The 72089-nt window shown below is 45.6% G+C and overlaps 2 protein-coding genes across 2 annotated transcripts in view; one reads left to right on the forward strand and one right to left on the reverse strand.

The window, feature by feature from the left end:
* The first annotated feature begins 5544 nt into the window (after positions 1-5544).
* On the forward strand, positions 5545-36381 carry LOC140455510 (antigen peptide transporter 2-like). The gene is made up of 11 exons (XM_072550455.1): positions 5545-6198; positions 9581-9695; positions 13951-14081; positions 14597-14802; positions 19715-19912; positions 20213-20341; positions 23750-23938; positions 27494-27667; positions 29328-29487; positions 29895-30031; positions 35246-36381. The coding sequence occupies exons 1-11, from the start codon at positions 5661-5663 to the stop codon at positions 35459-35461; spliced, it is 2193 nt and encodes a 730-aa protein (XP_072406556.1). The 5' UTR covers positions 5545-5660; the 3' UTR covers positions 35462-36381.
* Positions 36382-66293: 29912 nt separating this feature from the next.
* Positions 66294-72089, reverse strand: part of LOC140455520 (proteasome subunit beta type-8-like) — a 24049-nt gene continuing 18253 nt past the window's right edge. The window contains exon 6 of the mRNA XM_072550465.1: positions 66294-66540. Coding sequence (XP_072406566.1) covers positions 66452-66540 — 89 coding nt within the window. The 3' untranslated portion in view covers positions 66294-66451. The remainder of the gene's footprint in view (positions 66541-72089) is intronic.

Below are 72089 nucleotides of genomic sequence, written 5' to 3' on the forward strand. Positions count from 1 at the left end.
TTCCTGACTTTGAAAGTCTGAATGGTTGCCTGTTGGCTGCAGCCTATATCAGGATCTTCTCTGGGTATAACCCTGTTTAGGGCATCATTCCCCAACATCTCGGCGGACGCAGAGACTGTCGGTACCCTCCGTTCTTGGGGATCGGCATGTGTAAAGGACCAGTCAGACCGCATCAACATGGCGCAACTCAGACTCCCCTTTAATACAGTTCAGCACTTCAATGCTGCACTTTGGGGTCACAGTTTACGAATATGGGATCGGCCAGTTAGGACAGATGAGAAGAAATATCTTACCCAGAGAGCGGAGAGCCCGTGCAATTCCCTGTCACAGAAAGCAGTTGAGGGCCAAAATATTGTTATGGAGCTAACCAATCCCCTGCAAAATATATTAAGAAGACAGTCTACACCCTAACTATTTCTTATTTAAAAGGTTAATGTAAGGTGTGTGTTCTAAAAGCAATACGATTGGTCAAACTACCAGGGGCTTGATACAAATCATGCTTTATTCACCCACTATAATTCAAATACAGATGAAATGAAAATAAAAGAATTGGCTAACCTGAAACTCTACCAAAATGGTTAACACAATATATATTAACTACTACTAATTAACTTCCAATACGGTGCAGCCTTGGCAAAACAAATCCAGTAATATAGATTTCTCTCACATGTAATTGGAACAGCAGGAAGAGGGTGCCCAGCTTTTAGCTGTAATTGAGAGAGGAATAAGGGCTTCCACATGCAACTGCAAGACCCCAGCTACTGCTACCGAAGGCTACAAGTTTTAAAAAAAAGTCCTGGTTCAGAGCCTGACCCCACCCAGCCAGGTTGCTTCTATTGTTCCAACTTTAAAAGTAACCCAAGGCCTCACAAGCTGTTTACTGGTTTTAGAGCAGACTGTTCTGTGGCTCTCTCTCAACCTTTCATTAAAAAAGGACAAATATCCTTCTTAAAGCCATACTCTCTTCATAATTGAATGTTTTCACGAAGGAGTTAGACGTAGCTCTTAGGGTTAAACAGATCAAAGGATACAAGGGAGGAAGCAGGAACAGGGGACTGAGTTCGACGATCAGCCATGATCATATTAGAATTAGATTCCCTACAGTGTGGAAACATGTCCTTTGGCCCAACAAGTCCACACCGACCCTCTGAAGAGTAACCCACCCAGACCCATTCCCCCCCTATATTTACCCCTGACGAATGCACCTAGCCTACACATCTCTGAACACTATGGGCAATTTAGCATGGGTAATTCACCCTAACCAGCACATCTTTGGATTGTGGGAGGAAACTGGAGCACCCAGAGGAAACCCACACAGACACAAGGAGAATGTGCAATCTCCACACAGAAAGTCGCCCAAGGCTGGAATATAACCCGGGTCTCTGGTGCCATGAGGCAGCAGTGCTAATCACTGAGTATCGTGCCACCCAATTGAATGGGGCAGGAGGCTCGGAAAGGCTGAATGGCTACTCCTGCTCCTATTTTCTCTGTTTCCACGTAAAACTTCAATGCTGCTGCCAGGCCAATCTGATCTCACCTCGTGTAACAGAACAGAGTGCAATTCCAAGCTCTTAGTTTGCTCCCTTAGCACTCACTCACTTTTGCCTTCTCTGGATGCTTACATGTTCTGCTTGCCTTTTAGTGGAAACAGAAAGTCAGCAGTCTGTCATTGTTGACAGCAGTAATCATTCAAGGATGCAGATATCTTGCTGTATCGGACAGCTATTTCATTGATACACTTTAGCATGTGCCTAGAGCATAGATGGCAAACATATTGAACGTGCACCAACCAAATGCCCATGTCTCAAACTCTAAAGAGGAATACAGTTTAGGGGGAGTCAAGGGGAACTATGGCCAGTCAGAGGCGAGTGCCCTTGTTCAATCAAAAGATTTGTCTGATCTCAGTCTATGGTCAATTGGGTGCTCAGAGCAGTCATGACCTGGGAGCTCAAGGATTCTCTCCTCAGACAGACTGAGAATCCAACCCCTTCCCCAACTCTCACTCCCCAAAACACCATCTTATGGTTTCACCCTTTGAGAGCTGTTTTCTTCAGCAGTGTGGCGAAGGGAGAGATTGAGTGGGACGAAAATGGTTGACACAGCTCTAAGTGTTGCTGCAGGAGCAGAAAAGAGGGTGAGGAGATATCCTGAGTGAGGGTGAAGGAATGACAGAGTGCAGGAAAGATTAGTTCGTTCAGGTGGGAGAAATATATTATGTGAAAGGGCGGGACCCCTCTGAAAAATATTCTTAGGCTGATTATTAATGTCTATGTTATTGATATTCATTTGCTATTTGTTATTGATTTAATGTTTATGTTATTGATCATTTTATTGATATTTATATTTTGATCATAGAACGTCTACAGTGTGGAGGCATGCTATTCAGCCCATTAAGTCCACACCAACCCTCTGAATAGCATCCCTCAAACCTGGAACCTGGGTTCCTGGTGCTGTGAGGCAGCAGTGCTCACTACTGAGCCATTGTGTTGCCCCAAAGAAGCCAAAAGTGAGTGATATACTGTTTGGAAACAGAGTTATTCATCTTTAAAAGATGCTCCAGGAGTCAGACAGAATGGAAACATTCCCTTCGGTCCAACCAGTCCATGCCGAATATAATCACAAACTAAACTAGTCCCACCTGCCTGCTCCTGGCCCATATCCCTCCAAACCATTCCTATTCATGTACTTATCCAAATGTATTTTAAACGTTGTAACTATACCCTCATCTACCACTTCCTCAGGAAGTTCATTCCACACACGAACCACTCCGTAGAGGCTGGAATTGCCCCCTGTTCTGTGCGGCACGGTGGCACAGTGGTTAGCACTGCTGCCTCACAGCGCCAGAGACCCGGGTTCAGTTCCCGCCTCAGGCGACTGACTGTGTGGAGTTTGCACGTTCTCCCCGTGTCTGCGTGGGTTTCCTCCGGGTGCTCCGGTTTCCTCCCACAGTCCAAAGATGTGCAGGTCAGGTGAATTGGCCATGCTAAATTGCCCGTAGTGTTAGGTAAGGGGTAGATGCATCTATAGATGCAGATGTAGGGGTAGGGGTATGGGTGGGTTACGCTTCGGCGGGGCGGTGTGGACTTGTTGGGCCGAAGGGCCTGTTTCCACACTGTAAGTAATCTAATCTAATCTAAAAACATGAGTTGGGAGCAGAGTGGCCTGGCAGCAGCATTGAAGTGTGACATAGAAACGGAGAAAATAGAGCAGGAATAGGCTTTTCAGCCCTCTAAGCCTCCTATCCATTTAATATGATAATGGCTGATCATCTGACTCAGTCCTCTGTTCCTTTCTCCCCCATAACCTTTGACTGGTTTAATCCTAAGAATTATATCTAATTCCTTCTTGAAAACATTCAATTGTAACAACAGTATGTCTTTCAGAGGTGTAGTTTGTCCTGTTTTCTTTGATATTAATTTGTTATTGATATTAATTTGATTATATTTGTTATTGACATTAATATGATTTTATGTTATTGATATTAATTTGATATGTGTTATTGATATTAATTTGATTTTATTTCTGTCAATGATCTTTATTTGATAATTTTGTTCTTTTCATTTGATGATAATTATTATTGATATTAATGGTGTTGATATTTATTTATTGATGAGGATGAGCATCTTGCCAATAACTTCCCTACACCTCTACTTCTCACCTTTACACAATCGGCAAACCTTAAACAGACCATTGTTTGCAGCAAACTGCCCAGCCTTCAGGACAACATCAACCACAACACCACACAACCCTGTCATAGCAACCACTGCAAGACGTGTCAGAGTGTAGACACCACCATTACACGTGGGGACACCACTCACCTTGTACACAACAGGTACTCATGTGACTCAGCCAACGTTGTCTATCTCATACGCAGCAGGCAAGGACGTCCCAAGGCATGGTGCATTGTCGAGACTGAGCAGAGGCTATGACAACAGATAAATGGACACCGTGCAACAATCCCCTCCCAGCCGGGAACACCAGTGTTCAGGGACATTCAGCCTCGGATCTTTGGATGACCATTTCCAAGGCAGATTTCTGGATATACAACAATGCAGAGTAGCCGAGCAGAGGCTGACAGCCAAGTTCATGAGGATGGCCTCAACCTGGACCATGTCACGCTACATGTGACCCCACTGCACTATACTCTCTCACACACAAGCACACATACTTACATACTCACACACTAGCGCAGAACCTCTCTCATGCACATGCTCTCTCTCATACCCACACACATACATCCCCAACACTCACACACAAGCACACACCGTCTCACAGACTTACACTCCATCACACTCACACACACACTTTACCAAGCATGCACAAATGCAAACACACACTCTGTCATGTGCACTCACACACACACACACTCACACTCTCTCTCTCATGCACGTGCACACACATTTCAGTCGATGGTTTGATTTTGCATTTGCAGAATTATATTTGCAGGTACATTCTATTTTGCTCAAAAAGCACACGATCAGCAGGCAGGCAATCCATGTAATGTTTTACAAATTCTTACTATGGAAATAGAATCGGTCTGGCTTAATATTGGGAAGACAGACTCTAACCTCACACCTTCAATGCATTTTCTGAGCTGAGATGTCACCTTTCTTTATAAAACCTTAAGTTATCTTGAGAATGTGACTTAAAAGAAGTTCTGGGATTTACATAGTAATGAACTGAAACGTGCAACCCATTCTAAAAGATGAAAGACTTAACAGCAATCTAGGTTTTTTCAATTTATCATTTCGCTTGCATGACACTATGACTTTTAGCTATACATTGTGTCTTATGATCCTGCCCCACTAGCTTACCTGATGAAGAAGGGGTGGCACAGTGATTAGCACTGCTGCCTCATTGTGCTAGGGACCTGGGACCCGTGTCTGCGTGGGTTTCCTCCAGGTGCTCTGGTTTCCTCCCACAATCCGAAGATGTGCAGGTTAGGTTAATTGGCCATGGGAAATTGCCCGTGGTGTTCAGTGATGTGTAGGTGAGATGGGAAAAAATGTAGAGTTATATTGTAGGGGTATGGGTCTGGATGGGTTGGTCTTTGGAGGTTCGGTGTGAACTTGTTGGAAGTGAAGGACCTGTTTCCCCACTGTGGTGATTCTGTTCTAGTTAGTGCTTTGAAATAAACCTGTTGGGCTATAACCTGGTATTTATATGAGTTTTAACGTTGTCCACCCAAGTCCAACACCAGCACCTCCACATCATTGATCTTTATGTCATTGATCTTTATTTGGTGGTTTGTTATTGATACAAACATGATTTTATTTATGCTAATAACCTTTATTTGATATTGATATTAATGATTGGATTTTTGTTACTGATCTTTATCTGATGATATTTGTTCTTGATATTAATGATTGGATTTAAGTTACTGATCTTTATTTGATGATCTTTATTATTGATATTAATGATTGGATTTATGTTCCTGATCTTTATTTGATGATATTTGTTATTGATATTAATGATTGGATTTTTGTTACTGATCTTTATTTGATGATCTTTATTATTGATATTAATGATTGGATTTATGTTCCTGATCTTTATTTGATGATGATTTTATTCCGGGGCGGCTCCCTCCCTCTCTCTGTCTCTGGGAGTGAAAGTGAAACTTTTGGGGGACACTGTTGTGTCTCTGTCTGCAGCAGCTGCCCATGGAGTCCCCGGGAGCAGCGCTCTCTCCCCCAGCCCCAGCCCCAGCCCCGGGCCCGGGCCGGACCCTGCCCCAGCGCCTGCTCCTGTCCGCCCTGCCCCCTCTCCTGCAGCTGGGACTCTCGCTGCTGGCGGTGCCGGTGCCGGTGCCGTCCCTCTCGGCCCTGGCTCTCAGCCTGGCCCTGAGCCGGAGCTTGGGCGGCCTGCACCGCCCGCTGCTGCTGTACACCGCCTGCTGCGGCCTCTCCCCGGCTCTGTACCGCCTCCTGCTGCCGGCCCGGGCCCGGGCCCTGGGGCTGGGGCTGAGCCTGGGCCTGGCGCCCCGCTCCCTGGCCGCCCTCCTCCTCCCTCACGCCGCCTCGGGCCTGGCCCTCGCCCTCCTGGAGGCGGCGGCGGCGGCAGCGGCTCTGCTCCGGGCCCGGGCCCGCGGCTCCCTCCCGGGGACACAGCGCAGTATCAGGCGCCGCCTCCTCGCCCTGTCCCGGCCCGACCTGGTCCCTCTGAGCGGGGCGTTCATCTTCCTCACCCTGGCCGTGATCGGTGAGTCCGCCCCGGGGGGAGGGGGAGTGACCCGGGGGGCGGGGGTGGGGTGGGGTGGGGTGGGGAGAGGGGCTGGGGGAGTGACGGAGGGAGCTGGGGAGTGGCCCAGGGGGAGGGGCTGGGGGTGTGACCGGGGTGGGGAAGAAGGGGCTGGGGGAGTGACCGAGGGTGGGTGGGGGGGAGTGACCTGGAGGGAGTGAGGGAGCTGGCGGAGTGACCCAGGGGGAGGGGTGAGAGTGACCCCGGTGAGCGGGCTGGATCAAACTGTGGGGGGAGGTGGCAGGAAGGGCTGGAGGGGACTGGAAGATTGACCCGGGGGGGGGGGGGGGGGGTGTCTGGGTTGAGTGTCCCAGGGGGAAAAGGATCTGGGGGAGTAACCAGGGTGGGGTGGAGTGGAGGGGGAGGTTGGGGTTAGGGGAGGGGAGTGACAGGGATGGGGGACACGGGGAGAGGGGAAATTGTGGATTGACAGAGGGAGTAGGAGTGGGAGAAATGAGGGTGATCCAGGATGGGGATAGGGTAAGGGGACCAGCCCTGAGGATCGTGCAGGGATCTGGATTGAGAGTAGTGAGGGGACCCATATTGAGGGGACAGGGAGATGATCTCAATTGAGGGGATGGAGTTTATGCAGTATGCATTGACAACAGGAGTGAGCTGATCTAGAGTTGGGGGTGGGGGTGGTGTGAGGAGGGATCCAGATTGAGGTGTGAGTGCAAGTTTTGGAAGCTTTAAGTTACTTTTACATAAGGATAAAAGTAGTCTTGGGTGAAAATAATAAACTGGAAATGAGGTTATCTTCCACGAGATTAGGCAGAATCCCAGGTAGTGCAGATTGAGATCACTGTTTGAGGGTAAATTCACATCGGGCATGTAGGAATCGTGTAAAGGCCAGTTGACTAAAGTTCAGGACGAGCATGTTCCTGTGAAAGTGAAGGATAACAATGACAAGATTGAGGAAACTTGGATGACCAGAGAAACTGAGAGCTTAGTCAAAAAGAAAAAGAGATTGAGGGGGGACCTGACTGAGGTTTACAAAATCATGAAGGGTATGGACAGGGTGGATAGACACAAGCTTTTTCCCAAGGTGAAGGATTCAATAACTAGAGGTCACGCTTTCAAGGTGAGAGGTGAAAAGTTTAAGGGGGATACATGTGTATAGTACTTTACACAGAGGATGGTAGATGCCTGGAGCGTGTTGCCAGCAGAGGTCGTAGAGGCAGGCACGGTAGATTCATTTAAGGTGCGTCTGGGCAGATGCACGAGTAGGTGGGGATCAAAGAGATACAGATGCTTAGGAATTGGGAGATAGGTTTAGACAGTGGATTTGAATCAGTACAGGCTTGGAGGGTCGAAGGGCCTGTTCCAGGGCTGTAAATCTTTTTCTTCTTTAGTCAAAGGAGAGGACCAAGAGGACTGGAGAATATCCAATATTGTTCCTTTGTTTGAGTAAGAAGATTGATGAGGGCAGACTGGTAGACTTTGTTTACTTGGACATAAGTCAAGCCTTTGACAAGGTTCCACATGGTAGACTAATGAGTAAAGTTAAATCACATAGGATCCAGATTGGATACAGATCTGGAGGTCTGTGACCAGTGGCTTCCATAAGAATAGGTGCTGGGTCCACTTTTGTTTGTTGTTTATTTAAATGGTTTAGATGAGAATATAGAAAGCATGATTAGTAAGTTTGCAGGTGACACCAAGATGGTGTAGTGGCTGTCTGAGATTATAGAGATCTCAATAAATTGGTCAGTGGGCTGAGGAGTGGCAGATGGAGTTTAATTTGGATAAATGTGAGTAACTACATTTTGGTAAAATGTAGGGGCAGGGCTTATACAGTTAGAATGAGGGCCTTGGGTAGTATTAGGCAAAAGTGAGGACTGCAGATGCTGGAGATCAGTGTCAACGTTAGAGTGGTGCTGGAAAAGCACAGCAGGTCAGGCACATCTGAGGAGCAGGAAAATCGACGTTTCGGACAAAAGCCCTTATTATAGAATACAGAGACCAAAAAGTTCAGGTACATAATTCTTTGAAGTTTGTGTCACAAGGTTACAAAGACATTAGCATGCTTGCCTTCATTGCTCAGACATTTGAGTATAAGAGTTGGGATGTTATGTTGAGTTTATACAGGACATTGGCGAGGCCTGTTCTGCAGTACTCTGTCCATTTCTGGTCTCCCTGATACAGGAGCGCGGTATTAAGTTAGAATGGATTCGGGAGAGATTTTCCAGGATGTTGTGGAAGATTTGAGTTAATAAAGGTCAGGCTGGGTAGTCTGATAGCTTTTTTACTGGAGCATTGGATGTTGAGTGGTGATCTTTTAGAGCTTTATAAAATAATGAGGGGTGTAGATAATGTGAATGGCAGGTGTCTTTTTTCATAGGGTAGGGGATTTCAAGATTAAAATAGACATGAGGGACAATTCTTTTCCTCAGAGAATGGTTTGAATGTCGAATAAACTTCTAGAGGAAGTGGCGGATGCAGGTACACCTACAATGTTTAAATAAAATTTAGATTGGTACATGAATAAGAAATATTTGGAGGGATAGAGACCAAGCATATGTAGGCAGGACTATTTTAGTTTCAGAATCTGGTTGGCTTGGACCAAAGGGTTTGTTTCTATACTGTTCACTGATGTCTCGATACTATTCTTATGTGGAGACGGGTGGAGGAATCTGATCACCGTGATTGAGGGAGGGGGATGAAGGATGGAGGAGGAAATGCCGAAAAGGAAGGAGGGGTGAATTTGGAGTGACAAGAGTGAATTGGGGAGCCAGAGCGTGGGGCCATTGAGTAGGATCTGGTGGGAGTGTTATCCAGGAACCTGACGAAAAGGGGTAGTCTGCAGAGTGAGAAGGGGTTTGGAACAAGGGTGGTGGGACTTGTCCTGTGTAAGGAGAGTCAGGAGTGGATCCCAGAGTAAAAAACGTGTTTCATGAACCAGAGTGAGTGGGGTACATGGGATCAATATTTCACATTATCTCTCTGTATCACCTTATCCCCCTCTCTCTTCCTCACTATCTCTCTGACTGATACCGCTCTCTCTTCCTCAGTATCTCTCTGACCCATTACCCCTCTCACTTCCCCACTATCTGTCTGACCCATTACCCTCTCTCTCTTCCCCACTATCTCTCTTCCCCACTATCTCTCTGATCCATTACCTCCTTTCTTTTCCTCAGTATCTCTCTGACCCACCCACTTCCCCACTGTCTCTGACCTGCCCCTCTCTGTCTTTCCCTCTATCCCTCTGACGCAGCCCCCCCACTTTGTCTGTATTCCTCTGACCAATAGCCGCTGTCTCATTCCATCTCTCTAAGCCGTCCCCCTGCACCCTCACCCATCCCCTGATAGTATTCATGTTGTGTCAATGTGTGTTTGATTTCAGGTGAGGTCTTCATGCCTTACTATGCAGGGAAGGTGATTGATTTACTGAAGTCTGACTTTGACCATCGAGCGTTCCTCATCGCCATATTCTACATGTTCATCAGCTCCATGGGAAGGTAAGCTGTCAGTGATGGCGATGGCTGCTCGTCACTGACCCCCCCACCCTCGAGAGAGAGAGAGAGAGAGAGAGAGAGAGAGAGAGAGAGAGAGAGAGAGAGTGTGTCCTGTATCGCTAGGATGGGATAAGGTCAAGCCTGAATGGAAGGTGTTGGTATCAGGGGTGTGCGTTAGACTGGCGTTAGGAAAGGATTATTGTGTGGTGATTGGTTAGTGCAAAAGGATTTGGAGCATGAACATGGGTGTCTGTATTACTAGTCCAATGATATTGGCAGGAGAGCACTGCTTCCACTTCACAGAATCCTTTCCAGGTTAGATCGAGGCCATTTGACCCATCGTGTCCGTATTGACACCTCAAATGAAAACACGTGTCTTGTGGGATTGCCTTGCCTTCCCCCTGTACTCTGAACATCATTCTTCTCAGATAACAGTGTAATTCCTGTGTGAATGTCTGGATTGAACCAGCCTCTCGGACCCTAACCACTCATTGTATGAGAAAGCTTTCCTTTCGTATCACCTTTGCGTCTTTTCGCAATTACTTGAAATCTGTGACCTTGCGTTCACGATGCTTTCACAATTGGGAACAGCTTTCTCTCCATTCACACTGACCAGACCCCTCATAATTTTTAAGAACCTTTATCATATCTCCTTTTGGCCTTCTTTGCTCTGACCTGTATTATCTATTTTCATAACCGAAGTTCCTCATCCCTGGAACCGTTTTTGTGAATGTTTTCTGCAATCTCCAACACGGTCACATTCTTACCAGAACAGGGCACCCGACTCCAACTGAGGTGGGACTTACACAAGTTTAACAGCGGCCTACTGACAGTTAAATATGAAGGACATCGCTGTCAAACTCAGTCCCCACCAGGAATCCACACAAATACTTTCCAACACTGCTCACTGGATCAGAAAGAGGTGATTCACGGACCTACTTCGCATAGCTTGGACACTAAACCAGAAGCCAGTCCCAAGTCGTCGTCTTAGTTTTTGAATTGCAGTGAACTTTCAGAGGAATGGGTCAAGCGTGTTCATGTATCTTGCTGTAGTTATGTAAGGCCTTGGTGGGGCCTCTCCTGCAGTATTATGTGTCGTTTCTGTATCCTTATCTGAGGAAGAATGTTCTGGCAATGGAGGGAATGCAACAAAGATTTATCAGACTGAGCTGGTAGGGCTGACGTATGAATCGAGACTGGATCAGTTAGAAGTATATTTACTGGAGTTGAGAAAAATGAGCAGGAATCTTCTCAAAATCTTTTTAAAAATTTAACAGAACTGGACAGGGTGAAAGCAGGGAAGGTGTTTCTGATGACCGGGCAGTCCAGAACCAGAGGTCACAGTCTAAGGATACAGAGTGGGCCTTTTGGACTTCGATGAAGAGAAATGTCTTCACCCAGAGAGTGGTGAGCTTGTGGAATTCTCTGCCACAGAAAGCAGATGAGGCCAAAACATTTCAGGGAATTACATACAGTTCTTAAAGCTAAAGGGATCAAAGGTATGGGCAGAAACCAAGGACAAAGAGGGAAGCAGGCTTTCTACGGAAGAGTTTATCTGATCATTCCCCTCCACCTTTTCTGGTACAGCTTCACTGGTACCTGATACCCTGTTACATAAATTAGCAAAGCGATTGTATGACATATTGACAGAGTTAACCACGCTGCTGAGTGTGTTGGTGCATGGCAAATGCAGGTAAACTTTCACTTTTTCATCTATTAACAATCGTTAGATTCACACAGAATCGATTTACAAGAATGGTTCCAGTGATGAGACACTTTGCTTCTAATGATAGATTGAAGAAGTTGGGACTGCTCTCTGTGGAGAGGAGAAGGCGGAGAGGAGATTTGGTAGAGGTCTCCAAAACATGAGTGGGCTGGACTGGATGCAGATGTTTCTGCTCATAAACTTAAAAGGACCAAGAGGGCATAGATTTGTATCAATGTGCCAACAAAGCAAAGGTGATTTGAGGAAAAGTGTTTTCACACAGCGAGTAGTTAAGATATAGAATGCACTGCCTGGAAATACAGTGGAGGCAGGTTCAATTGAGCCATTAAGAGTGGCATTGGGTGATTATTTGGAAAGAAATGGTGTGCAGGGATATGTGGTAAAGGCAGAACATTAACAGTAGGTAATACAACGGGGGAGTGCACAATGGGCTGAATGGCCTCCTGCAAAGATTGTATGATTCTGTGACATAAAAATTAGATGTTGAAGGCCAGCGAAATCTTTGACCAAAGCTCGCCAACTGGAAATGCAACACAACACCAACAAGTTGATTTCATTTTCGATTCGCCATTGCGCAGGCACAGTGAATGAAGCCACTTTTTTTTTCCCCCTGTTTATCCATCCCACCATGGCTGCTTCTGAGGGGGAGCTGCTCAGTGCATGATGGGTCAAAAGGTCAATGCAGCCCATGAAGTATGCCACTGCAGGACTAGGACAATAGGAATCAGCAGCACCAGGCACTTATCTCCTTCTGTGGAGGTTCCGATCATTTCTGGACTCGGTGGAATAGTCCAAGTGTCAGATCTAACCCTCTGATTAGTTTATATGTCTCTATTAAGTCACCTCTTAACCTTCTCGTCTGTAACAAAAACAGCCTCAAGTCCATCAAGCTTTCCTCATAGGACCTTCCCTCCATACCAGGCAACATCCTGGTAAATCTCTTCTGCACCCTTTCCAAAGCTTCCACATCCTTCCTACGATGTAGTGACCAGAACTGGATGCAATACTTTAGGTGCGGCTGCACCAGAGTTTTGTACAGCTGCAGCATGACCTCATGGCTCTGAAACCCAATCCCTTTACCAATAAAAGCTAACACACCGTGTGCCTTCTTCACAACCCTATCAACCTGGGTGGCAACTTTCAGGGATCTATTTACATGGACATCAAGATCCCTCTGCTCACCGACACTACCAAGAATCTTACCATTAATCCTGCTGTTCCTTCCAAAGTGACTTTAGCAGAGAGAATAAAAAGAAATTTAATACCTAAATGATGAGAGGTTGCAGAGCTCTGCGATGCAGCAGGATCTGGATGCCCTAGTAAATGAATGGTGAAAGGCTAATATGTAGGTACAGAATGTCATTAGATTAGATTAGATTACTTAGTGTGGAAACAGGCCCTTCAGCCCAACAAGTCCACACCGACCCGCCGAAGCGCAACCCACCCATACCCCTACATTTACCCCTTACCTAACACTATGGGCAATTTAGCATGGCCAATTCACCTGACCTGCACATCTTTTGACTGTGGGAGGAAACCGGAGCACCCGGAGGAAACCCACGCAGACACTGGGAGAACGTGCAAAACTCCACACAGTCAGTCTCCTGAGGTGGGAATTGAACCCGGGTCTCTGGTGCTGTGAGGCAGCAGTGCTAACCACTGTGCCAAGTAATATCCTGTAGGCAAAGTAATAGAATGTTACTATTTATTGCAAAAGGAATTGCATATTAGGCAGGTCATGTTTCAGTAACACAGGGTGCTGGTGAGACCACGTCTGCAGCATTGTGGATGGGATTGGTTGCCCCACTGAAGAAAGGATGCAAAGGTGTTGGAGATTGTTCAGTTAATGTTTACTGAACTATTATGTGGAATGGGCGAGTTGTCTTGTGTGGAAATGTCAGACTAGGCCTGTATCCACTGGAGTAAGAAGTGACTTGATTGAAACAAATTTGGTCCTGAAGGGTCTTAAGTTGATATAGGTATGTTTTCTGTTGTGGGAGAACCTCGAACTAGGGGTCACTGTTTAAAAATAAGCCCTGATTCATTTTAAAACTAAAAGAGTCAAGGCAAAGTTTTTGTCTCAAAGGATTGTGAGTGTTTGTGACTTTTGATCTGAAAAGCTGGTGGAAGCAGATTTATAGAGACATACAGTATGAAAACAGACCTTTGGCCCAACTTGTCCTTGTTGATCAGGTTTGATCAACTGAACTAGACCCATTTCCTTGTATATTTTTAAGGCAGAGGTGGGCACGTTAAAGAAAGGGGTGAAAGCTAAATTGGGAGAGGTGTAGGTAGGAACATGGGTTTGAAGTTAGAATCGGATCAGTCATGATGTTACTGGGCTGGAGGGGCTGAATGGTCGATTCCTGCACTCTGTTCATATTGAACAGACTGTGCCTGTGTTCAGATGGGAACCTCTAATTCAGCAGTTCCACAGCTCCCACAGAGAGAGAGGGAGGGACTGCAGAGTCCAGCACACACACCCCATTAACCTCCAGCCCTTTCTGACTGAAGGAATTGTTCCTTTTCCAGCTCCATTTCAGCCGGTCTCCGGGGAGGCCTCTTCATGTTCACAATGTACAGACTGAACAAACGGGTTCGAAAACTGCTCTTCTCATCCCTGGTACAGCAGGAAATCGGCTTCTTTGAAATAACTCGGTCTGGTAAGGACAGCACCAAACAGCTGTATTTCCTCCAGCTACTGTTACAAGATACCTAGGCATAGATTCTTCGGTACAAGTTCTTAGGGAAAGAAAAGCTAGAAAAATAATGAAATTAAAAAGTTACATATTGTGAGAATACGTTAGAAAATAGAGAACCTGAAAAGTTCAGAACAACAGTACTTCCAACCCAGTCCACCCTGGCACCTAGACTCCAGACTGCATTGGGCTTCACCTTGAGGCTCACAAGGGTGGGAAACCACTCTGGAATCACCGAGGCAGGAAGTCCATGTTGAGGCTATGCCAGGCCGAGAGACCACCAGGTGCTGTCAAGAGACTGCCCGGCTGGGCTGGGAAATCACCATACCAGGCTGGTATGACAGTGCGTTCATTACAAACAATCATATGACTGTAATGAATTAGCTCTAGATGGTGGTTAGTATCGCTCCTGTTTTGCTGTTGTATTGTGATAACTGTCCTTATTTAATAGACATTAGTCTGTTCTGTTTATTCCACAGGTGATATCACCTCACGCCTCTCCACTGACACTGCCCTCACGAGTCGCTCCATTGCAGCCAATGTGAATATCTTCCTGCGAAGCTTGGTGAAGACAGTTGGCATCCTCTTCTTCATGGTCTCCCTCTCATGCCAGCTCACCTTGCTGATATTTATAGAGTCTCCTCTCACCATAGTCCTTCAGAAGCTGTATAATAAGTATCACATGGTGAGTATGTAGCCAGCAGTACAACAGACTGTAGTGAACCACCTTGTTATTAAAAATGTGGAGAGACAGTGTAAAACAAAGGGTACTAGTCTAAAGGGGGTAGAGTAGGATAGAAACTTAGATATGCAAGTCAATTACATGTAGCAGGACAGGCAGGGAGAGCTGTTAATAAAGCAACCACTATTTCTGACTTCATTCATAAAGGCACAGAGTACAAGAGCAGGATATTAATGATGAACTTATACAAGATCCTGATTAGGCCAAAGCTGGGATAGTGCGTACAAATCTGCACACCATGTTATAGGAAAGATGTGAACATGTTGGAGAGAGTCCAGAAGAGGTAAATGAGAGTAGTTCCAGAATTGAGACGTTTTAGCTATAAGGATAGAGTGATGAAGTTGGGACTTCTCCATGGAGAGAAGGTGGCTAAGCAGAGATGACAGAAGTTTTCAAAAGCCCATGGGGGGGTCTGAACAGAGTGGATAGGGAGAAACTGTTCCCATTTGTCAACAGACCTAGATCCAGAGGATGCAGTTTTAATGTGATTTGCAAATGAAATAAATGTGAGGCAAGAGAAAAACGTTTCCATCTAGTGAATGGTTAGGGTCTGGAATGTCCAGCCTGGAAATGTAGTGGAGGTAGGTTCAACTGAGGCATTCAGGAGAGCATTGGAGGGGTATTTAGGTAGAGACAACGTGCCTGTTACAGAGAAAAGGCGGGAGATTGGCACGATGTCAAAATGCTCCAAGAGCCAGTGTAGATCTGATGGACTGAATGATCTCTACCTGGACTGTAAACGTTTTTTGATTCTCATTACACTCTCCTCCCACAGATATTGATATAATGAATAAATCTTAATCAATTGTCTCCACTTTTACTCAGTACCTGGAACTTAAGGTCTAAGTACTCCCTTTTAACTTTTTTATTTAAGAAACCATATTGAGTATATTTTCTTTCTCAAACTGTGTCACTTCATGTTTTCCTCCATCGAGTTTCATCTGAAACGTCTCTGCTGATATCGCTCTGAGTATACGTGTGTCAGTATAAAGGTGAGGAAATTCTTCACTGCCTCCAGCATGCTAGAATCAGAAGGTCATCCTTGATCCTGACAGAGTGCCTCCAAAGGGAGAGGTTGTCGATGTATGTGTCCGACCCTGACATGACTGATAGTTCCCTGCAGTTGCCAAACGCTATTTGCATGACCTGATGAAGGGCTTTTACCTGAAACGTCGATTTTCCTTCTCCTCGGACGCTGCCTGACCTGCTGTGCTTTTCCAGCACCACACTCTCGACTCTAATCTCCAGCACCTGCATCCCCCACTTTCTCCTGGACTATTTGCATGACGGTCCGTTGCAGTATTCGGTCCCTGAGACCAGACTGAGCTGCAGGAACCTGAACCCTTTGTCTCACCAGCTTGCTGCTCGACTTTGAATTGGATTTCTCTCATACAATCCCAGAGCGGCATCTTATTGTAAATCCGTATTTACAGCAGCCATTGCAACTCTTTGTCAGTCCCTCTGTAGAACTCATGTCACACACTCCGAGAGTGGTGAATCATTGGAATTCACTTTCCCCGAGGGCTGGCCAGGAGTGAGTATGTTCAAGATAAAAGTAGGTAGAGTTCAAAATCTGAAACATGACAATTATGGGGATAGTGCAGCAAAACGGTATCAAGGTCAAAAATCAATCATATTGAATGGTACAGCAGGCATAAGGGGCTGAATGGCCTACTCAGCCTCTATTTCCTGTGTTTCTGTAAACAGGTCATTCAGTCCAATAGATCTGTGTTGGTATTTATGTTCCATACATACTTCCTCTCATCCCTATATTCTACTACACTGTCAATATGACTACATCAATGATTTTGATTTGGGGAGTCGATATATATATTTCCGACTTTGAAGTTGCCACAGGACAGTGTAGTAGTGTGAGTTATAAGGAGGATGCAAGGATGCTTCAAAAGGGGTTTGGGGAGGCTGAGTGACTGGGCATAACCCTAACAAATGGAATATGGTGAAGACATCCCTGTGAGATTTTCCACTTTAATGGGAAGAATGGAAATTGTAAAATGTATTACATAGAAAATGGAACAGTGCAACACAGTACAGGCCCTTTGGCCCACGATGTTGTGCTGACATATTATCCTACCTCTAAGATCAGACTAACCTACATACCCTTCATTTAACCTACCTCTGACACCTCCCCTAAACCTTCCTCCAATCACCTTAACATTGTGCCCCCTTGTGATAGACATTCTGGGAAAAAGTCTCTGACTATCCACTCTATCTATGCTTTTCATCGTCTGTGTCACCTTTTATCATATTGAGAGGCTAGGACATATTGAATTTCCAAGGGACTTAAGTGTGTGGCATTGTTCACCACACAGTGAAAGTTTATAGACAGCTACACAAGCAATTCAGAATTCTCCTCTGCAGCCAGGGGTTTTGATTACAGGGGTAAAGCTATCTTAGTACAATTATCTAGAGCCTCGTTGAGAACAGACCTTGAATATTGTGCAATTTTGCTGTCCTTATTTGAGGAAGGAGGTACATGCTATAGACTTTAACACAGGTTTATCCAGACTGATTCCTGGGAGGGAGGGATTGTCTGCTGAAGACAGGTTATTTGGTCTGGGTCTCTATTCTCTGGAGTTCAGAGTGAGAGGTGATCTCGTAGAAACAAAGCTCTTTAAGGGATTGACAGGGAAAATACAGGATAGATATTTTTCCAGGGGTGGGAGGGGAGTAGGTGTGGTGGGGACCTAGGGAATGCAATCTATTTCGGAATGAGATGAGGAAGAAATGCTTCACTCAGACTGTTATGAATCTTTGAAATTCTGCATCGCAGAGGATGATGGAGACTCAGTCACTGAGTTTGCTTAAGAGAGAGATTGTTGGATTTCTACAGGTGAAAGACACCACGGATACAGGGGTAGTGCACGAGATTAGCACTGAATATATCAATCATGATCACACTGAAATGCTGCAGCAGCTTTGAGCTGTCTGGCCCCTTTACTAATGTTGAATCACAGACTATGTGTGGGGGAGAAAAGGAGGCCACTCTGCCCATTGTGTAAGACCATAAGGAATAGGAACAGGAATAGGTCATGCAACCCCTCAAGCCTGCTCAGCCATTCAATAGGCTCATGACTGGTCTGACATTCCCGAAGTCCACTTCCTTGCCTCTTCCCAATAGTCCTGGTTTCCTTGACTGATCAAGAATCTCTCTCAGCTTGAAATGGACACCAGGACTGTGCCCCCACAGCTTTCTGCAGGAAGCACTTCCAAAGACTCTCAACACGTTCAGAGAAGAAACTCCTCCTCATCTCAGTCTTAAATTGGTGACCTTTTTATATTCTGAGACTTCTCCCTCTGGCGTTAGAGGGGAAACATCCTCTCAGCATTTATCCTATCAAACCTAGAATCCTATATTTTCGGTGAGATCACCTCTTATTCTTCTAAACTCCAGTGAGTAGAGTTCCAACCTGTTTAGCCTTTGCTGATGAGACAATCCTCATAAACCTTCTCTGAACTGCTTCCAATAAAATGAATCTTCCCTTAAATAATGGGACCAAAACTGCTCACGGTACAGTGCTCCAGATGTGGTTTCACCAGCACCTTGTATAGTTGCAGTAAGACTTCCCTACTCTCTCACTCCAACCCTTTCGAAATAAGGGCCAACATTTCATTGACCTTCCTGATTACCTGCTGCACCTCTGTGCAAGCTTTCTGAATTTGTGTGCAAGTTCCCCAAGTCCCTTTGTGTTGCAGCTTTCTGCAGCGTTTTGCTCATTTGAACAACACTCTGTTCTTTTGTTCTCCTTTCTGAAATGCCCAATTTTGCATTTTCCCATGTTATATTCCATTTGCCAACTTGTTGCCCACTTACTTAATGTATCATTATCTGTCTCACCATCTGCCTTTCCCATTATTTTTATGTCATCTGCAAATTTGGCTTCACTTCCTTCCTTCAAGTCATTTTGATGTAAACAGTGTAGTCCCAGCATTGATCCCTGTGGAACCCACTGGTCACCAACCTGAAGAAGATCTCCTTATCCCCACTCAATATTTCTTGCCCATGAGCCAATTCTCTGTACACACCAATACTGCCTCCATGACATCTTAAGACTTAGCCTTTTGTGAGATACCTGTCAAACACCTTCTAGAAGTTGAAATTCAACACATCTATCTACCTATCCACATCTCCTCTGCCCACTCTGGTTGAGACTTGTTCAAAAGATTCTAATTAATCAGAGACTATTTCCATTTCAGGAATGCTTGACTTCATTATGATTTTCCAAATGTGTTGCTGTTATTTCCTTAATAATTGATTCCAATATTTTTCCAACAATGTATGTTAGACCAACCAGCTACATGCTTTTTGCCTTCCCTCCCTTTTTGAAAAGTGGTGTCATATTGGCAGATTTCCAATCCTTCTCCAGGTTTTTGGAAAATTACAACCAGTGCGTCTGCTATCTCTTTTGGGGACCCCACGATGCAAGCTGTCGGGGCCAAGGGTCTTAGCAAATTGAGTTTATCTAATACTGCTTCCAGAGTAGTACTTAAATTCCAAACACCCCAGTTTGTTTCCTTGCAGGTTACAGTACTGAAGGTGCATACAGCATTCCCTGCCCATCCAATCTTTCCTCAGGGCAGCAATTTTCCAATCCTGGCAAATCTCCCCCGTTCGCTTGTTGGTGGAGTCACATCCTTGCTGTAATGAGGTAACCATATCTTCAAATGTATGTTGCTGCAGTGTGATTGATAGTTCCAGGACCCACTTTCTACCCCAACCAAACCTTCACCTGTGGTTCCAATGGAATAGATCAGCGCTTTGCACAGTCAAGAAGAATCGTTCCAGCTTCCCAGGAATGGGATTGTGTCTGACTGCTTTGTTTTGCGTTACACACAGAAACTGGTCCGGGAGGTGCAGGACTCCATCGCCAAGTCAAACCAACTGGCCGGCGAGATTGTTTCTGGGATCAGGACAGTCCGGAGTTTTGCCGCCGAGGATGAGGAATCTGAACTGTTCGAGGAAAAGCTCCAAGCAACACACCAGCTCAAGAACAAACGGGATATTGTCAGAGCGGTGTACCTGGTGTGCCACAGGGTGAGTGGATACGACAGTCTGCACCCCCCACTGTGTACATAGTGACTGCTTCAGCACTCAGTCTGTCCGAAGCATGAGCAGAAAGAGCCACCATTTCAGATGTCAACACTTTCAGACGGGATCAGCAATCTGAGGGAAAGTACACCCCCCCCCAGGGTGCCATATACACCGTGAGATCCTCCCTTATCTGTCTCTGTGTGTGTGTCTCTCTCTCTCTTTTCTCGCTTTGTTCAGGTGTGTATTACTATGTCTCTCACTCTGCCTGTGGTCTCATTCCTTCCCCTTGCTGTGTTTCTGCAGCACATACAACTTGTGATGCAGCTGATCATGTTGTACGCTGGACAGCACCTGATCCGGAACAGGCAGATGAGCAGTGGGGATCTTGTCGCATTTATCCTGTACCAGGGCGAATTCGGATCTTACGTCCGGGTAAGACTCTCATTTCTCTGCTGGTCGGAGTGTGGTTTGATGGTTGCTGCCTTTGAGGGATGCAGAGTTTACTATGCGGTTTAGTTAGCTTTTGCCTTCTCTGAATGGCCTCCTGTGAATGTAGCTTTCAGCATGTGCCAGTGTGTCACTCTGTTATCTTAAACTGTCTCTGAGCACAGTCTGGATTATTTAATTAATCATGTCCAATAGCAGAGTGCACATCCAATGGTGGCTATCCTTTCAGAGGTTTGCAGCCTTGGGCTGGTTAAGCAGGATCAGATGCTGCCCAGAGCGAGCGGTAATCGATATGGTTCCCCCCAGTCATTGCTAGATACAGCCTGCATACCTGGAATCGCTCGATCACTGAAACTCGGAGACCACCTTACTCATTTGTGTTTCAGACAAAACATTAATAGCAACATGCTGTTAGTGGACAGAACCTACTCATGGATTTATTGCTGAGTGAGGCAACTAGCTTCACCAATTGTTTGGATTTTCTGGGATTCCATTTCGTTCCAGGGTATTCTGAGCTAGACTGGGCACCATTCAGCCAGAGGGAGTGGACAGAGGCTCCTTTTCATGAGTTTTCACTGGACACAGCACGTGGTGGTTGGTTAGGGTACCTGTTACCGTACAGTTCCACTGACACCTCTCCCATCTCAGCAGCAACCTCTCACAGTGAGCAAATGGCTCCAGCCCAATTCATGTGGTTCCCAATAGACCAAACTTGTAGCATGCAACTGTAGGAATCGCAGTGTGGATGTTGACCAGAGAGTGTGGGTCTTTGCTAGATAAGGGTTAAGCAACCATTGTATTAGTTGAGAATTCTGACATGGAGAAGGGTGAGCTCATTTGCTTGTTCCGTTTCAATGGTCAATGTGGGTGGAAGATGGAGTTTGTTAAGCTTTCAGGCTGAAATATTCTGAATATGTCACTTACATATCAGAAATATGCAAAGGCTTAAAGGTCTTTCTATCAAAGGAGATCTTCTTATGGAAATTAGTAATGATGTTAGCATGAGCTGGACCTGGAGGATATCCCAGGAAATGCCATCTGTCTAGTGTGTATACATGAGCCTCTATTGACAACAACTCCATAAACTAAAAATCACACAACACCAGGTTATAGTCCAACAGGTTTAATTGGTAGCACACTAGCTTTGGGAGCGACGCTCCTTCATCAGGTGATAGTGGAGGGCTCAATCCTAACACAGAATTTATAGCAAAAATTTACAGTGTGATGTAACTGAAATTATACATTGAAAAATTGATTGTCTGTTAAGCCTTTCATCTGTTAGAGTACAGTGATAGTTTCCAAATCATGACTCCATAAACTAAACCTGTTGGAAACACAGCCACACCAGAAGCTTATTTAAGCTGAACTGTTAGCACAATTAACCTTCTGCTTAATAAACCTCGTTTCTGTCTGTTTGAGTACCGCAGGGGTCAGTGCATTTGGACCCCAACTATTCACTGCTGATTTTGATGAAGAAACTCAATGAAATATCTCCAGATTTGCAGCTGACTAAAAGCGAGGTGGAAGGGTGAGCTGTGATGAGGATGCAGTGTAATCTGGACAAGTTGAGTCAGTGAGCAAATACATCGCAGATGAAGTATAACGTGGATAAATATGACGTTATTTACTTTAGTATCAAGAGCAGGAAGACATATTATTGTCTGAACAGTGATCGTTTAAGAAAGGGGCAGATGCAATAGGACCTGGGTGTCTCTCTTGTCCACCAGTCACTGAAAGTCTGCATACACGTGCAGGTGCAGCGGGCGATGAAGAAACTGAATAAATGCTTTCATTGTGAGAGAATTCGAGTCCAGGAGTAGGGTGGTCTTGCAATAATATTACAGGAACTTGGTGAAACCACACCCAGAGTATTGTGTGCACTTTTGGTCTCCTTAGCTGAGGAAGGATGTTCCGGAGATGGAGGGAATGGAACAAAGGTTTTCCAGACTGATTCCTGAGATGGCAGGACCGAGGTATGAAGATAGACTGCATCAGTTCGGACTGCATTCACTGGAATTTAGAGGAATGAGAGGGGAGTCTCATAGAAACCTATAACCATTCTAACCAGACTAGACAGGGGAAAAGCAAAAAGGATGTTCCTGATAACCAGGGAGCCTGGAATCAGGGGTCATGGTTTAAAGATATGGGGTAGGCCATTTTTAGAGCTGAAAATGTGTTGCTGGAAAAGCGCAGCAGATCAGGCAGCATCCAAGGAACAGGAGAATTGACGTTTCGGGCATCAGCCCTTCTTCAGGAATCTGAAGAAGATCAGGATAGATTCCTGAAGAAGGGCTGATGCCCGAAACGTCGATGGATTCCTGAAGAAGGGCCTATGCCCGAAACGTCGATTACCCTGTTCCTTGGATGCTGCCTGACCCGCTGCGCTTTTCTAGCAACACATTTTCAGCTCTGATCTCCAGCATCTGCAGTCCTCACTTTCTCCTAGGCCATTTTTAGGATTGACATGAGGAGAAATGTCTTCAGCCTGTGGAATTCTCTATCATGGAAGGTAGATGAGGCCAAAACATGGACTGTTTTCAAGATAGAGTCAGATATAGTTCTTGGGCTAAAGAGATCCGGTGTATGGTGGGAAAATGGGTACAGAATTAGATAATCAGCCACGATCATACTGCATTAGGGAGCAGGTTCAAAGGGCTGAACCTCCGACTACTGCTCCTAATTTCTACATTTCTAAATGTTGCATCCAGTTCTAGATAAGTTTTCCACAAACACAGGGAACGACTCCTTCAAGTTTGCACAGATCACATACGAGTTCCAAATTGGCAGCAATCGCATATCCCCATTCTCTCTTTTGACATTACGATCTTACGTCCTGACAGATCACTCCGAATCACCAGTGGACAGTTAGACAATGTCACTATTTTGTGATGTAGCAATAGTAACAAGGTCAGCCAAGTGGATCGCTTAGATTGAGTTCCCTGATTGGACCAGCTTAACAGCCCCAATCAGGGAGCCCTGGCTGACAGTTAGAAATAGAAGCGTCGGAGTTCCTGTTCACTCTGAGGGAGCTGGAACAGTGTAAATAAGGGGGAACTGGATACCAGCCTCTCTGCAGTTAGTTCTAGTGGCAGTCTAGGTATACCACTTCTTTCGAGCTCGGGTGTCTGAATTGTCAAGCATTGAATTTGTGAAGTTAACAGTTCTGTTTCAATGAGTGCACCCAAGTAGGCAGCATTACCCAGCTCTTGTTGGTCACCACGAGAAACAGCTCTCCGATGGAAAGGCTGTGGCCCTTTCAGCTTCATGTGTCCTTTTCATCCATTGTTGTGTGTCTGTGTGTTGTTGGTACATGCGCTGCTGTGTTTGGTCTGTCTTGGTGAGGACGAGCATGGACATTGTCAAGGTAAAGCTGTTCTCTGTCTGTTTGAACAGACCCTGGTTCACATGTACTCGGAGATGACTCACTCAGTGGGAGCAGCCGAGAAAGTGTTTGAGTATATGGATCGGAAGTCCAGTGTTCCCACGGACGGGAAGCTGGTAAAGGAGACCCTGAAAGGACATGTAGAATTCCAGAATGTGTCCTTCTCTTACCCAACCAGACCCGATATTCAGGCCTTAAAGGTAAGATTATAATCGAATCATCTCCTCTATCCTCTGAGATCAGACATTGTAATGTTACAGTGGATCCCAGAGTGATTCTGAATTAGGCATTGAGGGTAATTTTGCAGGAGATCTCACTGAGGTCTGAATCAGATACTAAGACAATGATGTGAGTGAGAGCAGAATCATTTTGGGACAGCAGGACAGATTTGCTCCATCGTTATGGGACAGATTTGTTCCATTGTGCCTGTACTGATTCTGTAACTATAATGTATACTGTTGGAGTAGATCTCAGTTACATCATAGATCAGGTACGGAGTATATTATTGCAGTGGATTACAGTGAGATCTTAGATCAGGGACCGAAGACCATAAGACAAAGGAGCAGAAATTAGGCCATTCAGCCCAGTAAGCCTGCTCCACCATTCAGTCATGGCTGATAGGTTTCTCAACCCCATTCTACTGCTTTCTCCCAAACCCTTGATCCCTTTGATTCTCAAGAACCTATTTATCTCTGTCTTAAATACATCCAATGACCTGGCCTCCCCAGCCTTCTGTGGCAATGAATTCCATCGACTCCCCACTCTCTGGCTGAAGAAGTTTCTCCTTATCTCAATTCTAAAAGATCTTTCCTTTTCTCTAAGGTAGTGCCCTCGGGGCTCAGTCTCTCCTATCAATGGGAACACTTTCTCAACAGCCATTCTGTCCAAGCCATTCAATATTCTGTATGTTTCAATTAGATAGCCCCTCATCCTTCTCAACTCCATCGAATATAGGCCCTAAGTCCTCAATTGTTCCTCATCTGTTAAGCTTTTCATTCCTGGGACCCTTCTCATGAATCTCCTCTGAACATGTTCCAGGGCCAGTACATCCTTCCTGAGATATGGGGCCCAAAACCACACACGATACGCCAAATATGGTCTGAGCAGAGCCTCAGCAGTACTATCCCTACTTATATATTCAAGTCCTTTCAAAATAAATGCCATCATTGTATTTGCCTTCCTAACTACTGACTCAACCTGCCTAGTATACCTTGAGAGAATCTGACATTATGATTCAGTGGATTTCTGGGAAATCTTAGATTAGCCAATGAGTGGATGAAGACCATAGATATAGGAGCTAGAGTAGGCTATCTGGCCCATTGAGTCTGCTCTGCCATTCAATAAGGCCATGGCTGATCCGCTAATCCTCAACTCCACTTTGTTCCCAATAACCTTGGGATTCCTTCCTGATTGAAAATTTCCCCCTCTCTGTGCTCGATAATCATCTTGAGTGAGTCCATACCCAATCACTTTAACGTCCCCTCTTAAGTCGGTCTTTCCATATCTGGGATCAGCTGAGTGAAGCTCTCTGGACTGCCTCCAATATCTTTCCTTGGTTACCCTTCCCAGTATTCCAGCTGTAGTCTGACTTATGCCTTATATAGGTTTAGCGACACCTCCCTATTTATATACCCCACTCCCTGTGAAATAAAGGTCAGTGTTCTGTTTGTTTTCCCTATGACCTATTGACTTGGACAGTCCTTTTTTGGAATTTATGGACAAGGACGTCCAAATCCCTCTTTCTGCAGTCTTTCTCCATTTAAATAATATTCAATTCCTTTATTCTTGCCAAAGTGTATAACATCACATTTCCCAGTATTGTGGCTTTCTCCAGTCATTTTTACTGCAGAGAGACAGACAGACTGACAGCTTGACATTGGTTAGTGCAGTTGTGACCGTTTGACGATCAGTAGAAGGAGGCTATTCAGTCTCTTATGCATGTCCTTCCTTTCTATAAAACCATGTCCAATCTGTCCTGGGCCTCTTCACTCTCTTGCCGCCTCTGCATAGCTGTCATTAAGTAATATTAAGTAATATATCTGATATTAAGTAATATATCTATACAAATAATCCTCTTAAATTAAATCCTCTTAAACTTCCAATGAACCACCCTTGACAACTCTTGAGAGTAGGGAAGTTCAGACCTTCTTTACCCTCTGGGAGCAACGTTTCCTTTCCATATCAGTCTTCAATGAGTGCGCCCTTATTCTGTAACTCTGTTCCCTAATTTGAGTCTCCCATGAGTGGAAGAGCCTCAACATCTCCCCTGTCAAACCCCTCAGAATCAGCCTTTCAATAAAATCACCAACTTTCTTCTAAACTCTAATGAATAAAGACCTAATCTAGTTAGCAATTCTTCATAAGTCAAGAATCACCTCGTAAGCTTCGTTTGAACTGATCCCAATCCCAGTCAATCCTTTTGTAAATACGGGATCAGAACTGTTCCCAGTACTCCAGGTATGGCTTCACCAATATTGTGTGTAGTTGTAAGAAGACCCTTCTGTTTCTAATCTCGCCAGTCACAAAGCCCTAAATTTCATGTACTTTCTTCATTACTTGCTGCACTTACATGCTAACTTGTGTTTCATAAGAACACCCACATGCACTTTTTTTGGAGTCTCGCTCCATTTAAAAATTATCCTTCCATTAAAGTACATGACTTCGCACTTTCCTACATTAAACCCATCTGTCCAGTTTTATCCCACTGTCTCCACCTATCTGTATCCACTTCCAGATTCCTTATGGTCCTCAGCACAAAGTGCCTTCATCTCATTTGCATCATCGGAAACTGGCTCCCCTTCATTATTCACCCACCCCCTAACTGTTCGCAACAATGTTCATGGAAAAGCTTCCAATAGAATGCCTTTCTCCCACATCCAAACTAACTTATGTTTGAAAAAGAGTTCATTTGATTACCCATTCTTGAATTGAAGAGTGAGGTTATTAGTTAGTGAAATCCAAAAAAACGTAGAGGTGTAACACAGGCACACAAAGTGAGTCCAAACAAAAAGATAAAAGTGAGTAGATATATGGATCCGTCTCTGGGCAGTTGGGAAAGAGTGAAAGGGAGATAGTGAATGTAGTAGCCATTACATTGAGTGATAAAGTAGGGCGGATATTGGTAGTTGAGCAGTCACTTTTGAGATTCTTCTCTTTGCAATTTAACTGAAATTCTTTTGTCCTGTTTCCTTTCAGCAGTGAATGGCTTTCAGCAAAGTGAGGACTAGTCTTTACTTTTACCTGAAGTGCAAGGGTGTCTAGTAGCTGTCCTCAAGCTGTGACCTTCACAGAATGCCAGTTCACATAATCACATGATGCATTATAGATTAGGGACTGTACTCCGTGTATGTTTGTGGAATGGTAAACCATAGGAATGTGGGCAAGAGATGGCTTTCTCCTAAGGCAGTTTGGAAATGTAGGGGTGGAGATCCAGTCAATTGTTAACTCTTCTTTTTCACTCTCCCTGTTAGACATGTCTGTGATATCCGTCAGATGATATCCATGGGTTCACACAGGTATCGAGCAGATGGCCAGTGAATATACATCTGCAACCACCTTTTGCCTGTGTGTCCTCTAGTTAAAAAAAAGACTCGTTGGAATTTAATAGTTCAGTGTGATCATTAGTAATTTGGCTTCTGAACCGTGATACAGTTGAACCTGTCTTCCCTGTTCTCTCCCAGTGACAGACCAGGATGTGTGTGTCCTGTCTTGCACTGTGCTGACCTGCTCCTTCTTCCTGTCCTGTTTCTTTACAGAACGTCTCCTTTGAGCTGAAGTGTGGTGAGATCACGGCCCTGGTGGGACCCTCCGGAGGGGGCAAGACGACGTGTGTGAACCTGCTCGAGAGATTTTATCAACCTCAGACCGGACAGATCCTGCTGGATGGCAGACCCATTGAGGAATATGAACATAAATATTACCACAAAAAGGTGAGGAGCAACTGTCCCCTTGTCCCTGGGGATAGAGAGAGTGAGTGGCTCATATAACCCCCAGGGTCAGGGAGAAAATTCTGAAATGAATAAGGAGGTGCAGAGTGGCAATACCACAAGCAAACTGGGCACATAATACTCCAGGGATTGGCATTCATTCCATCACCTTATACTCACATACTCTCTGCAAGTGCCATCCCCTCCATCTCAGTTCCCAGCTTTCTGTCCTTCAGGAGGAAGTCTTTCAGCCTGTTCACCACAAAATAGATCTTATCTGATCCACATCTCCTCTAAATCTACTCAATTTGGTTCCATTGCCCTTGGCATGACTGACAAACAAAAATCTCCAACCTCAGTCTTTATATTTGAACTAACTTCCATCCTGAGCAACCTTTTGGGACAGGGAAAAGCGTCTACATTTGGATTGAAATATGCCCATTGCCCATCACCCTCTGATCATTGACCAACCCAAGTAGCCAATGTAATTTATCCCCATTTCTTTGAGCAAGACCGTCGCTGACTGTGGACTGACCACCTTCCCTCTCACCTCCCTCTGTCAGATTATCCCTGCTATAATGGGAAGAAACTGTTGTTTTTCTTCACTTGTGCCCAAAACCTGTAGACCCACCCTCCTGGGCTGTTCCTCCATGAATCTTTGGCTTGTTCTCCTTGATAGAATAATTCAGATGAACTGTGAGTCATCTGATTGCTGTGGTGGCTGTGAGAAAACCCAGGACTTCTTACTGAAGGAAATCAGGGGAGTTAACCCGGCTAGCATTTACCCTCCAACCTGCACTCCAACTAAATAAGGCAAGCAGTTATTGTTATCGAGCTCTCCAGCACATCTACACTGGTCAAAAACAACCACATAACTCATCCCATTTTCCAGCACTTGGCCCATTGCCTTGTGTGCCTTGGCGTCACAAGTGCCCATCTTGTTTAATGGTATGAGGGTTTCTGAGTCTACCGCCCTGACAGGCAGTGAGTTCTAGGCTCCCTCAAGGTAAAACAGTTCCCCCTCTAAACTTTCCAGCCCGAACCTTAAATCTGTGTTCCTGGTCATTGACCCCTCCACCAAGAGAAAATTTCTTCCCCTCTATCCTATCTATGCTCCTGAAAATTGTATAAATCTCAAGTCAAATCCCCTCTGCTTTAAGAAAACAATCCCAGTATATCCCATCTCTCTCTTGGTACTGAAACTCTGCAGCCCAGACAACTTGCTGGTAAGTCTCCAGTGCACCCTCTCCAGTGTTATAATGAGGATTCCAGAACTGCACACAGTACTCTCGCTGTGACCTCCCCAGTGATTTATACAGTTCCAGCATCATCTCTCTGCACTTAAAGCCAATACCTCAGTTAATAAAGGTAAGTCTATCACTTTACCAACTGCCTCAGTTTCCATCTGTCCATCCCAAATTACACACAATATCGGTGTGTACCGTATTGACTGCACTCAATACGTCCTTCTCGAAGATGTGTGATGCTTTGAACTGTGTCGAATGATGTTCCTTCATTGCCCACTCTGTCTGTTGGTGAGCACTGAGTACAGGTCTCACTATCCTGCCTGATCCTCTCACACCGATAGTATTCTACAACCACACTGGAGTCTGGTCTCTCTCCTGGTGATTCTGAACAAAACTCTTGTGTTTTTGCTCCTCAGTTGGGTGTCGTGGGACAGGAGCCTGTGCTGTTTGCACTCTCTGTCAGGGACAATATCTGCTATGGCCTCCAGAACGTTCCGATGTCATCGGTGACTGCAGCAGCTCAGAAAGCCAATGCCCATGAATTCATCGAGGGACTGGAGCATGGCTACAGCACAGGTACCATCAGAAACCATACTCGAAACCCAGCGAGACTGGGAGTGAGGGCAGGATGATCAGGATGGACTGTGTAATTGAGTATGACAGTGAGGGACTCTGTTATCGAGGGTGAGTGTCACTGAGTGTGATATTGAGGGCCTCCAATTCTTGAGGGTGAGCGACGGTAATTGAGTGTGATAGTGAGGGGCTCTGTTACCAAGGGTGGGTGACTATCTGGGCTTTGAGTGTTTGGGGGTTACTCCCACTGATCTCTATGGAAGGCTACACCAGTGGGGAGCTCACTTCCATCTCCGAGAGAAGCCACATTAGGAGCTGCTCAAGTCACTGAGCTGCCCCCACTGTATGGAGAAGGGGAAAGGGATCAATACGATGTGAGCATCACTGAAATATTCCACTCTCCTGTTCAGATGTCGGAGAGGCAGGAGGACAGCTTTCTGGTGGAGAGAAACAGAGAATAGCCATTGCTCGAGCTCTCATCCGACAACCTCAAATCCTCATCCTTGACGAAGCAACCAGCTCCCTCGATGTGGAGAGTGAGCACACGGTGAGTGAGCGGCCTCAGGTTTCACAGAAAATCTGATTACAGAGCGTTATTACACTGTGTTAGGGTGTAGATTGATAGGGTGTATTACCGGTGTAACAGAGCGTTATTACACTGTGTTAGGGTGTAGATTGATAGGGTTTATTACCGGTGTAACAGAGCGTTATTACACTGTGTTAGGGTGTAGATTGATAGGGTTTATTACTGGTGTAACAGCGTTATTACACTGTGTTAGGGTGTAGATTGATAGGGTTTATTACTGGTGTAACAGAGCGTTATTACACTGTGTTAGGGTGTAGATTGATAGGGTTTATTACTGGTGTAACGGAGTGTTATTACACTGTGTTAGGGTGTAGATTGATAGGGTTTATTACTGGTGTAACAGCGTTATTACACTGTGTTAGGGTGTAGATTGATAGGGTTTATTACTGGTGTAACAGAGCGTTATTACACTGTGTTAGGGTGTGGATTGATAGGGTTTATTACAGGTGTAACACATTTATCAGTGTCAGAATTGTTAGACTGCAAAAGGAGTCCATTCAGTGCATTTTGTGTGCTCTGACTTTGAGAATATGAATTTTGTTCTAACCTGTATTTCCCTGTATATCATATCTGTTTATATCATCGTTCAATGCCCTTTTGAATACCTCCATTGAATCTACCTTCCCCATATTTCCGAGATGCTGTGTGGAAAGCTTCCCGCACGTTGCATTCACTTCATCTGTAAAACACTTCAAATCTGGGCCTTTGGTTCTCAATCCAATTACGAGCAGCAACACTTTCTTTCTTGTGTATTTTTTTCAGACACTTCATGATTTTAAAAACTTCTATTTCATCTCTACTTAGCTCTCTCTTCCTCTAGGAGTTCAGTCAAATTTTCCCCAACCTCTCTTAAAAGCTAAAAATCACACACCACCAGGTTATCGTCCAACTGGTTGAATTGGAAGCACTCGCTTTCCGAACGCTGCTACATCATCAGGTGGTTGTGGCGTTTAAGATCATAAGACTCAGATCCTGTGTCTTACAATCTTATATTCCACAACCACCTGATGAAGGAGCAGTGCTCCAAAAGCTAGTGCATCCAATTAAACCAGTTGGACTATTCCCTGGTGTTGTGTGATTTTTAACTTTGTACACCCCAGTCCAACACCGGTCCCTCCAAATCATCTCTTAAAAGCTTAAGTCTCTCATCTCTGGACCCATTCTTGCAAATCGCTTCTGCACCCTCTCTTACACTTTGACCTATTTCCTATAAAATGGTGCCCACAGCTGTCCACAAAACTCCCAGCTGAGGTTGAAACAAGTATGCAGTGTAAGTTCATCAGAAACCCTCTGGTCTTATAATCACTGCCTTAATGAATGAAGCCTGGAATACTCTCTGATTTATTACTCTCCCTCACACTTTTCATGACTTGTGTATGTTTACCTGGAGGAACCCCTGCTCCTGTACAACATTTAGAATCATACTCTTTATTTTATACTCTTTCCAGTTTCTTTGTACTAAAGTCCATCAGCTCCAAGTTTTTCCACATTGGACCCTAAATGCCCCCATTTGCCCAGACCACTGCTTGTCAATGTCCTTTTTAGATTTCCACACTGATTCCTCACACTTTACAATTCTTCTAAGTTTTGCATCATCTGCAAATATGGAAGTTGTTCCCAGCAGACCAAGTTCCAGATTATTCGTACATAACAGGAAAAGCAAGGGTCCACTACTGACCCTGAGAGAACTGTGCTACAAATCTTCTACTCTCTGCAGAAAACACCCTTTTATCATTATCCTATTATCTTATCCAAAGGTATCTTATCCTGGACTGAGTCAATCTTGTATCCATGTTACTGCTGTCCTTTGTAAATCTCAAGCATCCATTGTATGGCACTCTTTCTCTCACACACCTTTTGGAAATCCAGGTAAACCGCAGCAATAGCATTACCCTCATCAAGCTTTTCTGTTACCTTTTCAAAGATCTACGGCAAGTTTGTGAGATACGTTTTTCCCGTAAGAAATTCATGCTGCCTCTTCCAAATCATCAATATTTTTCCGTGGGGCTATTAAAATTCCCTGAAATAGTTTTTTTCGACATTTCCTTGCCAATGATAGTATACTGAATGGGCTACGATTTCTTAACCTCTCTGTACAATCTCTTTGACCAAGGCTATAAATTTTGCAATTGTCCAGTCCTCTGGTAATCCTCGACCACTTCAAATCCTGGGAGGATCGCAATATTGTGGCTTATGCCTCTGCATTTTCCACTTTCACTTCCTCTATATCCTTGGATGCATCTCCTCAGGTCCTGATTGAAGTACAAACAGCTTATCCAATGCCGCATCTTTATCAATTTAAAGGTCTTCTAGCTGACTGGGTTTACTCCTCTGTCACAATTTCCTTCTGTATATTCAAGGCTGAGACAGACGGGTATTTCCTCATTGAGGGAATCAAGGGTGATGGGGAAAAGGCAGGAAAGAGATGTTGAGGATGATCAGATCAGTCATGATCTCACTTAGTGGGCTGAATGGCCTGACATGTGCTCTTGTGACCCAGGCAGCACCTCCATGGTAGGTAAAGACCGATGCAAAGTGTCCCTTGAACCCCTCTGAGTTGCCTCTTACCTTCATGTGTACATCCCCTTTTTGGTGCCTAATCAGCCCTCTCCCCTGTTTACCACCTCTTACTGTTCATGTCCGTATTGGAGACTTTGGCATTGTCCCTTTATATTAGCTGCCAGCCTTCTCCCATAATTTCTCTTTGTTTCACTTATTTTCCCACCTTCCCACCCACACCTTCAATATTCCTCCTCACTCTCAATTGTATTATCTGTCTGACACCTGCCAAAAGCAGACTTTCTCTACTTTATCGCAATGTCTATCTCCTGGCCATCCATGGAGCTCTCGATTTGATGGTCCCACCTTTCCTTTTTGAGGGAATGTATCTGGACCATCCCCTTCCCATTGTTCAGCTGCTGTTTTTCCCCACCAACCTTTTGTTCCATTTGATCAGTCCAGCTCTGCTCCTGTCCCTTTAAAATCCTCTCTCTGTCAGTTGATTATTCTTACTCTGGAGTGACCCATGACATCTCCCACAGTCGTCTTGAACCGTTTGATACAATGATCATTGATCCCTCATTCCTCCTCCTTCATTTGACCAGCCTCACTTCCAGAAGCCTGCTCTTGCAGACCCTCCTTCTTACTTAAACTGGATGCATATTGCTTCTGGAAACTGTCCTGGATACAGCCTAGGAAGACCTGTCCCTCCCTGCCCCTTATACCACACTATCCCAGTCTGTATACAGCTAATTAAAGTCCTCCATTATAACTATTATATGATGTTTACACCTCTCTAATTCCCCTGCAGGTTTGTTCATTTACATCCTCCCCACTTGCTGCTGTTCTATAGACTATACTGAGCAATGTATCCAAACCTTTACATTAGATTGATTCTGCCCTTTAACCTTCTGAAATGTTCTGTTTCCTTGGAACTACAATGGTCTCCTTAACTACAAAGCATCACCCGTGATCCCTTTTTGTATTTTCCTGAATTCCTCCTACTGAGGAATAGTTAACACCACCTTGCTCTTCAATGAGTCAGAACTTCATCACCACCAACACATTGTAATTCTAATTCAAAATCTGCATCTGTAACTCCCTCACCATATTCCCTAATCTCTGTGTATTCACCAATATGATTTAGATTCTTGCCCTTACACTGACTCCGCTGAATAACTTACTATTCTCTCATTGGTGCGAGCTGGCATTTCAGGAACCCTAGTCTGCTCCTCTGTTATTTTCGCTTGATCCTACACTCCTGCCAAGTTAGTTTAAAACCCTCACCGTGACACTAACAAAACACCCTCAAGAAGCTCAGTCCCAGGTCGAACCATTCTGGCTTGGGGCCATCTTCCCCAAAGCAGTAGTTAGCACTGCTGCCTCACAGCACTGGGGACCCAGGTTCAATTCCAGTCTCTGATGACTGTCTGTGTGGAGTTTGCGTGTTCTCCCCGTGTCTGCGTGGGTTTCCTCCGGGTGCTCCAGTTTCCTCCCACAATCCAGGGCTGTGCTGGTCAGGTGAATTGGCCATGCTAGATTGGCAATATTGTTAGGTGCATTAGTCAGAGGAATTGGGTCTGAGTGGGTTACTCTTCGGAGGGTCGGTGTGGACTGGTTTGGGCCATTGGGCCTGTTTCCACACGGTAGGGAATCTAATGTAATCTAGAAATCTCCAGCTCCTGCACTATCGTTCCAGCTATGGTGACACTTCCTGCACACGGGCTTGCATGTGACATTGGAAATGACCCTGACTGCCCACTGACGCACTTGGCTGAGCTGTTCTGCACTTCTAAGCTGAAACTTCTAAACCTATTTCCACCTCTAATTTACTTTAGCCTCAGTCTCATAATATTAACAATACACTGCCATACAATAAATTGCTTCTCTCCCCTATGCTTATAAACTCTCACTTTCCCTGTGCTAGTTTACACATTTATGTTTTCCAAATTATTGGAGTTGAAATACAGTCCCCAACACCAACTACTCAACCACCAATAAACTTGCAAATGTCCTGCGATCACCTTGATCCTCCAGTTTAGCTCCAGGTAGGTTTTCTGGGGCAGGTCTGCCTCCTCTCCCCCTGGAAAGGAAGGATGTTGATTGGTTGGGTTTCTTACTGACGTCATGACGGTTTTCCACAGTCTAATAGAGGAGATGGTGATGGGGACATGGGCAGCACTGTATGATTTACTCTTCCAGATCCCCCAGCCCAAAGAGGTACCTGCAGGCCACTGGCATTAGGCGACACTGACTCTATGTGCCTGCTGTTAATACTTCTCTCTCTCTGTCTCTCTCTCTCTCTGTCTCTCTGTCTCTCTGTCTCTCTGTCTCTCTGTCTCTCTGTCTCTCTGTCTCTCTCTCTCTCTCTCTGTCTCTGTCTCTGTCTCTCTCTGTCTCTGTCTCTGTCTCTGTCTCTGTCTCTGTCTCTCTCTCTCTCTCTCTCTCTCTCTCTCTCTCTCTCTGTCTCTGTCTGTCTCTCTGTCTCTGTCTGTCTCTCTGTCTCTCTGTCTCTCTGTCTCTCTGTCTCTCTGTCTCTCTGTCTCACTGTCTCACTGTCTCACTGTCTCTCTGTCTCTCTGTCTCACTGTCTCACTGTCTCACTGTCTCACTGTCTCACTGTCTCACTGTCTCACTGTCTCACTGTCTCACTGTCTCACTGTCTATCTCTCCCAGATCCAGCAGGCTTTATCGAAGGGCACGGGACAAACCATCCTGGTCATTGCCCACCGTCTGAAGACTGTGGAGAAGGCTGACAAGATCATTGTGATTGAGAGAGGGATGGTGGTGGAGGAGGGAAAGCACGAGGAATTAATGGAGAGAAAAGGCTGCTATTTCCACCTGCTACAGAGACTGACTCATAACGGGGAGCAGAGTGTGACTGAGTTTTAACCAGACTCTGGAATGGAGGGCATGGAGCCCCAATCCAAATCACCCCTCCATGAAAAACACACTGTCTTCATTTTAATATGATAGTAGTTTTGTATTTTGCTTCTGTATATATTGAACTGAGCTTTTGGTATAATCACTGTCTCACACAGCAATGTGAGGGTTGTAATTAGGTTCAAACGCATTTGATTAAAACAAAACATAAAAATGCTGGAAATGTGAAACAAAAATAGAAGGTAGACGAACTCAACAGATCTATGCAGAGAGAAACAGCATTAATGTCTGGTGACCATTCTTCAGGAGTGATAGGAGCTGGGAAAAGGTAGGATAGATTGCTAATGAGAGGGGTTGAGGGGGTGCAGAATATGGGGAGGAATTATCAGATAGATGGAGAGTGATCCCAGAGCTATAGAGAGGGAAACGCTGACATAGAAAGGTTAGCGAGATAATAATGGTTTTGCTGTGCTGCACCTGGAGTATTGTGTACAGTTTTGGTCCCTGTACACGTTTTGTAAAAAGGATAAGCTAGAGTTAGAGTCTGGTCAAAAGATATCCTTGAGTCTAATGCCTGGGATGAAGGGACTGACTTAGCAAGAGCACAGTGAACAGGTTAGAAGAATAAAGGGTGATCTTGTTGAAACGATGATTCTGAGGAAGTTTGACAGGGCGGATGCTGAGTAACTGTTCCCACCGACAGGGGGATCTTGAACAAAGGAACAAAAAGAAGGGGCCATTCGTTTAAAACTGAGCTGCAAATGACTATCTTCTCCCAGAGGGTTGTGAATACTTGTAACTCTCTGTAACCCCAGAGAGTTATGGAGGCTAGCTCACTGAAAGTATTGAAAGAGGAGGTTGATTTATGAAATGTCGAGGTATGGGACATGCTCAGAGAGGCCAAACGGTCCCCATCAGTTCCAGTTTCTTACATTCTGAAGATGTTTGTATTGTGCTAGTGATTAAACAAAATTTAATATCCCATACCATATGCGGAGCTTATATATGGTAGTGAGTGAACAAGATATTAAAGAGAGTGCAGTAGGGTGACTGAACGAGATATTAAAGAGAGATCATTTAGCCACAGGAATCGGCAGAGCTGTTGCTTGCATCCTGTTGGGATTTAGGGTGGCTCTCAGTGGCTCAACTCGTTTATCTGATGGGATTTATTCACGGGAAGGGCAATGGAATTGCCAGCAGATTTGGTGATTGATGGGAGGGACGTAGGCTTGGCAAGTTTACTTTAGCAATGGAAAGAGATAGGTATATACCACAGGGCAAGAGTTACAGCTGGGGGAAAGGCAATTATGATGCAATTAGGAAAGATTTAGGGTGCATGGGATAGGGAGGAAAACTGCAGGGAATGGGCACAATTGAAACGTGGAGCTTATTCAAGGATCTTATCAACAACACGCAGTAGTTGGATGTACCTGTTAGGCAGGGAGGAAGCGGTCAAGCGAGGGAGCTATGGTTTACTGAAGTAGTTGAATCTCTTGTCAAGAGGAAGAAGAAGGATTGTGTTGGGAAGAGATGTGAAGGCTCAGTTCGAGCGCTTGAGTGTTACAGGTTAGCCAGGAAAGACCGAAAGAGCAAGCTAAGAAGAACCAGGAGGGGATGTGAGAAGTTGTTGGCAGATAGGATCAGGGAAAACCCTAAAGCTTTCTAAAGGTATATTGGAATAAAAGAATGACTAGAGTAAGATTAGGGCCAATCAAGGACAGAAGTGGGAAGTTGTGCGTGGAGTCTGAGGAGATAGGAGAGGCGCTGAATGAATATTTTCCTTCAGTATTCATGCTGAAAAAAAGACAACATTGTCAAGGAGAATACTGAGATATAGGCTACTAATCTCGACAGGATTGAGGTTCACAAGGAGGAGGTGTTAGCAATTCTGGAAAGTGTGAAAATAGATAAATCCCTGGGCCAGATGGGATTTGTCCTCGTTTTCCTTGGGAAGCCAGAGAGGAGATTGCAGAGCCTTTGGTTTTGACCTTTATGTCGTCATTGTCTACAGGAATAGTGCCAGAAGACTGGAGGATAGCAAATGTTATCCCCTTGGTCAAGAAGGGGAACAGAGACAACCCTGGTAATTATAGACCAGTCAGCCTTACTTCAGTTGTGGGTAAAGTGTTGGAGAGGGTGATAAGAGATAGGACTTATAATCATGTAGAAAGTTGTTTGGGGATGGTCAACATGGATTTTTGAAGGGTAGGTCACACCTCACAAACTTTATTGAGTTCTTTGAGAAGGTGACCAAACAGGTGGATGAGGGTAAAGCAGTTGATGTGGTGTATATGGATATCAGTGAGGCGTTTGATAATGTTCCCCATGGTAGACTGTTGCACAAAATAGGGAGGTATGGGATTGAGGGTGATTGAGTAGTTTGGATCAGAAATTGGCTAGCTGAAAGAAGATAGAGGGTGGTGGTTGATGGGAAACGTTCATCCTGGAGTTAAGTTCCAAGTAGTGTACCGGAAGGATCTGTTTTGGGTCCATTTTTATAAATGACCCAGATGAAAATGTAGAAGGATGGGTTAGTAAATTTGCAGATGACACTAAGGTCGGTGAAGTTGTGGATAATGCAGAAGGATGTTGCAGGTTACAGAGGGACATAGATAAGATGCAGAGCTGGCCAAGAGGTGGCAAATGGAGTGATTCACTTTAGAAGGACCCAACAGGAATAAAGAGTATTGAACTAATGGTAAGATTCTTGGTAATGCCGATGAACTGAGAGATCTCGGTGTCCATGCACACAGATTCCTGAAAGTTGCCACCCAGGTTGATAAGGTTGTTAAGAAGGCATACGGTGGGTTAGCTTTTATTGGTCGAGGGATTGCGTTTCAGAACCATGAGGTCATGTTGCAACTGTACAAAACTCTGTGGCCGCACTTGGAGTATTGTGTACAGTTCTGGTCACTGCATTATAAGAAGGATGTGGAAGCTTTGGAAAGGATGCAGAGGAGATATACCAGGATGTTACCTGGTATGGAGGGAAGATTTTCTGAGGAAAGGCTGAGGGACTTGAGGCTGTTTTCGTTAGAGAGAAGAAGGTTTAGAGGTGACTTAATAGAGATACATAAGACAATCAAAGGGTGAGACAGAGTGGACAGTGAGAGCCTTTTTCCTCGGATGGTGATTTCTCACACGAGGGGACACAGCTTTAGATTGAGGGGTGATAAATATAGAACAGATGTCAGAGGTAGTGGCTTTACTTAGAGAATAGTAGGGGCATGGAATGCATTGTAGTAGACTCACCAACTTTAAGGACATTTAAATGGATTGCATCAATGTGTGGATGAAAGTGGAATAGTGTAAGTTGGATGGGCTTCAAAATGATTTCACAGAGGGCTGAAGGGCCTGTACTCCGCTGTAATGTTCGATAAGTGGTGGAGGTAAACAATTTGCGAAAAAGCTATGCAAGAGGTTGCATTGAATAAGACAAGATGCTGAGGATCACGTACCACAGAGAAATAGAAGCAGGAATGGAAGACGATGCGGTATTCAGTTGTGGTAGCCTGTGACTGCTAAAGTGAAATAAAAATCATTAAGAAGAGAAAGCCAGAAATACAGTACAAGGGCTGAAGTAAGTACAGCATAAAAAGTGTCCAAGCTGTGCTGTGAATGCCTGAGCCAAAACAATTCGGCCTCAGGTCAAGTCCTTGCAAGATTCAAACCCAGACAACTAAAAGCCAGAGAGGCGCGCACATGCATCAACCGCTGTGAAAGGGCATTTCAACATTTTCTGACAAACAAAACAACACCAGATCGATGGGGCAGATGCCTCAGTAGGACCTGCTATGGATTCTGGGAAATAAGCTCTTCTTCAGAAAGAGGGGGTGGGGGCGGAGAGGTCGGGAAGAAATTGCAGGTCAAGAAGGCAGTGCTGAGTCCGAGGGTTGGAACTGAGATAAGGTGGGGGGAGGGGAAAGGAGGAAGCTGGAGAAATCTGTATTCATCCCTTGTGGTTCGCCTAGGAACCCTCCGACCTATCACCCTCACCTTAACCTCCTTCCACCTATCGCAATCCCAACGCCCCTCCCCCAAGTCCCTCCTCCCTACCTTTTATCTTAGCCTGCTTGGCACACCCCCCTCATTCCTGAAGAAGGGCTTATGCCCGAAACATCGATTCTCCTGCTCCTAGGATGCTGCCTGACCTGCTGCACTTTTCCAGCAACACATTTTTCAGCTCTGATCTCCAGCGTCTGCAGCCCTCACTTTCTCCTCTGTATCCTGGGACCAAACCAGACTCAAGGATCATTGAGAATCATTAGCTCCATTCCAAGGCTCAATGCCTCTGATTGGCCAAGTTCTCAGAAAGTTCCATCTCAGGGTTCAACCCTGGCCCTGGCAAGGATCGACCTGACCCCACTCTCCAGCACAGACCGAGATGCAGTTGCGGACACAGAACCGTGTAGTTACTACTAAAATTGGTAAAGCTGTAAAAGTTTATTTCTGGCCTTTGTGGTTTCAAATAACATTGGGGCCCTGATTTACCACCTCATGCTGTATCGGCACTTCTGGAAGGCACCTGGGTGATTTCGTATTGTGTACACTGCCTGAGTAGTCCACAGCGTCTGAGAGGCACCAGATTCCAAACAACTCAGTCCAAGAGGCAAGGTTGGAGCTGGTACTCACTACAATGGATAGAATATTATGCCGTGACTGTAAGCAAGTAATATGTCTGCCTGTACAGACATGAGAAGGAAAGGATATCAGATTCAATGGTCACAATTGGAGCAAGCAGTCACTCACTGATTTATGTTTTTCAGAAAATTGAGTAATTCTGTCATGGAGATGTACAGAATGGAAATAGACCCTTCAGTCCAACTCATCCAGATATTGTAGATAAATCTAGTCTCACTTGGCAGCCCTTGGCCCGTATCCCTTTGAACCATTTCTACTCATATACCCATCCAGGTGCCTTTTAAATACTATAATTGTGCCAGCCTCCACCACTTCCTCTGGCAGCTCATTCCATACAACCTCTGCATGAAAAGGTGTCCCTTCGGCCCCTTTAAAAATCTTTCCTCTCTCACCTTAATCCTATGCACTCTAGTTTTGGACTGTCCCACCCTGGGAAAAAGACCATGACAATTAGCCCGATCCATACCACTCATGGTTTTATAAATTTCTATAACGGCACCCCATAGCATTGGATGCTCCAAGGAAAATAGCCCCAGCCTATTCCAACCTCTCCTGAGAGCTCAAACCAGGCAACATCCTTTTGTGAACACTTTTCTGAACTCTTTCAAGTTTCACTTCCCTATGGCAGGGAGACCAGAATTGCACACAGTATTCCAACAGCGGCCTAACCAATGTACGATACAACTGCAACATGACCTCCCAACTCTTGTACTTAATACTCTGACCAACAAAGGAAAGCATACCATAGGATAGCCTTCTTCACTATCCTATCTACCTGCGACTCCACTTTCAAGGAGCTCTGAACCTGCACTCCCAGGTCTCTTTGTTCAGCAACACTCCCCACTGTCATGTTAACCATGGGGGAGATGGAATTATTGCTGGCCTTAGTCAACAATGTCCACATTCCATTAGTAACTTTTTTAAAAATGCTGTATACAGTTCTTCAGCTAAGGTTGGGCAATCTTCCCATATAAATTCAATCTATGAGATGTGGGCACGGTGGTAGTGTCCCTACCTCTGAGCCATGAGATCCAGTGAAATAATTCCACATAGACCAGTGTCACCAAGTCACCCTTTATTCACACATGCAAAGTACATTGATGCACTTAGCTCAGAGATGGCTTCTCGTGACCAGAAGCACGACCCTCCTGTTTAGAAGAACAAAGAACAAAGAAGATTTACAGCCCAGGCCCTCCAAATCTGACCCGATTAAAATCTCCGGTCTAAACCTGTCGCCTAATTCCTAAGTATGTGTATCTCTCTGCTCCCCACCTAGTCATGCATCTGTCCAGATGCATCTGAAATGAATAGAAATCAAGTTATATTGTACTTTTTCTCCTTTTTTTATTCTACGTTGCGCGTGTGCAGGTGTGAGGCATAGTGAAAGACAAAAGGTCTTTCTTTATTTATATTCCACCATCAGGAAGAAAGGCCCTCCACTGGGGATCCCCACTACCCGGTGGCAAATGGGCACGCCAAGGTGTGTCCGGGCGGTGGATGAGGGAACCCTTCTGTTTACTTTTTTTCCTTTTTCTTATTTTTAAATATTTTTTTCTCTTTTTTTAAACCCCCCACACTCCCGCCTAACTGCGGTAGTGCTTATTTTTTCCCCAGCACCCATGGTGTGTGTGTGTGTAGATGTGAGACACAGTGAAAGACACAAAGTGCACAAATCTTTATTCAATTTCCACCACCAGGAAGATAAGAAAAACACCCGAGTGGCCAGTAACAAGCACTGCCCTTCACATCAAAGGGCAATGCTGTGTGATCAAAACAGTGCCCCATAGTGCTCAGGGATGTGCCGGTCAGGTGGATTGGCCAAGCTAAATTGCCCCAGTGTTTTGTTGTTTTTTTTTCTTTCTTTTTTTTTTCTTTTTTTATATTTAACCCCCACACTACCGCCCAAGTGCGGTAGTGCTTATTTTTATTCCCCAGCACCCATAGTGTGTGTGTGTGCAGGTGTGAGACACAGTGAAAAGACACAAAGTGCACGAATCTTTATTCAATTTCCACCACCAGGAAGATAGGAAAGACACCCGAGTGGCCAGTGACAAGCAGTGCCCTTCAAACCACAGGGCAATGCTGTGTGAGCAAAACAGTGAAGGGGAGGGTAGGGATCAAATCAAAATAGAGTTGGAGGAAGAAATGATGCACTCCACTCCCTGTGGCGCCCACCTCTCCCTGAACGACTCCAGGGTGTCGGTGGACACCGCGTGCTCCTTCTCCAAGGACACCCGGGCTCTAACGTAACCCCGGAAGAGGGGCAGGCAGTCAGCCCTAACGACCCCCTCCACGGCCCGCTGCCTGGACCTGTTGATGGCCAGTTTGGCCAGGCCCAGGAGCAAACCCACGAGGAGGTCCTCGGACCTGCCCTCCCTCCTCCGTACCGGGTGCCCGAAGATCAGGAGCGTGGGACTGAAGTGCAGCCAGAAACAGAGGAGAAGGTTTTTGAGAAAATCAAAAAGGGAGTGCAAACGCCCACACCCAATATATACATGGTCCACGGACTCCACAGCGCCACAGAACAAGCAGTTGGGCTGGGAGTCCGTGAACCACCGCAACCTGCGGTTGCAGGGGACTGCTGCGTGCAGCACCCTCCACCCCCGAGAGAAAGGGGGAGGACTCCCGCGTAGAGAGCCCTCCACTGGGGATCCCCGCCGCCCGGTGGCAAATGGGCACGCCAAGGCGTGTCCAGACGGTGGATGAGGGAGCCCTTCTGTTTATATCTGTCAGCCAGACCTCCCTAATAGGACTAGGTTAACAACCCCAATCAGGGAACTTTTATACTTTGAGGTCCACTTGGCTGACCTTGTTGCTAACATGACGTCCAGTTTTAAGTCCCACCTGCTCCATTGATGTGTAATTACATCTTTGAACAGATCGATTAAAAAATGGCTTTTGTTTCACAATCATCTATCTTCTTGCTCTTGTACTCCATGCACCTTGTAATGATGACCAGGATATTGGCATGCTTTCTTCACAGCTCTCAGTCCCTGTATTGTCATTGATTTAGCTCATATACACACTGCCCAGGTCCTTCTTGATGTGGAGAAGCTAGGAGTTTACATTGTCCTGTATTTCTGCACTTGCCTATTTGTCAGAGAGGACCAGAAAATAATGATTGCTCCTGCAGATAATAGTGAAGCCAGGGACAAGCTGACAAAAAGAAGACCAAGAACATTTGGAAGCTGGTTAGTTTTTTGCTACGTATATAAAAAAAAATCTTGCTGACTGCATTAGACTTAGAAGTTGAGAGGGACTTCAGAGAAGACCATAAGATATAGGAGCAAAATTAAGCCATTCAGCCCTTTGAATCTGCTCCACTGTTCAGTCATGGCTGATATCTTTCTCAACCTCATTCTCCAGCCTTCTCCCAGTAACCCTTGATCCCTTTACCAATCAAGAACCTCTCACTAACTTAAATACACTCAATGACTTGTCTCCAACATCTCCTGCAGCAAAGTCTTCCACAGATGCACCCCCTCTGGCTGAAATTATTCCTTCTCAATTCAGATCTAAATGTCAAGGTTGTGCCTCAGGTCCTAACCTCTCCTACTAGAGAAACATTCATTTTGTCCACATCCCAGGACTTTCAATATTCCATGCATTTTAACCAGACCTCACCTCATCCTTCGAGTATAGACCCAGAGACTTCATATGACAAGCCTGTCATCCTGCGATCTTTCACGTGAATCTCCTCTGGACCCCCTCCAAGATCAGCACATTCATCCGTAGATATGGAGCCCAAAACTGCTCACAATATTCCAAACATGGTCAGATCAGAGTCTTATACAAGCACAGCAGTATACCTTTGCTCTTGTATTCTAGCCGTCTTGAAATGAATACCAACATTGCATGTGCCTTCTTAACTGCCAACTGAACCTGCATGTTAACCATAAGAGAATCCTGACATAGTACACCCAGGCCCACTTTGTGCTTCAGATTTCCAAAGCTTTTCCCTGTTTAGAAAATGATCTGTATCTTATTCTTCCCATCAAAGTGCATAATCTCACAATTCCCTACATCATATTCCATCTGCCACTTCTTTGTCCATTATCCCAGCCTGTCCAAGTTCGTCTGCCTCCTGTTTTTTTCAACACTACCTGCCCCTCCGCTTATCTTTGTGGTGTCATCAGTCACAAGAGAAAGTGAGAACTGCAAATGCTGGAGATCAGAGTCAAAAAGTGTGGAGCTGGAAGAGCACAGCCAATCAGACAGCATTCGAGGAGCAGGAGATAGGGGAAGACGATTGCCTTGTTGTTAGATTGTTAATCCAGAAACTCTGCTAAAGTTCTAGGGCTTTGGGTTCAAATCCTGCCATGGCAGATGGTGGAATTTGAATTTGTTGTTTTAGGTCTGTAATTAAGAATTGACTGATGACCATGAAATCATTGCTGAAAACCATCTTCAGGGGAAGTGCCAAAATTAGGAGAGCTGACTCACAGACTAGTCAAGCAACTGACTGATATAGTCAAGATTAGAGTGGTGCTGGAAAAGCACAGCAGGTCAGGCAGCATCCGCGGAGCAGGAAAATCGACGGTTCGAGCATGAGCTCTTCACCAGGAGTGAGGGGGTTGGCCCAAGGGGGCTGAGAGATAAATGGGAGGGGTGTGGGGCTGGGGGTAAAGGTAGCTGGGAAGGCGATAGGTAGATGAAGGTGATGGGTCAGAGAGGAGGATGGAGTGGATAGGTGGGAATGAAGATGGACAGGTAGGACTGTTCAAAAGGGTGGTGCTGAGTTGGAAGGTCGGATCTGGGATAAGTGGAGGGAGGGGAAATGAGGAACTGGTGAAATCCACATTGATCCCATGTGGTTGGAGTGTGCCAAGGCGGAAGATGAGGCGTTCTTCCTCCAGGCATCGGGTGATAAGGGAGTGGCGATAGAGGAGGCCCAGGACCTACATGTCCTTAGCATAGTGGGAGGGGGACTTAAAGTGTTTGACCACCGGGTTTTAGGGTTGTCTTGAGTGGGTTTCCCAGAGATCATCTCTGAAATGTTCTGCAAGTTGGCGTCCTGTCTACCCAGCGTTGAGGAGACCACATCGAGAGCAACAGACACAGTAGATAACGTGTGTGGTTATCTGATATGAAGGCTGTATTCAACTGAGTGTGGCATCACAGAGCCCTGGCAAAACTAGAATCAATGGGTATCAAGAGGCAGACTTTCCAGTGGTTAGAGTCATACTAGATAAAATGAAGATGGATGTGACTGTTGGAGGTCAGTGATCTCAGCTTCAGGGCATCTCTGCAGGAGTCCCTCAGGGTCGTGTCCAAGGCTCAACAATCTTCAGCTGCTTCATCAATGACCTTCCCTCTGTCATAAGGTCAGAAGTGGGGATGTTCACTCAAGTTTGCACAGTGTTCAGCACCATTCGCGACTCCTCAGATACTGAAGCAGTCTGCGCTCAAATGCAACAAGATCTGGACCTAATCCAAACTTGGGCTGACAAGTGGCAAGTAAAATGCGAGGCAATGACCATCACCAATAAGTGATAATCTAACCATTGCCCCTTGAATGCAATGGTGTTACCATCACTGAATCCCCCGCTATCAATGTCCAGACGAGAAACTCACTGGGCACCCCACATAAACACAGTTGTGAGCAGGCTAGGAATATTGTGGAAATTAATTCACCCCCTGACTCCCCAAAGCCTGTCCATCACCTACAAGCACAAGTCTGAAGTGTGATGGAATACTACCCATTTGCCTGGATAAGTGTAGCCCAACAACACTGAAGAATAGACAATAGATGCAGGAGTAGGCCATTCTGCCCTTCGAGCCTGCACCGCCATTCAATATGATCATGGCTGATCATTCCTAATCAGTATCCTGTTCCAGCCTTATCTCCATACCCCTTGACTCCACTATCTTTAAGAGCTCTATCCAATTCTTTCTTAAAAGAATCCAGAGACTGGGCCTCCACTGCCCTCTGGGGCAGAGCATTCCACACAGCCACCACTCTCTGGGTGAAGTAGTTTCTCCTCATCTCTGTCCTAAATGGTCTACCCCGTATTTTTAAGTTGTGTCCTCTGGTTCGGCACTCCCCCATCAACGGAAATATGTTCCCTCCTGCCAGAGTGTCCAGTCCTTTCATAATCCTATACGTTTCAATCAGATCCCCTCTCAGTCTTCTAAACTCAAGGGTATACAAGCCCAGTCGCTTCAGTCTTTCCGTGTAAGGCAATCCTGCCATTCCAGGAATTGACCTCGTGAACCTACGCTGCACCCCCTCAATAGCTAGAATGTCTTTCCTCAAATTTGGAGACCAGAACTGTACACAGTACTCCAGGTGTGGTCTCACCAGGGCCCTGTACAGCTGCAGAAGCACCTCTTTGCTTCTATACTCAATCCCTCTTGTTATGAAGGCGAGCATGCTGTTAGCCTTCTTCACGACCTGCTGTACCTGCATGCTTGCCTTCATTGACTGGTGGACAAGAACACCCAGATCTCTCTGAACAGCCCCTTTACCTAATTTGATACCATTGAGGTAGTAATCTGCCTTCCTGTTCTTGCCACCAAAGTGGATAACCAGACATTTATCCACATTAAACTGCATCTGCCATGCATCTGCCCACTCACCTAACTTGTCCAGGTCACCCTGTAATCCCCTAACATCCTCATCACATTTCACCCTACCACCTAGCTTTGTGTCATCAGCAAATTTGCTAATGTTATTGCTGATACCATCTTCTATATCATTTACATATATTGTAAAAAGCTGCGGTCCCAGCACGGATCCCTGCGGTACCCCACTGGTCACTGCCTGCCATTTCGAAATGGAGCCGTTAATCACTACCCTTTGTTTCCTATTAGCCAACCAATTTTCTATCCAATCTAGTACTTTGCCCCCAATCCCGTGCGCCCTAATTTTACTCACTAACCTCTTGTGTGGGACTTTATCAAAAGCTTTCTGAAAGTCCAGGTACACTACATCCACTGGATCTCCCTCGTCCATCTTCCGAGTTACATCATCAAAAAATTCAAGAAGATTAGTCAAGCATGACTTCCCCTTCATAAATCCATGCTGACTCTGTCCTATCCTGTTACTATTATCCAGATGTGCCGTAATTTCATCCTTTATAATAGACTCCAGCATCTTTCGCACCACTGAGGTCAGACTAACTGGTCTATAATTTCCTGCTTTCTCCCGCCCACCCTTCTTAAAAAGTGGCACAACATTAGCCGCCCTCCAATCCTCAGGAACCAACCCCGATTCTATTGAACTCTGGAAAATAATCACCAGCGCATCCACGATTTCCCGAGCCACCTCCTTCAGTACCCTGGGATGCAGGCCATCAGGTCCCGGAGACTTATCAACCTTCAGACCTAACAGTCTCTCCAACACCAAATCCTGGCAAATAGAAATTCCCTTAAGTTCAGGTCCTTCAGCCACTGTTACCTCAGGGAGATTGCTTGTGTCTTCCCCAGTGAACACAGATCTGAAGTACCCATTTAATTCCTCTGCCATTTCTTCGTTCCCAGTAATATATTCCCCTGCTTCTGTCTTCAAGGGCCCAATTTTTGTCCTAACCATTTTTTTGCCTTGGACATACCTAAAAAAGCTTTTACTATCCTCCTTTATATTCTTGGCCAGTTTACCTTCGTACCTCATTTTTTCTCTGCGTATTTCCTTCTTACTAATCCTCTGTTGTTCTTTAAAAGCTTCCCAGTCCTCCGTTTTCCCGCTTATCTTCGCTAAGTTATACTTTTTCTCTTTTAACCTTATATGTTTCTTTACTTCCCTTGTCAGCCACGGCCTCCCATGTCTCCTCCTGGGATCTTTCTTCCTTTTAGGAATGAACTGATCCTGCATCTTCTGCATTATACACAGAAATATCCGCCATTGTTCCTCCACGGTCTTCCCTGTTAAGGTATTGAACCATTGAACTTTGGCCAGCTCCTCCCTCATAGCTCCATATTTCCCTTTATTCAACTGAAATATTTTCACTTCCGATTGTACCCACTCCCTCTCAAATTGCAGATTGAAGCTTATTGCATTATGGTCACTACTTCCCAATGGCTCCTTCACTTCGAGGTCACTGACCAATTCTGGTTCGTTACACAATACCAGATCCAGAATCGCCTTATCCCTGGTCGGCTCCAGCACCAGCTGCTCTAAAAATCCATCTCTGAGGCACTCCACAAAGTCTCTTTCTTGAGGCCCGATACCATCCTGATTCTCCCAGTCTACCTGCATGTTAAAATCCCCCATAACAACTGTAGTAACATCTTTGCGACAAGCCAATTTCAGCTCCTGATTCAACTTACCTCCAACATCCAGACTACTGTTTGGGGGCCTGTAGATGACTCCCATGAGGGTCTTTTTACCCTTAGTGTTTCGAAGCTCTATCCACACTGACTCTACATCCCCTGACTCTAGGTCCGCCCGCGCAAGGGACTGAATATCCTCCCTTACCAACAAGGCCACCCCACCCCCTCTGCCCGTCAGTCTATCCTTACAATAACACGTGTAGCCTTGAATATTCATTTCCCAGGCCCTGTCCCCATGAAGCCACGTCTCAGTTATCCCCACAATATCGTATCTGCCAATTTCCAAAAGAGCCTCAAGCTCATCCACCTTGTGTCTAATGCTTCGTGCATTCATATATAGAATTTTTAATTTGTTACTGCTCTCACCCTTCCCCTCAACCCTAATTTCACTCAACTTTACAGCATGATGCCTTTTCCAGTTTTCTGCCTCCTTGATACAGTTGTCTTTCTTGACTTCTCTTGTTCTAACTACCCCTTCAATTTCCTTTTTAAACATCCAGCTTGTCCCCTCCCCCCCGCTACTTAGTTTAAATGTAGCGGTGTTGCAGCAGAAAACCTGCCTGCCAGAATGCCGATCCCTGTTCTATTAAGGTGCAAGCCGTCTCTCTTGTAGAATTTATGGTTACCATAAAATATACCCCAGTGATCCAAGAACTTGAAACCTTGCTTCCTGCACCAGTTCCCCAACCACACGTCCAAGTCCATTATCTCCCACTTTCTGGCCACACTAGCCCGAGGAACTGGAAGCAAACCTTGGACGTCCTGCTTTTTAGCCTTCTTCCTAGTTCTGCGAAGTCTCGCTGTAGTATGTTCCTCCTCTTCTTCCCGACATCATTTGTGCCGACGTGTACCACCACCTCGGGCTCTTCACCCTCGTCCTTGAGGATGTCCTGCACTCTGTCAGCGATGTCTTTCACTCTAGCACCAGGAAAGCAACACACCATCCCTAAATCCCGTCTGCTGCCACAAAAACCCCGGTCAGTTCCTCTCACGATGGAGTCCCCTATTCCCACGGCTCTGTGCGATGTCCGACTCTTCCGCTCTGCTTCTATGGCAACTTTTGATTGACAAACATGGCCGCCTTGCGAACTGGTAGTGTCATCAGACTCTACTGTTTCCAAAAGCTTCAACTTGTTCCTGACAGGTACTTCTCCCGGTGTCTCTTGCACCTGTCTCCTCTCTGCCTTCCTCATCGTCTGCTAGATACCATGTATCCACAAGCATTCACTCCCTCTACCATTGACGCTCAGTATTGTGTAATATCCACAAGATGCAGAGCAGAAATTCACCAAAGAACCTAAGACAGCACCTTCCAAATCCATGACATTTCCATCTGGAAGGACAAGGGCAGCAGCTACATGGGAACACCGCCATCTTCAAGTTCCCCTCCAAGCCACTCATCATCCTGATTTGGAATTATATGACTGCTCCATCACTGTCATTGGGTCAAAATGCTGCAATTCCCTCCCTAAGGATATTGTGGGTCAACCACAGCAAGTGCACTGCAGCAGTTTGATATGATAGCTCAGCACCACCTTCTCCAGAGCAACTACGGATAGGCAGCCACATCCCACAAATCATTGAAATAAAAATTTCGAACTTATCAACAATGCCCTCAGTTCCTTTGTCCCTTTTGTTAATGTATAATGTGAATACTTGTGATCCCAGCACTGACCCCTGAAAAGCTCCACTAATCACTGGCTGCCATCCCCATTATCCCCACTCTCTGCTTTTTGCCAGTCGTCCAATCCACTATCCTTGCCAGTTCCTTGTCTCCCACACCATGAGCTCCCACGTTATTCAGCAGTGTCCTTTGCAACACGCTGTCAAAGCGAATTCAGCAGAGTGCGAGCGAAGAGCAAAAGACTTTGAGAGATATTAAGAGAGGGCGTAGGAGTTTGAATCTTTTGTCTGCATGTTTAGAATAAAGGATGGTTCATTTCAACCGTCTGAACAAATAGCATTTGTCCCCAGCTTCCTGCTCCTGAATCTCTTACAGATTTTAAATCGAGAGATTTCTGTGCTTTCTCTCTCCCTGCATTCCCGTAGCAACCTCCAACCCAGCATCACTGACCCTCCCTGAGAAGACAGTGACCCTAGTCCTGTTCCCCCTTCCCTAACCCCCATCTCTCTTCCTCCGCACCCCAGCGGACACCCCTTCAGACACCCCCCAACCCCCCACCTTGTCCACAAGGGGCGGCAGAAGCTCTTCCCTTGCTCGGAGACTGGAAACAAACCTGAATTCACAGACTCTAACCGGCAACACATGAGTCATAAACGAACCCTTTAATCTGATTGGTTTTAGCTGGGATATGTTCCCACCCCGTTCTAGTGAGGGTTTGGCATTTTCCCGGAAGAGCTGAGATTGAGGAGAGAGAGGGCGGAGACTGCATTTTAACCGTTCCATTAACAAGAATCAACCCACCTTGGTCTTAAACAAGTCTGAAAGACTCTGCACAGGGAGAGTTGTAAAGCCTCATGACCCTCTGAGAGAACAGATTGTTCCCCAGGATCAATGACCAACTGCAGGATGGTGCAGATCTGAAACAGAGAAAAACAGATTACTGGGGAAACTTGCTCACGCTTCAGGCTCACTGCCTTTATTCCTGATGAAGGGCTTTTGCCCAAAACGTCGATTTCGCTGCTCCTTGGATGCTGCCTGAACTGCTGTGCTCTTCCAGCACCACTAATCCAGAATCTGGTTTCCAGCATCTGCAGTCATTGTTTTTACCTCTACTGGGGAAACTGGGCAGGTCATGGATGCTAGGAGAAAGTGAGAACTGCAGATGCTGGAGATCAGAGCTTAAAAATGTGTTTCTGGAAAAGCGCAGCAGGTCAGGCAGCATCCAAGGAACAGGAGAATCGACGTTTCAGGCATAAGCCCTTCTTCAGGAATGAATAACTCTGAAGAAGGGCTTATGCCCGAAACGTCGATTCTCCTGCTCCTTGGATGCTGCCTGACGTGCTGTGCTTTTCCAGCAACACATTTTTTAAGGTCATGGATGCTGCCAGATCTACTGAGTATTGTCCGCAATTTCTGTTTTTGTTTCAGATTTCTTCCCATCTCTGTTTGAAATGGGCGAACCCCGAGTTTTGAAACCGTTCTGGATTATCCCCCACAGAGAAACAGACCCCATCCAAAGGGGAATAGGGATGATGTTCAGCAGGTGGGGCTCAGGGAAGGGAAGAGTGGAGACGTGAGGGGACAACGAAGCTCAGAATTGCCCAGTGGGAGAAGGGCAACAGGCAGAGAGATTGAGGGACAGAAGAACTGTTGAACTGTATGAAAATGCCCTGTCCCTTATTTTGAGCAAAAATGGACAGCGGTGAGGCAGGGAGAGGCAGGTCTGATCACAGTACCTGACTCTGTGTGTTTTTGTGTCAGCAAGCTTTCTCTCCATGGATGCTGCCTGACCTGCTGTGATCTCTAATAATACTCTCACCCTCTCTCTGCTCGCAGTTAAAAATCACACAACACCAGGTTATAGTCCAACAGGTTTAACTGGAAGCACACTAGCTTTCGGAGCGCTGCTCCTTCATCAGGTCACTGTGGAGTACACAATGGTAAGACTCAGAATTTATAGCAAAAGTTTACAGTGTGATGTAACAAACTGACAATGTAACTTTTAAAAAACGTTTTGTGATTTACATATGAAAGAAGTGAAACTATCATGGTCATTCTAACTGATGAAAGACTCAACAAACAATCATGGTATTTTTCAATGTATAATTTCAGTTACATCACACTGTAAATTTTTGCTATAAATTCTGTGTCTTACAATCTTATACTCCACAACCACCTGATGAAGGAGCGTCGCTCCGAAAGCTAGTGTGCTTCCAATTAAACCTGTTGGACTATAGCCTGATATTGTGTGATTTTCAACTTTGTACACCCCAGTCCAACACTGGCATCTCCAAATCATCTCTGTTCATTGTGATTCAGTCTCTCTCTCTCTTTCTCCCTGTTGTGCATTCGCCCCCCCCCCCCACCCCTCCAAGTATTTCCCCCAATCCTTACCCACTCCCATGCCCACCTCAGGGTTTTCCAGACAGCGTCTCGCTCTGGAAATCCCCTCAGTGTTGAACTGCTTTTACTTTCTATCCTCATTTCCTGTTCTCTCTGCCTTGTCTGTGCAGAGCTCCTCGGATGCTGCCTGAACTGCCGTGCTCTTCCAGCACCACTAATCCAGAATCTGGTTTCCAGCATCTGCAGTCATTGTTTTTACCTCATTCACATCAAACACAGCTCTGCCCACAGGCTGCTCTCTGTCTCTGCAGCAACTGTTGCTGGGTAGATGAGATTGGGACAGGCTCCTTCCAGATTCTGGATTCGTGGTGCTGGAAGAGCACAGCAGTTCAGGCAGCATCCAAGTAGCTTCAAAATCGATGTTTCAGGCAAAAGCCCTGCTCTTCCAGCACCACGAATCCAGAATCTGGTTTCCAGTGTCTGCAGTCATTGTTTTTACCTCGGCTCCTTCCTGAGACCCTGTCCTCAGTCTGGTTTACAATGTCAGAGAGTGGCAGCTGAGAAAGACAGACTTGCATTGCGCCCTTCACCACCTCAGAAGAGATGTAACATTAAATGATTTGGTGCTGAAGTGTAATGTAATTCCAGGAGCAGACCAGCCTGCTATACCTTATATATCTATTTTTGCAATGTTGATTGAAGGATAGATCAATATTGGATAAGAAAGCAGAGAGACCTCTACTCCTCTTAATTGATGTTCTGTGATAATTTCACTCACATGAGACACTGGAGGAAGCTATTATTTAAATGTGAAATTCAGAATGGTAATGTATTTCCCAGTCAGGATGATGGGAAACTTTCAGGGGTTGGTGTTCCCATGTGCCTGCTGCCCTTGTCCTTCCAGAGGGAAATGGTAGTGGGTTTGGAAGGTGCTGTCTGAAGATCTTTGGTGAATTTCTGCAGTACATCTATTAGATAGTACACACTTGCTACTACTGAGTGTCGGTGGTGGAGGGTGTGGAGGTTTGTGGATGTGGTGCCAATCAAATGGGTTGCTTTGTCCTGGATGGTGTCAAGTTTCTTGAATATTGTTGGAGCTGCACTCATTCACTGCTCTATTGAACATTTTGAGAAGCATCTTATCTATTTCTTTGATTTGAAATGTTACAGCTCAAAAGTTTCTAAATAACCAATGTTACCAAACTTTTTTTTCATCACTTTTGGAATGATGTCCAAACTCCACTTGCAAATGAGTCAAACCACATGATGTTATAACATGTCCACAGTCTCTCTACACTGTAGCAGAGATTTATAAGGATGTTGCTAGAGTTGGATGGTTTGCACTATAGGGTGGGGTGAATAGGCTGGGGCTATTTTCCCTGGAGCATCAGAGGCTGAGGGGTGACCTCACGGAAGCTTATAAAATCACAAAAGCCATGGTTAGGGTGAATAGCCAAGGCATTTTTCCCAGGGTAGGGGAGTCCAAAACTAGAGAGTATATATTCGATTTGATTTGATTCATAGCAGTCACGTGTACCCAAATACAGTGTAAAGCCTTGCTTGCAAACAGTACAGGCAGATCATAGGCTGCTCAGAGTGAGGCATACAGTTTGCACTTGGAATATTGTGGCGATTAACTCACCTCCTGATTCCTCTGAGGAAGATCAACATGATTTGAAGTTAGAGATTCCATTCAGCAGTTGAATAACGGCAGGGAAGAAGCTGTACTTGAACCAGCTGGTGTGTGTGTTCAAGCTCCTGTATCCTCTGCCTGATGGAAGAAGTTAGATTAGATTCCCTACAGTATGGAAACAAACCCTTCGGCCCAACAAGTCCACACCGGCCCTCTGAAGAGGAACCCACCCAGACCCATTCCCCATAATTACCCCTGACTAATGCATCTAACACTATGGGCAATTTAGCATGGCCAATTCACCTGATCTGCACATCTTTGGACTGTGGGAGGAAACCCACGCAGACACAGGTAGAATGTGCAAACTCCACACAGGCAGTTGCCAGAGGCGGGAATCAAACCCGGGTCCCTGGTGTTGTGCTAACCACTGTGCCACCCATTAGATGATATTGGCAGCCTTTCTGTGTAAATGGAGTCCATGGATGGGAGGTTGGCTTAAGGTGGTTTAAGATGAGAGGGGAAAGGACCTGGAAGGTAATTTCTTTTACACAGAAGGTGGTGTATACATGGAATTAGCTGCCAGAGGAAGTGGTGGAGGTGAGTATAATTACAATATTTAAAAAGCATCTGGGTGGGTATATGAATAGGAAGGGTTTAGAGGAATATGGGGCTGAATGCTGTCAAATAGGACTAGGTCAGGTTGGGATGTCTGGACAGCGCAGACGAGTTGGACCAGAAGGTTTGTTTCCATGCTCCAAGACTCTGTGATACCGCTGGTGCACTGAAGTTTACTCTGTACTGTACACGTTACTTTAGATGTGAATGAACCCATAGAAATCTTCAAGTAATTGGAAAACACGTTTATTACCATCCCTAATTACCCTTGAAATATTTGTCTTCTGAGGGCCATTTCAAAGGGCAGTTAAGAATCAATCACATTGCTGTGGATGTCGAGTCTCATGTAGGCCAGACCAGGTAAGGATGGCAGACCTCCCTCCTGAAAGAGGGTCACATGAGTTAATTAGTCACCATTCGGTCAGCTTTTCTGTTGATGTCAAACGTCAGCCTCTGCCATTATGTGATTCAAAGTTAATCCCCTGAATATTAGACTGGGCCTGGGGGTTATTAGTTTAATGACAGTAGCACCGCATCACCATTTCCTGTTATTAGACATCACAGGAATATTACCACACTGGCCATTGTTTGTGAATGAAAGTATAATTTGAAAGAAAGCCTTGCATTTACATTGTACTTTTCACAAGTACTCTGGTCTCAAAGTACTTCACAGCCACTGGAGGACATTTCAAACTGTAAGTCTGGGTGTCAAAGAGAAAACACTGCTTCCAAGATGTGCACAGCAAACTCCTACAACAGGAAGGTGATAATAATATCCTGGTACCTGTAGTTTAGAATACAGAACATAGAACATTCCAGCGTAGTCAGGCCCTTTGGCCCTCAATGTTGCGCTGACCTGTGGAATCAATCTGAAGCCTACACTATTCTATTCTCATCCATATGTTTATCCAATGACCATTTAAATGTCCTTAAAGTTGGTGAATCTACCATTGCCGCAGGCAGTGCATTCCCCCCCCCCCCCCCCCCCCCAGCCGCTACTCTCTGAGTAAAGAAATTACCCCTGACATCTGTCCTATATCTATCACCCCTCAATTTAAAGCTATGTCCCCTCACACTAGCCATCAGCATCTGAGGAGAAAGGCTCTCTCTGTCCGCCCTATCTAACCCTCTGATTACCTTATATGTCTCAATCAAGTCACCTCTCAACCTTCTTGTCTTTAATGAAAACAGCCTCAAGTCTCTCAGCTGTTCCTCATAAGACCTTCCCTCCATATCAGGCAACATCTCAGTAAATCCCTTCAGCACCCTTTCCAAAGCTTCCACATCCTTCTTGTAATGCAGTGACCCGAACTGCATACAATACTCCCAGTGTGGCCGCACCAGAGTTTTGTACAGCTGTAGCATAACCTCATGGTTCCGAACCCCAGTCCCTCTATCAATAAAAGCTAGCACACCGTATGCCTTCTTAACAACCCTGTCAATCTGGGTGGCAACTTTCAGGGATCTATGTACATGGAGACCAAGATCTCTCTGCTCATTTACATTACCAAGAATCTTACCATTCGGCCAGTACTCTGTATTCCTGTTACTCCTTCCAAAGTGAATCACCTCACACCTTTTCACATTAAACTCCATTTGCCACCTGTCAGCCTAGCTCAGCAGCTTACCTATGTCTCTCTGTAACTTGCAACATCTTTCTGCATTATCCACAACTCCACCGACCTTAGTGTCATCCGCAAATTTACTAACCCATCCTCCTATGCCCTCATCCAGGTCGTTTACAAAAATGACAAGCAACAGTGGCCCCAAAACAGATCCTTGCGGTACACTGCTAGTAACTGAACTCCAGGATGAACATTTCCTATCAACCACCACTCTCTGTCATCTTTCAGCTAGCCAATTTCTGATCCACACCACTAAATCACCCTCAATCCCATGCCTCTGTATTTTGTGCAATAGCTTATCAAACACCTCACTGAAATCCACTTTCACCACATCAACCGCTTTACCCTCATCCACCTGTTTGGTCACCTTCTCAAAGAACTCGATAAGGTTTGTGAGGCACGACCTACCCTTCACAAAACCGTGTAGACTATCCCTAATCAACCTGCTCCTTTCTAGATGATTATAAATCCTATCTCGTATAATTTTTCCAACACTTTACCCACAACGGAAGTAAGGCTTACTGTTCTATAATTACCAGAGTTATCTCTACTTCCCTTCTTGAACAAGGGGGCAACATTTGCAACAGTCTTCTGGCGCTATCTTTTTTTTTCAAAAATATACTTTATTCATAAATGATTTGATGGTCTGTACATTGGATCATGCCATACATATGTCCATATTTACAAACACAGATTCAACTTTATCCTTGTCCTTTACAATCCTGTGCATTTTTCAATCTTGTATATATACATATATTTGGCTGAGGCATCAGCAGAGCCCAAAAAAAAAAACGTCTGTATGGGCCCCCTGTTCTTCTTTAGGCAGGCCGATCTTAAACGGTGGTCTTTCCCCACCGCGCCTTGGCAGCAGCTGCCCCAAGCTTCAGCGCGTCCCTCAACACGTAGTCTTGGACTTTGGAATGTGCCAGTCTGCAGCACTCGGTCGGGGTCAACTCCTTCAGCTGGAAGATCAACAGGTTTCGGACCGCCCAGAGAGCGTCCTTCACCGAGTTGATGATCCTCCAGGTGCAGTTAATGTTCGTCTCGGTGTGAGTCCCGGGGAACAGGCCGTAGAGCACGGAGTCCCGCGTCACGGCGCTGCTCGGGACGAACCTCGACAAGCACCACTGCATTCCTCTCCAGACTTCCTCTGCATAGGCACATTCCAGAAGGAGGTGTGTGACAGTCTCGTCCCCCCCGCAGCCACTTCGAGGGCAGCGTGCGGTGCGGCAGAGAGTCCGGGCGTGTATAAAGGATCTCACGGGCAGAGCCTTTCTCAGCACCAGCCAAGCCATGTCTTGGTGCTTGTTGGAAAGTTCTGGCAATGAGGCATTCTGCCAAATGGCTTTGACAGTCTGCTCATCCCTGCAGACTGGAAGATACTGATTGAGGGGTGACTGCTAGCCAGAGCACTGAGGAACTGCCCTGCTGTTCTCCCATGACCCATTTGAGATGCAGGTGAGGAAATGTCTTTCTCTCAGAGAGCTGTAAATCTTTGGATTCCCTTCCTCAAAGGAAGTGGATGCAGTTTCTTTAAACGTTTTTAAGGGAGTGGTGGCTAGATTCTTGATGACCAAAGGGATGACAGATCGTCAGAGATATGTAGGAATGTACAGTTGAGGTTAAAATCTGATCAGTCATTATCCTACTGAATGGCACAGCAAGCTCGAAGGACTGAGTGACAGGCAGGCTGCTCCCACTCTCTAAATGAAGAAACTACCTCTGATATCTGTCCTATATCTATCACCCCTCAATTTAAAGCTATGTCCCCTCGTGCTAGCCATCAGCATCCGAGGAAAAACGCTCACACTGTCCACCCTATCTAACCCTCTGATTATCTTCTCTGTCTCAATTAAGTCACCTCTCAACCTTCTTCTCTCCAATGAAAACAACCTCAAGTCCCTCAGCCTTTCCTTATAAGACCTTCCCTCCATACCAGGCAACATCTAGTAAATCTCCACTGAACCCTTTCCAAAGCTTCCACATCCTTCCCATAATGCGCTGACCAAAACTGCAAGCAATACTCCAAGTGCAGCCTTACCCTTGTCTTGTACAGCTGAAACATGACCTTGTGGCTCCGAAACTCAATCCCACTACAATAAATAACAACACACCATATGCCTTCTTAACAGCCCTATCAACCTGGGTGGCAACTTTCAGGAATTTATGCACCTGAGCACAGAGATCTCTCTGTTCATCTACACTGTCAAGAATTTTACCATTAGCCCAGTACTCTGCATTCCTGTTACTTCTTCTGAAGTAACACTTTTCCGCATTAAACTCCATTTGCCCCTTCTCAGCCCAGCTCTGCATCTTATCAATGTCCCTCTGTAACCCACAACATCCTTTGGCATTATCCACAACTCTGCCTACCTTAGTGTCACCCGCAAATGTACTAACCTATCCTTCTACGCCATCTCCAGATCACCTATAATAATGACAAGCAGTAGTGGACCCAAAGTAGATCCTTGCAGCACACCACTGTCAACTGAGCTCCAGGATGAACATTTCCCATCAACCACCACCCTCTGTATTCTTTCAGCTAGACAATTTCTGATCCAAACCATTAAATCAACTTCAGTTCCAAAACTCCTTAATTTGTGCAATGGCCCATCGTGTGGAACCTTATCAAATGACTTACTGAAATCCATATCCACCACTTCAACTGCCTTACCTTCATCTACCTGTTTTGTCACTTTCTCGAAGAACTCAGTATGGTGAGTGAGACACGACCAACCCTTCACAACACCATGTTGACTATCCCTAATCAAATTATGTCTTTCCAGATGATTACAAATCCTGTCTCTTATAGCACATTTCCAACACTTTTCCCACAACTGAAGTAAGGCTCACTGGCCTATAATTACTAGGGTCGTCCTGACTCCCCTTCTTCAATAAAGGAGCGACATTTGCTGTCCTTCAATCTTCTGGCACTAATCCTGTCGACAGTGATGACATAAAGATCAAAGCCAACGGCTCTGCAATCTCCTCCCTGGCTTCTCAGAGAATCCAAGGATAAATCCCATCCAGCCCAAAGGTCTTAGCTATTTTCAGACCTTCCAAAATTGCTAAATCCTCCTTTGTCAACCTCAATCCCAGCTAATCATGTCCCCTATATCTCTGTGTTCTCACTAACATTGCCCTTTTCCAATGTGAATACTGGTGAAAAGTATTCATTAAGCGCTTCCCCTATGTCCTCAGATACCACACACAACTCTCCACTACTATCTTTGATTGACCCTAATCTTACTCTCATCTGCCAGTGATCACATCATTCTGCCAACCTATCCATTTGCTGCTTTGGATAAGGATGAAGGGCTTTTGCCCGAAATGTCGATTTTCTTGCTCCTTGGATGCTGCCTGACCCTGCTGTGCTTTTCCAGCACCACACTAATCCAGACTCTGGTTTCCAGTATCTGCAGTCCTTGTTTTTACCTAATCTTATTCTCATCATTCTTTTATTCTTGATATACCTATAGAAGGCCTTGGGGTCGATCCTATCTGACAATAACTTCTCATTTCCCCTCCTGACTGTTCTTAGTCCCCTCTTTAGATCTTTTCTGGCTAACTTATAACCCTCAAGCAGCCTAACTGAGCCTTCATGCCATATCCTCGCATAAGCCTTCCTCTTCCTTGACAAGAGCTTCAACTTCTTTCATAAACCATGGCTCCCTCTCTCAACAACTACCTCTGCCTGATAGGTATATACTTATCAAGGACCCACAGTAACTGGTCCTTCAATAAGCTCCACATTTCAAGTGAGTCCATCCCCTGCAGTTTCCTTCCCTATTCTATCCTAAATCTTACCATAGTGCATCATAATTGCTTTTCTCCCAGTTATACATCTTTCCCTATGCTATATACTTATCCCTATCCATTGCTATTGTAAACATTACCGAATTGTGGTCCCTGTTGCCAAAGTGCTCACCTACTTCCAAATCTAACACCTGGCTGGGTTTATTCCCCAGTACCATATCGGCATGGTGGCTCAGTGGTTAGCACTGCTGCCTCACAGCACCAGGGATCCAGGTTCGATTCCAGCCTTGGGTAACTGTCTGTGTGGAGTTTGCACATTCTCCCCATGTCTGTGTGGGTTTCCTCTGGTTTCCTCCCACAGTCCAAAGGTGTGCAGGTTTAGGTGAATTGGCCATGCTAAATTGCCCATAGTGTGAGGTGCATTAGTCAGAGGGAAATGGGTTTGGGTCGGTTAATCTTCGGAGGGTCGATGTGGACTTGTTGAGCTGAAGGGCATGTTTCCTCACTGGAGGGAATCTAATCTAATCCAATATGGCATCTCCCCTTGCTGGCCTGTCTACATACTGTGTCAGAAAACCCTCCTGCACACGTTGAACAAAAAACTGACCCATCTAAACTACTTGAACAATAGTCAATATTGGGGAAGTTAAAGTCCCCCATAACTACCCTGTTACTCTCAATCCTATCGAAAATCATCTTTGCTATCCTTTCCCCTACATCCCTGGAACAATTCAGATGTCTATAGAAAACTTCCAACAGGTTAACCTCTCCTTTTCTGTTTCTCACCTCAGCCCAAAATACCTCAGACCTTCTATAGGTCTATCATGATCATTAAATGTTATCTCAGCTGCTGTAATACTATCCCTTGAATAACAATGCCACCCCCCACCCCACTTTTTACCATCATCTCTGTTATCGCTGAAACATCTAAATCCCGGAATCTGCAACAACTATTCCTGTCCCTCCTCTAGCCATGTCTCTGAAATGGCCACAACATCGAAATCCCAGATACCAACCCATGCTGCACGTTCACCCACCTTATTCCGGATGCTCCTGGCATTGAAGTACATACATTTCAAACCAACATCCTGATTGCCGGTGCCCTTTCGCGACCTTGTAAACCTATCCCTGACCTCACTCCCCTCAACTTCCTGTACACTGGAACTACAATTCAGGTTCCCATCCTCCTGCTGCATCCCCTCCCCCTGAAGAGTATTAGAAAATCCCTCCCCCCCACCCCCCAGGATATTGGTACCCCTCTGGTTCAGGTGAAGACCATCCTGTTTGTAGAGGTCACATCTTCCCCACAAAGAGCTCCAATTATCCAAGAATCCAAAAACCTTCCTCCTGCACCACCCCTGTAGCTACATGTACAGCTCCACACCCGCCCTGTTCTTCACTTCACTAGCATGTGGCACGGGCAACAGACCAGAGATAACCAGAGTTTGTTCTCACTCTAAGCTTCCATCCAAGCTCACTGGTGTCATTAGGTGCCGATGTGGACCACAACTTGGGGCTGCTCCCCCTCCCCCCGAAGGATCCCAAAAACACGATCAGAGACATCACGAACCCTGACACCCGGGAGGCAACACACCAACTGTGAGTCTCTCTCGTTCCCACAGAACCTCCTGTCTGTCCCCCGAACTATCGAGTCCCCAGTGACTACTGCTCTGCTCCTCTTCCCCCTTCCCTTCTGAGCAACAGGAACAGACTCTGCATCAGAGATCTGTACCCAATTGCTTTCCCCAGTAAGTCAACCCCCCAACAGTATCCAAAATGGTACATTTGTCGTTAAGGGGAACAGCCACAGGGGACCCCTGCACTGCCTGCCGGTTCCCTTTCCGTCACCTGACGGTAACCCATTTACCTTCTTCTTTTACCTGAGGTGAGACTACCTTCCTGTCATTCCTCTCAATAACCCCCTCCGCCTCCCGAATGCTCCAAAGTTCACCCAGCTCCAGCTCCCAGTTCCCTAATGCGGTTTTCGAGGAGCTGGAGTTGGGTGCACTTCCCGCAGATGCAGTCAGCTGGGACACTAGTGGTGACCCTTATCTCCCACATACGGCAGGAGGAACATTCAACCTCCATTCCCACTATTCTAAATTCCCAACAAAATTACTGAAAAATAAAGAATAAAAAAACAAGTTACCTTCCCAACCGACACACAGACCTTTCTTCATGGACCCTGACAGGTTGCTCTGCTCGCTGGTGACCTTGTGACTTATTCAATTGCCTCCAGAAAAGGTCATCAAATCTAACATAAAGAGTAGGTATCCCAAACTCCGATGCATCATTGCAACATAGTCTGTATCACCTACTCGATTACTCATGCACACTTGTAAGATACTGATAAGTAAAATATGCATCTGTGGAGTGAAAGATTGAGGCCAATTCCTGATGTAAGTATAATGTGTTATGACTGAAAAAAGGGTCAACTTACATGCTGAGTGCAATCAAAAACATAGCTTTATAGGTCAGAAATCTGGGAATTATTTTGTATTCTGAGTTGATTTACATGCTGCAATTTTTGGCACTACATCATCCTTGAAGGGGTGAACTTGCATTTACATCACGCCTTAAATTGCTTTTTCACACAAAAGCAATCAATTGCAAATGGCGAAACACGTAAATAAAGAAAAACAGACACGCCCAGCAGGTCAGGCAGCTTTTGTGGAGAAAGGAACAGAGTTAATGTTTCAGGCATTCACAGAATTGTCACCAGAGGTAGCCTCTGTTGAAGGGTAGAGGTATTGCAGCCAATTTGTGCACAGCAAGTTTCCACAAACCACAGTGGGGGTAAATGACCCATGGGCCCAAACCTAATTCCGAGTGAGTAGTGTGATCCATGAGCAGAGAAGTCTGAGACCTTGCTAAAACAAAGGCATCAGCTGTATCAGTGGGAGAACCATAGGCCAAGACACACACCGGCTTTTGATCTGCAAATTATTGTTTTAAATTAATGACATGTTCAAGTTAAACCCACGCAGTGCCTATCCCACTCATTAGGCATAGATTTTGTTCATTCCTGATGAAGTGCTTTTGCCCGAAACGTCGATTTTCCTGCTCCTCGGATTCTGCCTGACCTGCTGTGCTTTTCCAGCACCACTCAAATCTGGACTCTGATTTCCAGCATCTGCAGTCCTCACCTTTGCCTATAGGTTTTGTGAGGTCTCCTGCAATTGGTATAAGGCATCCAGTTAACATAGCTAAGGGGCCCAATACTTATTTTTATAATCTTCCCTGTGTACTTATTAAGGATCCTCACAGTGGGATCAATATGATATGCAGATGTAAATATTATAATGTTATTTCACAGGTAGAATCAGATGTGGGGGAAATGTAGAGCAAAGTGTTCTTACAAATGCGGCCTGCACCATCATAAGGAAGTGATGAAAGCCCACATGACAACAAGCTGATTCTCTTCAGCAGCCTCATAGTAGAGGCAAAAGGTGGTCCTGTACAATGTTAGTACTTAACATGTTTGAGCACAAGGTAATGTTTGTTGACAACCAAAACTCCTGCAATCTTTATCAGCTTCACTCTTCGACACAAAGAAAAGTTGACAGCATCAATGTTTATGTAGGTAATGAGCCATAACACATGCCATTTCTATGCTATATGTATAGTGGTGCTGGTTGGAAAGTCAAGTCTGGGACCGGGCACTAGTAGACCCAACCTGTTTTCATTTGAACATTGTCATTGCATCTGAAAGCAGATGGTAATTTTGCTCAATGGGCGAGGAGGTTGCCCACCAAAACTTCATATCCAGCCCACTGAGGCAATATCCAAAATACAGTCCAGTGGACGTGCAAGGAGCTGCTCGTCCAATCACAGGCCACCTCTCTCCTTGATTTGCATTATTCAGCCAATCAGCAGCAAATGCAGGAATCCTTCTACAGATCAGAGAGTAGTAAATAGTGCAAAGCTGACAACCTGAACTTGGTGCCAGCTCGTTCCAACGGGGTGATGAATAAAGGGTCTTGAGAGGCTCAGAAGGGAAAGTGGTAGAGAACGGAGAAGATTTCCTTTTGGGTGGTTGAAGGAAGCAGGTGCTGGGAGAAACAAAGCTCTTGTTCTCCAATGCAAGCAAGGAGTCAGCCCCCATCAGAATTGCAGGGGTCCAGATGGTGATACGGTACAAGGAGGCCATAAGGAAGAGTGGTGAACAAGCCAGAGAGGAACTGCAGCATTAATCTCCAAAAACCCCAGGCCATGGCTGGCACTATTGTTAGTGCCAGGTGCAGGAAATGTGGTGAGGGTGTTCTCACGTCTGTGAGCTAGAAGCACGGAGGGCAGAAAGGCTTAATTGTTCGGAGTTGAGGCAGATACGAACCACTGAGAGAAAATGTTGAAGGCAATATTGTGAGGGTTAGACCATGAGACTTGGACAGAGGTGGGTACACTAGCAGATTTAGAGTAATTATGAAGTAGCAGGGAGAAGATAGTGGCTCTTGTCCTTACAGAATGAGGAAGATCATTCACTTTCCTGCATCATTGCTGTGAGTTCCTCCAGAGCGCAGACACTGCACTGTCTGGGTGGCTACTTCAGACCAAGCTGGTCGAGTTCAGAGCTGAAAAACGTGTTGCTGGAAAAGCGCAGCAGGTCAGGCAGCATCAAAGGAGCAGGAGACTCGACGTTTCGGGCATAAGCCCTGCTCCTTTGATGCTGCCTGACCTGCTGCGCTTTTCCAGCAACACATTGTTCAGCTCTGATCTCCAGCATCTGCAGTCCTCACTCTCTCCTGGTCGAGTTCAGTGCCAAGGTCTGAGAAAAGAGGACATCCATCCTCTCCACCATCCTGTCGACCAAGACTTCCATGTCCCTGCCTGCAAACTCGGTGCTAATTTCCCTTTTTTGGGCCACTTCCTTTAGATGTGTGGTTGAGTGTTGTCACGTTGAATTGGTTGGCAGCTGGGGTTTAAGTATGACATGAATGCAGGAACATCCCAGCATCAGTGAGCAGTTTCACCGTGAGCAGTCACTACAAAATTATGTGAGTGGGGAGGTGTGGAGGCAGAGTGCATAATTAATTAAGTGAATGGCAGAGGGGTGCATGGGAAAAGATGCCAATGCGGAATGAGGGAAACATTCCATGACATGGCAGTACGGTGGCTCAGTGGTTAGCACTGCTGCTTCACAGCACCAGGGTCCCAGGTTCGATTCCAGCGTTGGGTGACTGTCTGTGTGGAGTTTGTACATTCTCCCCGTGTCTGCGTGGGTTTCCTCCGGGTGCTCCGGTTTCCTCCCACAGTCCAAAGATGTGCAGGTCAGGTGAATTGGCCATCCTAAATTGCCCACAGTGTTAGGTGAGGGGTAAATGTAGGGGTCTGGGTGGGTTACTCTTTGGCGGGGCGGTGTGGACTGGTTGGGCCGAAGGATTTGTTTCCACACTGTAGGGAATTTAATCTAATCTAAAATTGATACTTAGCCCAATACAGGAAACCTAAGCCGAATGTTCAGTGTTCACATTCTCTCGAAAGGAAAACAGTTAATTCAAGTGGCATATCTTCAGGCACATGAACAGACAGGGGATAGTAGGCAGAGGAGATGAGTGTAGAATGGCATCATGGTTTGCACAAAGGGTCTGTTCCTGTGCTGTACTGTTCTATGTTCTACTGAAAGTCAGAGTATTGAGTACAGGAGTTGGGAGGTCATGTTGTGGCTGTACAGGACATTGGTTAGGTCACTGTTGGAAAATTGTGTGCAATTCTGGTCTCCTTCCTATCGGAAAGATGTTGTGAAACTTGAAAGGGTTCAGAAAAGATTTACAAGGATGTTGCCAGGGTTGGAGGATCTGAGCTACAGGGAGAGGCTGAACAGGCTAGGGCTGTTTTCCCTGGAGCGTCGGAGGCTGAGGGGTGACCTTATAGAGGTTTACAAAATCATGAGGGGTATGGATAGAATAAATAGACAAAGTCTTTTCCCTGGGGTCGGGGAGTCCAGAACTGGAGGGCATAGGTTTAGGGTGAGAGGGGAAAAATATAAAAGAGACCTAAGGGGCAATGTTTTTACACAGAGGGTGGTACGTGTATGGAATGAGCTGCCAGAGGACGTGGTGGAGGCGGGTACAATTAGAGCATTTAAGAGGCATTTGGATGGGTATATGAATAGGAAGGGTTTGGAGGGATATGGGCCGGGTGCTGGCAGGTGGGACTAGATAGCGTTGGGACACCTGATCGGCGTGGACGGGTTGGACCGAACGGTCTGTTTCCGTGCTGTACATCTCTGTGACTCCACTTGGCCTGAATATTGTGCGGGTAGAAAGGTTCAATAGTCAACATCCACACTTTACCATTTTACTGTAAACCATAAAAACTGTCAGTGTGGACTAATTCTGTTTGTAAAAAAGTTGTATTTATTTATCCAGTAAGCTGAAGTTTAAGTTTACTTTAGTGAACCATTCACACAGCCTACTGGTCCAATGGAAATGTTTGGTTGCTTCAGTTGCTGGTCTTGGCTGAGATTTGATTTCAACTGGGTCTCAAGTAGCTCACAGGGTCTCTGCAGCGTACTTATGGTGCAGAACACCAACATCTTCCTGAGACACTTTGATCCAGCCATTTTCCCGCATATGATACACTGTGAAACAAAGCAGACATGTCATTAATTGTACTAATCTAATTTCAGGAAACAGTGTCAAACAGAAACTTACTGGGTACGGTGAGAAATAGGCAATTTCAGGGATTTATACGTGTGGAGGGGCTGAGAAACGGAGGGCACAGATTTTAGACATTAGGCAAAGGAACTTAGTCGAGAGGCTACATTGGTTTCAATAAGACAGCCGACCACCACCTTCTCAAGGGCAGTTTGAGGCTGTCCCAACTAGTGACACCCACATCCCACAAGTCAACAAAAGATACGGGGAAATAATTTACAACGTGAGGCGTTCAGAATATACTGTCTGAGAGTGTGGTGGAAGTAGGTTCAATCAAGACTTTCTTGAGAAAAGACAGGGGAATGACGGAAGGTAAACTGCTCTTTCAGAGTGCCAGTTTGGCAGTGATGAGCCAAATGGCCTCCGTCTAGCCTGCAGTTATTCTATTATTTGATGAAGGGCAGAGATAGCACCATCACAAAAGAAAGGTTCTAAAAACATGATGGGGATGGATATTGGGAAAGAACAAGGAGAATCCCAGACAGAAAGCCCCTGCTTTAATAGCCAGATGTTTGAGTGGATTTACATCAAAAACAAAATAGGTTCAAAAAGGCCTTTGAAATGCTGATTGGAGAATTGAAAATACCACAATCATGAATGTAAATTCCCACACAGTGAGTGCTCTTGGACACTTCAGTCAGACACATATAGTTAGCAGCAACAGCGTTTCTCGAGCTCTGGTTTTACTGAGGATTTGTGAGACTGAGGGCAGGTATGTTGGACCTCAGTGTGCGCACAGTCCAAGCCCTGCACCTATCCAGGGGAAACTCTGCTACAGCACAACTTACACACTCCCTCAAAACAGGGATCGAAAGGGGCACTTTTTACCTGAATACCAAATTCTGACACACCCATCTCTCCAGTGAGCTGACAGACTGCATCGTCTGTTACCAAATAAAACAAATTTTACACGGCACAGGGGAATGGGATGAAGAGATGAACACGTCCCTCAGAGAGACAACACAGGGAGAAGGATTGAGGGGGATAAGAGGTCCCTCAGCAAGAGAGGACACGAGGGAATAGGGAATAGAATTGTGGGGAGAGGTTTCTCAGATAAAGGACACAGGGGAATGGGACTGAGGGGTAACCACGCATATACGTACACATACAAAATGCCATTGTATATGTCTTGAAGCTGCTCTATGATTTACAATCAGATTAATCTCCTGATCTCTCTATCTCACAACATTTCAGCTTACAGAATATCAGCACGAGTGGGATCAGAGCCTTTCCTCTTTGTAACCTTAATCAAATGGAGTCTGCCGTATCCCTGTTAAAGATGACCCTTTCTTCTAATTCTATAATGAGCTTTTGTCCTTTCTCTATCTCTAACCAACATTTCTTATCACTGGCCATTAAACATTAACCATTACACCAAATAACTCTCCAGAGTTTGTTCAACATTGACCCTTACATATTTCTCACCTTGCTGAAAATGTGTTGCTGGAAAAGCGCAGCAGGTCAGGCAGCATCCAAGGAGCAGGAGAATCGACGTTTCGGGCATGAGCCCTTCTTCAGGAATGAGGAAAGTGTGTCCAGCAGGCTAAGATAAAAGGTAGGGAGGAGGGACTTGGGGGAGGGGCATCGGAAATGCAATAGGTGGAAGGAGGTCAAGGTGATGGTGATAGGCCGGAGTGCGGGTGGGGGCAGGGTAGGAGAGGTCAGGAAGAAGATTGCAGGTTAGGAAGGCGGTGCTGAGTTCGAGGGTTGGGACTGAGACAAAGTGGAGGGAGGGGAAATGAGGAAACTGGAGAAATCTGAGTTCATCCCTTGTGGTTGGACGGTTCCTAGGTGGAAGATGAGGCGCTCTTCCTCCAACCGTCGTGTTGCCATGGTCTGGCGATGGAGGAGTCCAAGGACCTGCATGTCCTTGGTGGAGTGGGAGGGGGAGTTGAAGTGTTGAGCTATGGGGTGGTTGGGTTGGTTTGTCCAGGTGTCCCAGAGGTGTTCTCTGAAACGTTCTGCAAGTATGCGGCCTGTCTCCCCAATATAGAGGAGGCCACATCGGGTGCAGCGGATGCAGTAAATGATGTGAGTGGAGGTACAGGGTGAATTTGTGGTGGATATGGAAGGAACTTGCGCCCACACCTCCCCCCTTACTTCCTTAGTCGCAACCCTCGAACTCAGCACCACCTTCCTAACCTGCAATCTTCTTCCTGACCTCTCCGCCCCCCACCCCACCCGCACTCCGGCCTATCACCCTCACCTTGACCTCCTTCCACCTATCGCATTTCCAACGCCCCTCCCCCACGTCCCTCCTCTCTACCTTTTATCTTAGCCTGCTTGGCACACCCCCCTCATTCCTGAAGAAGGGCTCATGCCTGAAACGTTGATTCTCCAGCTCCTTGGATGCTGCCTGACCTGCTACGCTTTTCCAGCAACACATTTTCAGCTCTGATCTCCAGCATCTGCAGTCCTCACTTTCTCCGAGAATATTTCTCACCTTGTAAAACGCTGATTGTTCTGTTTTTCTGATCAAAGGGAATACTGTCATTCTTTCCCTTAATGATGCTCCAGCATCATCCTCTTACCTGCTCACAGCTTATCCATGTCTCTTCTACCTTTCCCCCCCACACCTTGAGAGTTGCCATCTTTGCGTTGCAATTCTCTAACTGTAGCCCTCATAGCACTGTTTGAATCCTGCTAGTGCATTGCCCAACCCCTTGACATTATGGGCCAATGCTGGTGTCCATTCTGCTGCCTAATTACAGCTGTGAAGCTGGGCAATTTGTTAGATCATTTAGAGTCGTAGAGTCATAGAGATGTACAGCATGGAAACAGACCCTTCAGTCCAACCCATCCATGCTGACCAGATATCCCAACCCAATCTAGTCCCACCTGCCAGCACCCTGCCCATATCCCTCCAAACCCTTCCTATCCATATACCCATCCAAATGCTTCTTAATGTTGCAATTGTACCAGCCTCCACCACATCCTTGCCTTTCCAAATACATGTACATCCTGTCCCTCAGGATTCCCTCCAACAACTTGGCCACCACCGGTGTCAGGCTCACCAGTCTATAGTTCCCTGGCTTGTCCTTACCACCTTTTTTAAACAGTGGCACCATGTTTGCCAACCTCCAGTCTTCCAGCACCTCACCTGTGACTATCGATGATACAAATATCTCAGCAAGAGGCCCAGCAATCACTTCTCTAGCTTCCCACAGAGTTCTAGGGTACACCTGATCAGCTCCTGGGGATTTATCCACCTTTAACCGTTTCAAGACATCCAGCACTTCCTCCTCTGTAATCTGGACATTTTGCAAGGTGTCACCATCTATTTCCCTACAGTCTATATCTTCCATCCTTTTCCACAGTCAATACTGATGCAAAATATTAATTTAGTATCTCACCCATTTTCTGTGGCTCCACACAAAGGCCACCTTGCTGATCTTTGAGGGGCCCTCTTCTATCCCTTTTGTCCTTAATATATTTGTAAAACCCCTTTGGATTCTCCTTAATTCTATTTGCCAAAGCTATCTCATGTCCCCATTTTGCCATTCTGATTTCCCTCTTAAGTATACTCCTACTTCCTTTATACTCGAAGGATTCATTCAATCTATCCTGTCTGTATCTGACATATGCTTCCTTCTTTTTCTTAACCAAATCCTCAATTTCTTTAGTCATCCAGCATTCCCTATACCTACTACCCTTCCCTTTCAACCTAACAGGAATATACTTTCTCTGGATTCTTGTTATCTCATTTCTGAAGGCTTCCCATTTTCCAGCCGTCCCTTTACCTGCGAACATCTGCCTCCGATCAGCTTTTCAAAGTTCTTGCCTAATACCATCAAAATTGGCCTTTCTCCAATTTAGAACTTCAACTTTTAGATCTGGTCTATCCTTTTCCATCACTATTTTAAAACGAATTGAATTATGGTCACTGGCCCCAAAGTGCTCCCCCAATGACACCTCAGTCACCTGCCCCGCCTTATTTCCCAAGAGAAGGTCAAGTTTTGCACCTTCTCTAGTAGGTACATCCACATACTGAATCAGAAAATTGTCTTGTACACACTTAAGAAATTCCCCTCCATCTAAACCTTTAACACAATGGCAGTCCCAGTTGATGTTTGGAAAGTTAAAACCCCCTACCATAACTACACTATTATTCTTACAGATAACTGAGATCTCCTTACAAGTTTGTATCTCAATTTCCCTCTGACTATTGGGGGGGGTCTATAATACAATCCCAATAACGTGATCATCCTCTTATTTCTCAGTTCCACCCAAATAATTTCCCTGGATGTATTTCTGGGAATATCCTCCCTTAGCACAGTTGTAATGTTATCCCTTATCAAAAATGCCACTCCCCCTCACCTTTTGCCTCCCTTTCTATCCTTCCTGTAGCATTTGTATCCTGGAACATTAAGCTGCCAGTCCTGCCCATCCCTGAGCCATGTTTCTGTAATTGCTATGATCTCCCAATCCCATGTTCCTAACCATGCCCTGAGTTCATCTGCCTTTCCTGTTAGGCCCCTTGCATTGAAATAAATGCAGTTTAATTTATTAGTCCTACCTTGTCCCTGCCTGCCCTGACTGTTTGACTCACTTCTGTTCTCAGCTGTACCAGTCTCAGATCGATCTCTTTCCTCACTATCTCCCTGGGTCCCACCCCCCACCTTACTAGTTTAAATCCTCCCAAGCAGTTCTCGCAAATTTCCCTGCCAGTATATTAGTCCCCTTCCAATTTAGGTACAATCTGTCCTTCTTGTACAGGTCACTTCTACCCCAAAAGAGATTCCAATGATCCAAAAATGTGAATCCTTCTCCTATACACCAGCTCCTCAGCCATGCATTCATCTGCTCTATCCTCCTATTCCTGCCCTCATTAGCTCATAGCACTGGGAGATATTACTACCCTTGAGGACCTCCTTTTTAAATTTCTGCCTGACTCTCTGTAATCTCCCTTCAGAGTCTCAACCTTTTCCCTTCCAATGTTGTTGGTTCCAATGTGGACAATGACCTCCTGCTGGCCCCTCTCCCCTGTGAGAACATTCTGCACCCTCTCTGAGACATCCTTGATCCTGGCACCAGGGAAACAACACACCATTCTGCTTTTTCTCTGCTGGTCACAGAAACGTCTGTCTGTACCTCTGACTACAGAATCCCCTAACACAATTGATCTCTTGGAAGCCGACGTACCCCTTGTTGCATTAGAGCCAGTCTCAATACCAGAAACTTGGCTGTTCGTGCTACATTCCCCTGAGAATCCATCACCCCCTACATTTTCCAAAACAGCATACCTGTTTGAAATGGGTATATCCACAAAAGACTCCTGCACTAGCTGCCAACCTCTCTTACCCTTCCTGGAGTTAACCCATCTATGTGACTGTATCTGAGACTTTCCCCCTTCCTATAACTGCCATCCATCACATACTGTCACTGTTGCAAATTCCCCATTGCTTCTATCTGTCTCTCCAACCGATCCACTCGATCTGATAAGATTCGCATCCAACAGCATTTGTGGCAGATA

The sequence above is a fragment of the Chiloscyllium punctatum genome, chromosome 30, assembly GCF_047496795.1.
Source record: "Chiloscyllium punctatum isolate Juve2018m chromosome 30, sChiPun1.3, whole genome shotgun sequence".
Taxonomy (NCBI): domain Eukaryota; kingdom Metazoa; phylum Chordata; class Chondrichthyes; order Orectolobiformes; family Hemiscylliidae; genus Chiloscyllium; species Chiloscyllium punctatum.

Coding starts and splice junctions, on each gene's coding strand:
- LOC140455510 (XM_072550455.1), top strand. CDS start 5,661: ATGGAGTCCCCGGGAGCAGCGCTCTCTCCCCCAGCCCCAGCCCCAGCC. Junction 23,939..27,493: donor CCGATATTCAGGCCTTAAAG/GTAAGATTATAA, acceptor GTTTCTTTACAG/AACGTCTCCTTTGAGCTGAA. Junction 30,032..35,245: donor ATGTGGAGAGTGAGCACACG/GTGAGTGAGCGG, acceptor TATCTCTCCCAG/ATCCAGCAGGCTTTATCGAA.